Source organism: Trifolium pratense, linkage group LG6, assembly GCF_020283565.1.
Source record: "Trifolium pratense cultivar HEN17-A07 linkage group LG6, ARS_RC_1.1, whole genome shotgun sequence".
Lineage (NCBI taxonomy): Eukaryota > Viridiplantae > Streptophyta > Magnoliopsida > Fabales > Fabaceae > Trifolium > Trifolium pratense.
The window spans coordinates 35,500,332-35,570,064 of NC_060064.1; the positions used below are offsets into that span (position 1 = coordinate 35,500,332).

At 32.5% G+C, this 69,733-nt stretch overlaps 9 protein-coding genes and 1 pseudogene across 21 annotated transcripts in view; 6 read left to right on the forward strand and 4 right to left on the reverse strand.

Moving 5' to 3' along the window:
- Window positions 1-10,393: 10,393 nt before the first annotated feature.
- LOC123890797 (NAC domain-containing protein 83-like) lies at window positions 10,394-12,035 on the forward strand. The gene is made up of 2 exons (XM_045940494.1): window positions 10,394-11,249; window positions 11,357-12,035. Exons 1-2 carry the CDS (start codon window positions 10,821-10,823, stop codon window positions 11,708-11,710), a joined length of 783 nt encoding a protein of 260 aa, XP_045796450.1. The 5' UTR covers window positions 10,394-10,820; the 3' UTR covers window positions 11,711-12,035.
- Window positions 12,036-17,416: 5,381 nt separating this feature from the next.
- Window positions 17,417-19,595, reverse strand: LOC123890799. The gene is made up of 3 exons (XM_045940495.1): window positions 19,409-19,595; window positions 18,197-18,348; window positions 17,417-17,852 (listed from the first exon to the last, which is right to left on the reverse strand). Exons 2-3 carry the CDS (start codon window positions 18,332-18,334, stop codon window positions 17,766-17,768), a joined length of 225 nt encoding a protein of 74 aa, XP_045796451.1. The 5' UTR covers window positions 18,335-18,348; window positions 19,409-19,595; the 3' UTR covers window positions 17,417-17,765.
- Window positions 19,596-20,993: 1,398 nt separating this feature from the next.
- LOC123890800 (pyruvate dehydrogenase E1 component subunit beta, mitochondrial-like) lies at window positions 20,994-25,289 on the forward strand. Of its 5 annotated transcripts, none has more exons than XM_045940497.1 (15): window positions 20,994-21,201; window positions 21,401-21,450; window positions 21,524-21,586; window positions 21,669-21,749; window positions 21,837-21,863; window positions 21,945-22,007; window positions 22,098-22,184; window positions 23,290-23,415; window positions 23,567-23,700; window positions 23,797-23,869; window positions 23,981-24,046; window positions 24,326-24,364; window positions 24,459-24,583; window positions 24,664-24,778; window positions 24,869-25,289. In XM_045940497.1, exons 2-15 carry the CDS (start codon window positions 21,421-21,423, stop codon window positions 24,935-24,937), a joined length of 1,098 nt encoding a protein of 365 aa, XP_045796453.1. In that variant the 5' UTR covers window positions 20,994-21,201; window positions 21,401-21,420; the 3' UTR covers window positions 24,938-25,289. The 5 variants fall into 5 exon arrangements, with proteins under 5 accessions (XP_045796453.1, XP_045796454.1, XP_045796456.1 ...); XM_045940498.1 differs by having other exon boundaries at window positions 21,007-21,201; window positions 21,369-21,450; XM_045940500.1 differs by having other exon boundaries at window positions 21,029-21,201; window positions 21,405-21,450.
- A 3,409-nt stretch (window positions 25,290-28,698) lies between these two features.
- Window positions 28,699-35,079, forward strand: LOC123890802 (uncharacterized protein At2g33490). 2 transcript variants are annotated; one of them, XM_045940502.1, is made up of 11 exons: window positions 28,699-29,544; window positions 29,628-29,700; window positions 29,784-29,861; window positions 29,979-30,040; window positions 30,120-30,188; window positions 30,831-30,859; window positions 30,936-31,143; window positions 31,231-31,473; window positions 33,112-33,165; window positions 33,264-34,267; window positions 34,815-35,079. In XM_045940502.1, exons 1-10 carry the CDS (start codon window positions 29,413-29,415, stop codon window positions 34,230-34,232), a joined length of 1,917 nt encoding a protein of 638 aa, XP_045796458.1. In that variant the 5' UTR covers window positions 28,699-29,412; the 3' UTR covers window positions 34,233-34,267; window positions 34,815-35,079. The 2 variants fall into 2 exon arrangements, with proteins under 2 accessions (XP_045796458.1, XP_045796459.1); XM_045940503.1 differs by lacking the exon at window positions 30,120-30,188 and having other exon boundaries at window positions 28,792-29,544.
- Window positions 35,080-35,881: 802 nt separating this feature from the next.
- Window positions 35,882-37,828, reverse strand: LOC123890803 (leucine-rich repeat protein 1-like). The gene is made up of 7 exons (XM_045940504.1): window positions 37,340-37,828; window positions 37,101-37,233; window positions 36,940-37,011; window positions 36,716-36,859; window positions 36,558-36,629; window positions 36,329-36,400; window positions 35,882-36,192 (listed from the first exon to the last, which is right to left on the reverse strand). The coding sequence occupies exons 1-7, from the start codon at window positions 37,434-37,436 to the stop codon at window positions 36,114-36,116; spliced, it is 669 nt and encodes a 222-aa protein (XP_045796460.1). The 5' UTR covers window positions 37,437-37,828; the 3' UTR covers window positions 35,882-36,113.
- A 3,411-nt stretch (window positions 37,829-41,239) lies between these two features.
- LOC123890804 (GSH-induced LITAF domain protein) lies at window positions 41,240-42,002 on the reverse strand. The gene is made up of 2 exons (XM_045940505.1): window positions 41,746-42,002; window positions 41,240-41,612 (listed from the first exon to the last, which is right to left on the reverse strand). The coding sequence occupies exons 1-2, from the start codon at window positions 41,937-41,939 to the stop codon at window positions 41,396-41,398; spliced, it is 411 nt and encodes a 136-aa protein (XP_045796461.1). The 5' UTR covers window positions 41,940-42,002; the 3' UTR covers window positions 41,240-41,395.
- A 5,641-nt stretch (window positions 42,003-47,643) lies between these two features.
- LOC123892585 (DNA ligase 1-like) lies at window positions 47,644-49,276 on the forward strand. 3 transcript variants are annotated; one of them, XM_045942403.1, is made up of 3 exons: window positions 47,644-47,859; window positions 48,035-48,287; window positions 48,814-49,276. In XM_045942403.1, exons 2-3 carry the CDS (start codon window positions 48,057-48,059, stop codon window positions 49,189-49,191), a joined length of 609 nt encoding a protein of 202 aa, XP_045798359.1. In that variant the 5' UTR covers window positions 47,644-47,859; window positions 48,035-48,056; the 3' UTR covers window positions 49,192-49,276. The 3 variants fall into 3 exon arrangements, with proteins under 3 accessions (XP_045798359.1, XP_045798360.1, XP_045798361.1); XM_045942404.1 differs by lacking the exon at window positions 47,644-47,859 and having other exon boundaries at window positions 48,814-49,008; window positions 49,039-49,276; XM_045942405.1 differs by lacking the exon at window positions 47,644-47,859 and having other exon boundaries at window positions 48,814-49,008; window positions 49,042-49,276.
- An 8,172-nt stretch (window positions 49,277-57,448) lies between these two features.
- On the forward strand, window positions 57,449-62,929 carry LOC123890235 (CDP-diacylglycerol--glycerol-3-phosphate 3-phosphatidyltransferase 1, chloroplastic-like). 4 transcript variants are annotated; one of them, XM_045939800.1, is made up of 9 exons: window positions 57,460-57,739; window positions 58,001-58,268; window positions 58,365-58,874; window positions 59,037-59,134; window positions 59,220-59,270; window positions 59,352-59,465; window positions 62,137-62,193; window positions 62,280-62,365; window positions 62,463-62,929. In XM_045939800.1, the coding sequence occupies exons 3-9, from the start codon at window positions 58,736-58,738 to the stop codon at window positions 62,581-62,583; spliced, it is 666 nt and encodes a 221-aa protein (XP_045795756.1). In that variant the 5' UTR covers window positions 57,460-57,739; window positions 58,001-58,268; window positions 58,365-58,735; the 3' UTR covers window positions 62,584-62,929. The 4 variants fall into 4 exon arrangements, with proteins under 4 accessions (XP_045795758.1, XP_045795756.1, XP_045795759.1 ...); XM_045939803.1 differs by having other exon boundaries at window positions 58,001-58,045; XM_045939801.1 differs by having other exon boundaries at window positions 58,092-58,268.
- A 327-nt stretch (window positions 62,930-63,256) lies between these two features.
- Window positions 63,257-68,248, reverse strand: LOC123892176 (annotated as a pseudogene).
- Window positions 68,055-69,733, forward strand: part of LOC123888956 (transcription initiation factor IIA subunit 2) — a 10,930-nt gene continuing 9,251 nt past the window's right edge. Inside the window, exon 1 of one of the 3 annotated variants that reach the window (XM_045938123.1) lies at window positions 68,055-68,151. Coding sequence is in view for 1 of the 3 variants with exons in the window: in XM_045938122.1 (XP_045794078.1) it covers window positions 69,259-69,289 (31 nt within the window). In the remaining 2 variants the exon portion in view is untranslated. Of the gene's footprint in view, window positions 68,152-69,210; window positions 69,290-69,733 lie in introns of those variants that run through there. The other 2 variants (XM_045938122.1, XM_045938121.1) reach the window with 2 other exon arrangements.

Here is a 69,733-nt window from a genome sequence, read left to right on the forward strand (position 1 = left end):
TCAAATGCATGCACGTACGTACGTATCTTAATTAATCTTCCACCTTCAACTAAAAAATTGAGAGTAGTAGACGAATGAAACACGCCAGTTAAATTGAATATTGAAGATTGAAAACATGTATGTACACTTAGGAGGATTCGTTTGATGAGACATAGAAACCAAGTGATTTTGGTTTTGAAGTGGAGATCGATGAGATAACAAATAAAAAATATTAATAATGCAGTCACGGATGGTAACTAGATATCCATTATTATTACATACATACATACATACAATACATATGTGATAAATTAACAAATTAGTAACAAGCTTTATTCCGTGACGAAACAAGTAAATAAAATAAAATAAAATTGGTTTTATATTTGTTGACGAAACAAGTAATTTAATCAATATTTTAACGATGCCTTTCTTTTTATAACTACAGCTACATGATACCATATGTATCAAACTTAATCATTAATTAGGCGTATTTAAATCATAAAGTCTAGGTGCATTTATACGTGTATTATGTCACTCTCCTACTCAAAACCACTTAGATAAAATAATGCGGATCTCTTTTAGTTTAAATAAGGTTTGAATATAATTTCTAACTTGAACGTGCAGTGATGTTAAAATTTTTATGAAGAATTTGTCATCCATTTAAGTCCTATAAAATTTAAGGAATTAGTTTTTACAGTTGCGCTTAGACGATATTCAGTTTATGTTAAAAAAAGAAAATTTTAAAATTCATAGAATATTTGAAGTATTTGATTTTTAAATAAATAAATAGTTTCCGTAGGCAGTGAAATGGCTGCTACATATTCCTTTATCTTTTGCAAAGTTTGGCTTTAGGGGTTGACAAATACTTTGGCTTCAAAATCAAGGAAACTCCTAATTTCAAGTGACCAATCATAAAAGCAAAGGACCGTTCTCAAGGCATCTCTATGCGTCTAACACTAGACTTGAGAATAAATTAAAAAAATAAAGAATGATACCATGGTCAACTTTGAAATCTATGGAGACTTGAATTTTCTAGAACTACAAACGGTGTCATTGGACATCGGTTACTTGTAGTCTTGTTTATTTCAAAGAATAGTATTTTGGCATTTTGTTCTAGCACTCCACACATCCACATAACAATTAGACATCAAAAGGTTTAAAAAATATAGCAATGTTCGTGTTGATCGTCATAAAAGATAATTAGGGGATCATTTATATTGAATTTAAAAGCAACTATATAATTTATAAATGAATTGGCATATATTTATCAAAAACTTTAAGTTAGCTTTTCCGTTATTTCACACTTATAAAGTATTTATTTTTCACTTTTATAAATAACGTGAGACTTTACGCATATCACACTTGCCACAACAATGTATTTTTCAAGTTATCGATTTGTTATGCTCCTCCTCAAGTGGAGTTTTATTCATCCACACACTTGAATCACCATTGTCACTGCTGAACGGGACTCGCCGCTTGACCATTTTTGTCAGGAAAACATTTCATACAAGGAATCGGTCAAACCATATTCGTCTTTGATACCACAGTTGGGTCATGAGGGATCAATCGAGGATCATGCGCATTGGGTTTAAGAGCAATCATATAAGTGAGTTGGACATCATCTTTACCCAAAACCTTAAGGCATTAAATTTATAGGTCTTCTCACTTATAAAATATTCAATTTCCACGTTTTCAAACAATGTATGATATATTAAGGTACCGTTTGACCCAGCTTTTTTTAGATGTAGAAGTTGTTTTAATCATAAAGCTAAAAATAACAGCTTTAAAACTACAATTAAAGTTGTTTGTTAAACCTTACTTTTTTTATATAAAAAAAGGTTAAAATTTGTTTTTTTATTATTATAATAAAGTTAAAAGATATGTTTGATAATATATTATAATTTTTCTTAAAATATAGAAGTTTTTTTTTTCTTACTAGAACTTTTAAAAATTATTATTTGGTCTAGCTTCTTACTTCTAAGGAAAAAGAAGAGAGAAAAAAAACTAGGTCAAACGGTACCTCACACTTGTTACAACAGTTCGTATAAGTACGACTATAATGTTATTAATGTTATGCTTTTTAAAGACATAATTTGCTTGGTAAATGAAATTTAAATTTGCTAAAAAATCACACAAAATCATTTTGAGGTGATCTCGTAACTTAACTGCAGGTAACAATTAATCTTTTACCATTTTTTCATGTTTGCATATGGTTTTAAACTTCAAATCTACGATTTTTTTTTAAATATATCATATATTTATAATTTAAAGCGGATAGGGAAATAAAATCTAGATTTCAAATTTAAAATTCATATGTTGTCGCTCTTTCCATTTAGCAAGTTTTTCAATTAGGAAAGATGAGATCTAGTTTTCGAAAGTTGTGATTTTGAGTTGTATTCTTGCATTCTAGTTTTCTTGGATGTAAAGGAAGAATGAATTCAGATTATATATATACGTACGGGTAGGTAAACTCAACTTGCATATACGAGAATTAATTAATTTGGTTTTGTAGGTTGTAGGGATAAGCAAGCCTGGATCTAGTTTACATAGAAATGCACAAACTTGATTTACGTGTGCGTACAAACAAACAAACAAACAAACAAACTGAGTTTATGTACACTATAAACTCAATTTGTGTATGGGTTCACAAAAACTGATCGAGTCAATATACACTACATAAAATGAGTTTACGTAGACTACATAAACTCAACTTAAGTACACTACCAATTTACATACACTACGTGAATTTAATTTAAACATGTACAAAGGCAATTTTGGCATTATGAATAAATTTTAATTAAATTTTGGTGTAACTAGGTTTTTCAAGGTCTGAAAAGAAAAATTCTTTAATCTTTCACTCGTTTGGTTGGACTATGGTTCTCGTTTTGTTTCGATTTTAATTTAATGTGACACTTTGCTCAGATTGTATAACTAGATATGGTCATTATTGCTTGTTGTGGTTAGTGAACTTGTTACTGTGTTGATGTTCAAATTCATTTTCCATTTTCAAAATCTAAATTCAAGATTCAATTGCTTCAACGTCACATTTTTGCAATTTTTGTGCCTGTAATTGGGTTAGCTTGATTTTGCGCGTGAAATGTGGGTATATGGTTCTGGACTTTGATTTACCTTATTGTTGATTTCATTTTTTACCCTTTAGGGTTGTTCTATATCACCCATTTAAGTTGTTCGTTTTCTTTTAAATCAAAACTATTATTTTATCGTGTCTTATAATTTTAATATTGGGTACAAGAATTACAATTTATAATCTGAATATCTAAAAATTGATCCAAATTAAATTGCACTAAATTAAAATGAATCAAATATTTTCAATTAATAGTAGTCTAAAATCAAATTAAACAACAAATAGTTTTATCTTTAAATCAAATAAATTTTTAACTCAAAATCTATTTAAACCAAACTACAAACAGTCCTATATTTAACATCATGTCAATCATGTTTTCTTACTTTATAGCCCGTGCCAAATGCACACACGCAAACACCTTTGACCCTATAAATGCAACTTGAAAATGGAAGAAAAAAAATCATAGCCGCAATGTGGTACACATACACAAGTGGGCTTACCATATTTTTGCTTGTGAGATTCTCATCTCATTCTAATAAGGGTTTTGTTAATGCCAATCAGTGTTCTCATAACGCTCCTTAAGCATTCTACTTAAAAAGAAAATTATTTAAAAAGTTAAATATTATAATTTGCAATATGGGTTAATTTTACAAATTTTCATAAAAATTCTATAAAAATTTACTATTTAAGATTTTAAAGAATGTTCCAGAACACCTGTTAGCATTTGTTTTCTAATAAATATGTTTAATATATAGTTATATATATTCTATTGGTATTTGATTAATTTGTGCAATTTGAGATAAATTTAGTGTAATGAATTAAACTTTTATGATGAATTTTTTATTTTATTAATCCTTTGATTCTTAAAGAAAGAGATCCAGTAATTCAAAGTTCAGCAGTAAAGTAAATAAATTCTGGTCATGAATTGTTTTGCTAGAAATCGTACTTTGGTTGTCTAGAACGACTCATTTTTAAAAGAACTCGTTAACTATTTGAACTCAATATCTTTATTATGATGAAAGTTTTAATTTCAACTAAAATATGTATCTAGGTATCTAAGATCACCTACCGTAAAAAGAAAAAAAAAATCTAAGATTACCTCTAATAAATGAAGAAACATATAGAAAAATATATATTTTCTCATTTGTAATTCCCAATTAGTATTTTAAAAAGTTTAATTCACCCTTTTTCAACGCAATGTTTTTATATATATATTTGTTTTCTTAACCAATACACTAAGAGACAGGATAGGATAACTGTATCATATCCTGCCGCAATCCAGTGTTTGGTGATACAGCAGGATATGATAAGTTAATCCTGAAGCTTATCCTATCCTGTCTCTCTAGTTATAATTCTTATCCTGAATTTGAGCTGGGTTACCAGCAGGATAGGATAAGAAGAAAAAAAAAATTACTGATTTATTTTATAAAATATATTTAAAATACATAAAATAAAATTAATAAAATATAAATAATTAAATAATTAATTTTTAAATATATATGTGATTTTCTCACAGGGGTAATTTTGTAATTTACATATTCTAAAAAATCAAAATTTTACTAAAATTACAATATTTTAAAGTAAAATGATTATTAAAAAATTGACAAATAGGGATATTAATTTAAATTTTATAAAAAATTAAATATAATTCTTTTGCAATAATAGTTTTATTATTTACGTATGAGATATATCATATATTTATTTGGCTTATCTAACATGTATATATTATTGAGTTATTTATTTGATCATGATTCATATAAAAATTTAAACTTGATTATTTTCTCATGATTTTTATTTTAAATTATATAAATTTATTTGATTACTTATTTATATTTTTTATTTATAAAATTCAAAGTATTACAAAATAATTTTAAAAAAATAACAATTGTTTTACAAGAGTAATTTTGTCAATTAAATATGTTATATATCTTATCATATTATTATGAGCAAGTATGTATTAAAAACAAAATATAATAGTTATTATGTTTGTTATCCTGTGTGCACCAAACATAGGATATGATAACTGAGTATAACTGTTATCCTGCTGTTATCCTATCCTATCCTTATCCTGTTTTATATCCTATCCTGTCACAATGCTATCCTGCGCACCAAACAGGCTCTAAAGGTATAAACAATTTTATGGAATATTTATCCAACAAATGCACACATCATATAAAGTTTGGTCTTCGTAAATAAATAAATAAAATTGATCATAAATATTTGAGTTCCAATATTCAATAGTTTCAAAAAATGTATGCTATTATTTGAGACTGATGTAGACTAAACTATAAACTCCATTCGTCAATTTGACATAGTTTCGTGGCTACGAGTTTTAGCCAAATCTATTAATTTTTAAGTATAGTATTGCATGTATGTATGTACTAATTGAGAGTTTGTGATTGAATTATTAGGAGATGCAGAGGGAGTATACATCATGAGAAACAAACCGTGAGACAATAAGATCGAGGAGATCTTGAAATGGGGCATCACTTGAAGGTACCATATTTGTCAGCTTCCCTTAGTCCTACGTGAGTTCTCGTCATTTTGGGACCCCTTCCTTTATTCTCTCACCCAACTTCCCCCATTGTCATAATCATCATTTCATTAAATCGTTTAAGCTCATTTTAAATTGACCAACAAAATTTCTATCAGAATTGCTTCAAAGTTCAAACATTGAAATTTGGTTAAGACCCACATCTCATCCCTTCCCACTTGTATGTATTTGTACATGTTTGATCTTACCTGTTGATCACAAAAGGTTCGAGGTTGATGGCAAGCAAAATCGTCGTTGAGCAATCCACAGAGGGGGTTGTACATATAGGTGCTCTGATACTTAAGTCAGTTGAGAGTTCAAAGATGCAAATATGAGAGTTAGGTTAGAATGAGAATAGAATACATGACCCTCCTGTAGAGAAGGGTTTTTATAGTTGCCCCAGCGTTGAGTCAAATGTCCCCTTAATGAACCGTGTTGAGCAGCACATTAAGAGTGACTACAAGGATTTCTCCTTGGATGGAGGGAGAGACCGTTATCCTGGGGCGAATTCGTTCCCCCTATTGGCGAGTAATGAATAGACCTTGCGTGACACACGTCCTCGACTAGAGGAGCACATGGGGAAAAAGCTATGTTGACATGGACGGTGAGGCCACGTATTATTGAGTCGTCCTCGATGTCCTAGTAGGTGTGGATTTGGGCCAAATCTAGGCCTAGTCCAGAACAATGTTAAATAGAAATATTCATGTTAAATATTGTGCATTTTATTCTTTAAAATCAAAGTATTATATATATAGTTTCAATGTAAAAATTTTATATTTTGATTTTTTAACATGTGTCTTTGCAAAAAATTTCTTCCAAAAGTACTAAATATGTTTAAGTCTATTTTTTACCAATTTTTTTTTAATAAACCAGAATATTAAACTCTATCTTTTGTATGACACTTTTAAATTGACCCATAAGATTGTGATTATTCTAAAAAGGTCTCCGACTTTATTATAATTTGGCTTAAATATGTAAAAGGTCCCTGCACTTACGCGTCATTTGAGTTTTAGTCCCTACATTTTAAAATCCTTTCATTTTGCCACTGCACTTTCATTTTACTTTAAAAATGGCCCCTGAACCCATTTTTTGTTGAAGTGACACATTTTTTTATGATGTGTCAATTTTATTTTACTTTTAAAAAATTACTTATTTAAGGGTATTTTGATCAATTCACTGCAAAATTAAATTAGTTATCAACTCTAAAGTCCAGTCAACAGTGACAGATCAGCAAAAATGTGTCATTTCAACAACGAAAAAAAGGTTCGGGGACCATTTTTAAAGTAAAATGAAAGTACAGTGGCAAAATGAAATGTTTTTAAAATGCAGGGACTAAAACTCAAATGACTCGTAAGTGCAGGGACCTTATGCATATTTAACCCTTATAATTTTAAATTGGTACACATATTTAAGTATTTATTATCAATTAATGCCTATATTGTTATACTCATGTAGTACCCGTTATATTTTCATTGAACAAATTTTTTATTATAAAATAAGGATAATGTTAAACAGTACCGCCGGGACAATGGTTAACAAAATAAAATGGAAACAAAAACAATGGATTTAGGAAGAAAGATTCTTTTTAAAATTTCAAGATATTGAATCCACTATTTTTAAGATTATATTACTACTATTTTTGTGTTTTTAACCATTATTTCGAGATTTTGTTTAGTATTTTCCATAAAATAAAAAAATGAAAAACTAAATAGTGTCCTTGGGATCTTAGTTAAGAAACTCAAATGTTAAAAAAAAAATAATAATTAAAATGTGTGCAGTCAACCTCTTAAAAATATAAAAAATATTCTTTTCAATACAATTTTTTTTATATCCTTAACTAGTGACGAAATAAAAGAGCAACGGAATCATCATATAGTTATAAAATATTTATTACCAAACAAAAAAGAAAGGTGGTTATTGGATTATCCACTCTCAATCGTTTAATTTTTTAATAGAATGGTAAGCTGGCCGGTCTTATTCTTTTACACGAGTAAATAATTTCTGCTCTAACTCCTTGAGGAAAAAGTCTTGTACCTCGCTCAGCCAGAAAGAATAAGCAAAAAGTACTATTATTGGCCTGGCCCCACAGATATGAAGAGGGAGCTTAGCGATCTATCCTGTAAACAAGCGAAGCTATCAAGTAAGGCAAGTTATAGCAAGGGAGTGTGAGTAAATAATTTTAGTCGTGATAGAAAGGAAGCATGTATAGCGAGTTGTTATTCTAAAGTCTCATTTATATAAACAATACCGGCTTCAAAGGCGGTCCATCCTGCTAGTTCATGATTGATAGCTGTCAGTCGGGTAGGCTTAACTAGTGTCCACGTAGCTAGCATGACCTAATAAAAACTATTCCCTCCATCCCATTTTATAAGATTTGTTTTGACTAAATGCATTATTTATATGTTTTGTTTTGATCATATTTTTCTACAAGTATATAAATATAAATATTATCATATAAGATCTTGTTTGATTTGTTTCGATGAATATTTTCAAAAATCAAATTTTTATAATTTTACTGATAGACAATTAAAGATATTCATAATCAAAATTATGTATTGACATACGTGCAATAGTTAATTAGTTCTTATATTTTTGGATTGATGGATTACCATTAAGAAGATAAGAAGTAAATTTGTTAGGCCCACGTAGCTAAAAATATAATTAGACAATTATTAACTAAGGTACTTCATTTGATGAGATGATCTATCTATGAGGTCTAGTAGATTTTGTGATTGGTTTACCGTTTATTATGCAGTGTCATAGTTGTTTATATGTAGCATGAATAAGATTAAATGGCAATTTTGAATGGTTAGTAGATTTGTGCATGATTTAGACCCTTAAGTTATTGAAAAGGTAACATAAGAGAATATTTAATTTGATTTGAAAATGATATTGCAAATGTATGTATGTTTGATAACGTTCACGTTCACGGCTCGTTAGAGTGATAATATATGGTATAAAAAATGATGAATTATAATGAAGAGAAAACCCTTAGAAACACAAATTAATGAATGACATTGACATGTCGTAGAAAGAATATTGAGCAAGTCTAAACAACTAAACCTGAATTATTCTTCTTATAATTTTATTTAAAAATTGAAAAGTTTGGTTAAAGTTATAGGCATAAAATAAAGGAAGCTTAAAAGAGTGAATAAATTGATGACGGCAACAGACGCACATGAACCTTAAAAGAGTGTATGAAAAATGAAAAGGAGAGATGAGAAAGGGTAATGGGAAAGAAGGAAGGGAACAGAAGATGGATGGGAAGAGTGAGTGTGAAGTTAGCTAGCATACTCGTACTATACTCGTGTGTGTGGTTGGGTTGGGTTGGGTTGGGTTGGGTTAAGGGTTGTCCGTACTTGAATACTACACAATTGGTATTGGGCAGTAAATTACAAATGAAGGAGTTGCCTCTTTTAAGGGGGCTTTGCGTTGCGTTGCGTTGCAATACAAGCCACTCTTTCCTTTCCCTTCCTATATGCATGAGTGTGAGACTGTGAGTGCCGTGCCCTATCAACCAAACTAAAACAAGTCATTTGTTCCCTCATAACATAATCCAAGTGAAGAGAGAGTCAGTCACTTGCGTATTTTCATCCAACCAAACATAAACTCTGCCACTCACCATTTAATGCTGCTGCTGCTGCTGCTTTTGGGGTCACCTCCAGCTGTACCTAATAATCTCACCTCTTTTTTCATTTTCTTTCCTTTCTTTCTAAAATTACAAACTGAATCCTAAAAACACTGGCTATTAGATACTAGGGCTGGGCATCGGTTCGGTTTGGTTCGGTTTCGGGCTCAAACCTTAGAACCAGTCGAACCAATGGGTGACATATGCATAACCATATCGAACCAATTAAATACTCGGGGCCTTTAAACTTAGCCATATTCTTAGCCCATTATTTTCTATTTTTTTATCCAAATATCTTGTCTAAATCTTTGGTCTAAATTTTTAATTACTTATTTTTTTAAATGATTATGCTGTTAGTAGCTATATGCTTGATAATAATTAATAATTAATAATAATAATAAATTAATAATGGTTCGGTTTCGGTTTGCGATGGGCCGAAACCTTCCAACCGTAAACCACCCATTCAATGCCTTAATATCCACGGTTTACACAATTCCAATCCGCGGTTTCACAGAAACCGACCTGAATGCTCTGTTTCGGTTTGGGCCGAACGGTTTCAATCGGATTGGGTCGGTTGTGCTCAGCCCTATTAGATACTGTATGAAGCATGATTACTCCATTTGAGATATGCACAACGAAAAAATGTGTTTTTTTTCTTGGTTTTTTATTAAGAAAGAGTAAGACTTATAATAAAGTAGCAATAAAAATATAGAATATTGTTGGAGATAAATGAGATCTATTTAATGAAATTAGTATTTTTAAAATTGCTAGTTTTTCTCTGGATGAACTTTAATTAGAGACGGTTGTTTTTGAGGCAATTGCTGTTTAATTTTATTGTCATTTGAACAATTGAAGTTTATACTCCCCCGTCTCATTGATTAAATGCATTATTCATATGTTTTGTTTTAACCGTATTTTTTTAAAAGTATATAAATATAAATATAATCATATAAAATCTTGTTTGATTTGTTTCGATGAATATTTTTAAAATATCATATTTTTATAATTTTTTACTAATAGAGAATTAAAAATATTCCTGATCAAAATTATGCATTGACATAAATTCAATGACAAATGAGTTGTTATATTTTGGGACGGTGAAGTATTAATGTAGTCCAAATAGGTTAATTATAAGATGAATATAAAAAAAGAAGTTTATTTATAAGAAAACGTGAAAGTAAAAGGAGTTGAGTTGAGTTGAGTATGGTTTACGCAGAGAAACATAACAAAAGTGTCGTCTTATTTATTCTTCCTTGGTGTCAGACTCATTACTATAAAAACACACACTTTGCACTCTTCTCCATACCATACCTCATTCAATCTAATAATAATAATAATAATTCATCAATAATAACATCCTTTTTCTTCACTTTTCTTTCTTTCTTTCTTTATTCTAATTCTCTACTGTATCCTTTCTTCCCCCTTTCCTTTCCTTTCCTTTCCTTTCCTTTCCTCCGCTACATACTACTACTACTTTTTAATTAATTAATTAATTAATTAATTAATGGGATTATAGTAAACAAGAAACGAAAACCACTTTACTTGAACTGTCTGTCTTCCCCACAGTCACACACACACACACACACACGAAGAAGATGAATTTTGTTAAGAAGAATGGTGAAGTGAGATTGCCTCCAGGGTTCCGTTTCCACCCAACAGATGAAGAACTTGTTGTTGAATACTTGAAGCGTAAGGTCTTGTCTTTACCTTTACCCGCTTCCATCATTCCTGAGGTTGATCTTTGCAAGTCTGATCCATGGGATTTACCAGGTGATTTGGAACAAGAGAGATACTTTTTCAGTACTAAAGAACCCAAATACCCAAATGGTAATCGATCCAACAGAGCTACTAACTCTGGTTACTGGAAAGCAACTGGTTTGGACAAACATATCTCCAATGTTGGGGGGGGAATCAAGAAGACTCTTGTTTTCTACAAAGGCAAACCACCTCATGGTTCAAGAACTGATTGGATCATGCACGAATATCGTCTCACTCCCTCCAACTACTCTAACTCTAACCCCATGGTCAGTCACTTTCTTTCTTTGTTTTTCATCAATAATATTATTTATTTATTTATTATACATAGATGATGGATGGTTGAATGAATGAATGAATGGTTTTGGTTTTGCAGAATGAAAATTGGGTTCTTTGTCGCATATTTCTCAAGAGAAGAGGTGGTTCTAATTCTAAAAATGGAGAGGACAGTAGTAGTACTATCCCAAGTCTGTTGTTGGGAGTCAAACCCAAAGGAGGCCAGGAGGTGGAGGTGAACAACAACAACAACTCAAGTTCAAAGGTGTTGGTTTTCTATGACTTTTTGGCACAGAACAACAACAACAACACTACTGATGCCTACTACTCCTCCTCCTCCTCAATCTCACCAGCTACAAGTGGTATCACTGATGAATTGGGTGAACATGAAAATGAAGACAGTAGTAGCTCATTCACAATCCTCCCATCTTGTCTTACAAATAAACAACCTTAACAAACAAACAAACAACCACCACAGTTTCATGCTTAATAATCCCCCTTTTCCCTTCATTTCTTTAATTCTCTGTCTATTATTATTATTAATTAATTAATTAGGTCTATCAATCAATCATGTAAGTAGTAGTAGTAGTAATTATCTCATCTCATCTCATCTCAATTGTTAAGTGTAGTACCAAATGAGGTCGGCATTAATTCAGATAATAAGAGTTAGTCTCATTTGAGCTCTCAAACTCAAAAGAGTATGTATGGTATGGTAGTAGTACTAATTTCTACCATGTAGTAAGTAAGTAGTAATGGATCAAATTCTTTATTTTCAGACACACTCTCTTACTATGCAATTCAGCAATTGCAATGAATGGTCTTCTCTTTAATTCTACCTAAAAGCAACTCTCTTTTTTAAGTTTCAACAAGGTAGGTAGGTGCTTTCATTTCTATATTTGACACACCAAAAAGTCGATGGATGGATGGAAAACACCATATGCATATCATATTATCATATGGTTACTTTCGTTGTGTTGTGCACTTGTGCATAATTATTATTTTTAAATCATTATTATTATTATACTATACTAATAATAATAATAAGGAGAATATTAACTTGTGTCCTTAAGGCATATGTTAAGGAAGCAAAAATAGAAATTATTAAATGCTAATTTGTGCATTTTGACTTTTAAAGCATTAAATTTTTTTGTATCATTAAATGTTGAATTTCTATTTTGGTATATCTTAACATGTGCCCTTAGAACACATGTTAACAAGACCCTAATAATAATAGTGTCCAACTCCAACTATAAATTAAATACTCCCCTCCAATTCTGATGAGAACATGGAATAAGAACATAATCTTTGCGAGATCAGCATCCCACTACTTGTTACTTTGATTAACAAAATTAGAATCTGCAAATGGGTCAACACACACAACAAGAACCCAATTCCTCAAAACATTGATTCGTGTCATATCTAATTTTAAATACTAGTAACTTTTTCTTTAATTTATAACAATAAATTCATATTTATACATCTGTCATCAACTATAACTTGGAGCAAACCAAAAACTCACCAAAAGCCTACAACTGTGCTGTGCAAATTAAAAACAAGAACAAATAAATAAATTTGTTTTCCATTGATACACAAACATTTATTTATTTATTTAGTTAGAAACATCACAACAATTTTTGTGACAGTAGATAGGGTATCACTTTTAGTAACTTTTATCACTTAATTTCACTTTTAATACTTAAAAATAAAAAATGTTAGAGAAGTTTGAGTAGTATGCACAGGTTCTGAATTCGATTTTATGCTCCTTTTTGGATAAGGGAGAGGACGTTATTTCTTTTTTTTTTTTTAGACTCTGGTGTGAGAATTTATTTTTAGGGAGCCTAACCACACTCAATCCAATTGTGCTTTTAAGTCCTTTAATTTGAAGTCAATTCATCAAACAAAAGGACTTCGCAATGCCGGTCGGTGTATGGCAATTTTTAGAGAAGTGACTAAGGATGGCAGTGATAGTGGAAGTGGGGAGGGGGAGGGATTATTAGGGGTCTATGAACATATTTTAGCTAGTAAGGGACCCTTCTAAAAATTGATCAGTGACCACATCCCAGACTTCCACGAAGTACTAGGATATTTTTTCAATCATCACAATTTAGATCTTCCCAAGGAGCAATTCAATCTCTAGCTTTAGATTTTTAAATTTTGACAACAAAAAAAAAAAAGTTCACTATTGTTACAAAATAAATCATAGAAAATGTTTACATGTGTTTATGTGTCCTAAAGAAACATTAAAAATGTAAATATAATAATATTTTTTTGAAATTTATGCATAATATTTTATAAATATTATTATTTTTTATATTTTTAAATATAAATTTCTAATTTTAAATAACTTAACACTTGATTTTTGTAAAGCATAACATTTTTGAATTTATTGATTTGGGTCCAAATTCTGGACGCCGTATTCACAAGGATGCGTATCTTATCCATATCTTTTTCTTTGGCTTATAATTAATCCTTAATGTTTGCAATTCGATTTCTTTTCAATTTTCCCAATCACAAATATTGACTTTCCTCAAACATATAATTGCTTGTCTAACAAATAAAACTCCCCACTACTCAATCATTCACCTTTTTCTTTTCCTTTATCAGGCTAAACAAGTGACTAAATGCTTTGGACATAGAAACTTTTATTCTTTTCTTATTGTTGACGTTTTCCATTTCTAACATCCTTCACCACTTTCATGTATCGACATTTTCCTTCTAAAGTGTTTAAAACACAAACTCTAAAAAAATTATGGGATAATTAAAAAATTAGGAAAATTAAAGTTCTTTTATGAAAATTAGAGGAACAGCCCTTTGACAAACATTTGAAATTCACACTGTTGACAATAGGGACGGATCTGGCGGGGGTAGGCAGTGGCCAAGGTCCCCCTCCCCTCCATCTCTTACATATAAATATACATATATTATACTCCTATATTATATATTATATGTTTCACTCTAACTCTAATAGTATATATACTTAGTATTAGTATATTATATAATTTATGTTCCTATAAATATAGCATGTAATATTAACTGATGTTCAAATGTTTAATTTCGGACTCATGCGTATGAAAAAAATTCAGTTGAGAGAGAATAACTTTGTACTTATAATATGATACTAAAAGAAAATTATATGGACAATGTAAACAAATATAATCTCTATAAATAAAATAGATTAGTTACTTTTCGGTCCCCAATATAAATTTTTTCTGGATTCGTCCCTGGTTGACAACCATTAAGTCTTATGGTCTGTCTTGCAAGCAAATAAGCTCATATGGACTATAAAACATGCTTGATAATGGTTATTTTTTCACGAATTTATACCTTGTTATTCTTATTAGTTTATAGCTTATTTGATGGCCAATTTTATGTTGCACAGGTGAAACATGTCTTGCATCATCAACATATTGATTTGTACCATTATATCAATAAATCACATAATTGGATCAAATGAGATATGATGAAATATGATATAACTTGTTGATCCAATGATAAAAAAGATACTTCGGTCTATATATTATTAATTTTTTCACAAATACATCTGTATAGAACAAAAGATTAAGAGACTGAAAGTAATATATAGGTCTTTCTTGTTCTAGATCGGAGTATTTGGAAGAAAAAAAAATTGTCTTCATTAATATTTTGGTGTCTATAAAATATACAATTTCCCACAATAATATATATCTTATTTTTATCGTATTTTTTTACTAATGTATAAAGACAAATATTAGCAAATAAGATCTTGTTTGATTTGTCTCAATGAATATTTTCACAATATTAAATTTTTATAATTTTTCATAAAAAAGATATATATATATATATATATATATATATATATATATATATATATATATATATATATATATTAATGATTTAAATTATGCATTGTTATGCATAAATAACCTTTGGACAGAGGTAGTAACATTTTTTATATTTATGTAGCCTTGGATGTTTAATTTCTTGTAAAATTTGCCCTCGTTATTCATATTCATACAACAGGTCGTACACGAGCACCACTAGCCAGCTTGGAGTTGACTAGCCCTGTACAGTACAACTAAAACCAATTGATTCGATTAGCACTTTTTAGACGAAACTAAAATATAATATAAATGAAGGAAAAAAGACTAGTATGCAATTTGTAGTATATAAAATAGAACAACGTGTCGTCATCTCCAATTAAAAAATGTATTGACCCAAAATAATAATGTTTGTACAGAAAAAAGAAAGAAAAAAAAGTTTGGACAGATCAAAAATATAAAATATAGAAGTTTGTCTCGCAATTATTGTGTGCATGTATAGTAAAATTAAAGACTTAGATAGCTATGCATCAATTGTTTGTATAGTGAGATGGTTGCCGGTGAGAGATGGCGGAGAAAGAGGAACTGTTGTATGTGTTTTGCTGTGGAGAAAGAAGGATTGGATTATATACAATGAGTCATTTAAGTCATATTTTAATCTAAGCCCTTCATTTTTAATCCAATGACTCCTATTCATTCTCATCATTCTCATATAACTTTGTCATTCTCATATGATACATCCTCTATATATATATATATATATATATATTATTTTTTTTGAATAAGTGATAAATGTTTTTACAAGTATTTAATTAAATGGTATATTATAGTGTTATTTGTATAAGTTGGTTCTTTGGTTATCTCTACAAATATTTATATGTCATAATTTGGTCAGAAACACATGTAAAAAAAAAAATTACTTATAGAAAGACACATTTTTTTGGTCAAGTTTTAAAACAATTTAATCACTTACTCTAAGACTAAAAATGATACATAATATACATGGCTTAAATAACTCTTTTATCCTTTAACTTATTTTTTATTTTTTTGACAGGTCCTTTAACTTATTTTATAAATGTATTTTGGTCATCTAACTTTAAAATTGTTCAATTTAATCCTTCTATTTATTATATTAACACAATTTGATCTCTTAATCAAACTGAACTTTTAAAATAAGTTAATGAACTAAGAAGTATTTAAAATTAAGCAAATGCTGAACATTTGAATTAATTTTTTTATTGTGACAGTCGCATAAATGTTTCGTCAAAAAATAAAATAAAAGTCGCATATATGTTGAACTTTTAATTTATTATATTAACACGATTTGGTCTATTAATTTTAAAACCAATCATTTTGGTCTTTAATTTTTGTAAGTTTAACACAATTTGATCATTTAACTTATGAATTGGTAACTTTTTGCACATGCATAGATTAATTTCTTCAACCGAGTAAAATCACAATGGGCTGTAAAACAATTCCTCAACAGTTTTAACACTTTTAAGATTAAATTCGTGGAATTCAAAACTTCTTATTAAGCTGAAAAATACCAAAACTGTCTCACTCAAGCCTCTTGGAAAAAAAGAAGCAGAATTACAAAGTTAAGGAGACAAAGTATAATTAAATATATTTTTAAAATGAATTAATTGCCGACCAGAGTTTCTTGTGATAGTGGCTTAGAACAATCTAATGAAGCTTTTAGAGTTCTTCACGTCATCTTTTCTATTATAAGTTTCATTTTCATGAAGGAAATAAAAGATGAGAGAGGTATATGTGTGTATGTATGTGAATTGCTGACTTAGATAGAACAACACATTTTGTCAATCACGTGGGCAGCCTATCATGGTAGACCATACATACATACATGACCCACTTGCTTTGCTCAAAGCTAAACTTGGTAGGCTCACCTGATTAGGTCAATCACATAAATAAATAAATAAGGTAAATCAACATTGCTATTCCACATTTCTATATTTTCCCAAAGAAATGCCTTGCAGAAAAGGGAATCATCCATCAACTTTGACTAGTTCCAAAAACCAACAACTTTTTTAATGTGCTTTGCTTGGACGGCGTTGAGTCTACAAGGGTTGCTTAGTATACATGCAACAAAGACTTATCATTTTTGTATTTCAATCCCTTTCATATGCTCTAATAAAAAATGCCGGTCCTCTTCCACATTGATTATTATTAATTAATGATAAAGGACATTATTTCCTCATTCCTCATCACACTATTAAAAAATCCTCATGTTTATAGAAAATATGCATCTAGACCATACAAATTGCCCGAAAGCACACATTCAGACTGATATTTACCTTTCTACATTCATACATTCAGAATGTACTACCATTAAAAATATCAACTAATGAACAGCATAAAAAAGGAAGACAATTCCCATAAATCCAACTGTCTTCAATAACAGCTATTATGATATGTATAGCAAGCAAGACATAAATAATGTAAAAATTAACAGGAAACCACAAACTCAAGTTACATGCTGCAAGTTAAATCATCCTATTAGGAATGAACTATGTACATGCATAGATCATACTACTTTTGAATAATGAACCACGTTACCTATGCACCTACAATATTACAATTGTGGCCGTATTTGAAGCCGCATTGCCTAATAGTTTCAATGTTTTTGAAAATCATGAAAAATAGTAGGTAACCCAAATTACTGATGGAACAACGTTCAGGTGGACACCCTTCAACTTAATTACTCTTTGCAACATTGTTTGCACTGGCAGAAGAACTTACTGAAGGAGATGGTTCAGAACATGCCTTGAGGACGGCTTCGTTCTTCAAAAAAGAAAAACATACCATAACATTAGCCATTGACAGTCACAATTATTGTTCTATCTTTGGAAACAAAGAATGCATGAACAAAAATAAGTGACTATCGATGAAATGAAAAAAGAAAAAGAAAAAGAAAAGAAGAAGGCATGCAGCTGGGCCTGGGAATCATTTGGAAACAATATGAAATGTCTGTTATGTTCCTCATCAAATACCTAAACACTTTCTCTAGGTATGACGAACGTATTGAATTAATAAAAAGAAATGCTGAGCCAATATAGAAAATAATCAGAAGAAACTAAATTAGCAAGGTCATAATTGTGTGTTGGGGAGAGGTGTTATTCTAATACCTGCCACACACGGAGAAGACGCTTCTTGGCATTGGCTTTACGGGTGGTGGTGAGCTTGATTCTCTTCCAAACGAGTCCTCCAGAATCATGCTTCTTCACTACCTCCATCACCCGTGTCCCCCAAAATGCACCACCCATCTATTTTATTTTACCTACAAAACAAACACAAACAGATCAGATTCAATTAAGATTTCATTTGACACAGGCATCACCTTATTTCTTACACTGCCCAGAAGTCTGCAGCAGTCCGTGGTTAAACACTTAAACTGTTGGTGTATATATATAATGATATTCAACAAAAATACATATTCTTCATAAGTTTGTAACACTAGAAACTTCACATAACATTCATAAGTTAGTAAAATTAAGAACAACAGATAAAAACAATACAATATAATGAAATCTACACAACTGACAAATGAAAATCAAACCCGAACCATGTCAAATAACCCCAAGTCATGCCCAGAGCTTCTTTTACAGTGTCCTTGCCAGTCAACTCTCATTAAAACATAAACTAACATACCCATATTTCAAAATCTAGAACAAGACGTAGGCGATAATGAAACAGGCCCTGTTTGACAAAAAATTGTGGATAACGTGTTGATATAGATATTGCTAGACTGTACAAGTTCCTAGAGTGATTGTTAATATTCCTAGAGTTTACAGCTTCCTAAGATTAGTGCTTCTTCATTATACATTCAATGTATTTATTGTAACACCATTATAAATAAATACAAGTTGTGTGAACCAAGCATAGACACGCAAAATTCACAGAAAGTTAAAAATATATGTTTAAATAACATTTCATGTAAGATGACATTGACTTAGCTTATCAAAGTAAGGAAAAATATAAGCTATAAGCTAATTGAATTAGCTTATCAAAGTAAGGTATCAGTCAGCCAGTAAAAACCTAAAAAAATAGTTATCAAACGAATCCTTTTGTTTCATATGAACTTATAAGATATAAACTAAAATTTTGGCATTGCTAAACAGAGCCATAATCAAAATAAACAATTAGGCATTAGTAATGAGCGACTTATGAACTAATAATAGAATAACACTTGAGTTTAGGATTATAAAGTATTCACTCATTCGTATAGAATCGCCTTCGCGGCCTAATTAAATACATTATTGGTAACTGCTTACTTAACAACAAATTACAGAAAAGTAATGAAATCGCAGCAGGAGAGAATGAAAAAGAAAGAGGAAAACCTTTCTCACTCTTTGTTTTTAGCGGCCGCCGCCGGCCTTGCTTCCTACTCCGACTACGTTTTCAGATTTCTGTCTGATACGAAATACTGTACGAATCGATCGATCAAGCAATAGCGGCTGGCTGGATTTTTTTAGATATGGGCCTCTTTAAAAAATTGGATTGGGCTTCAGCTTCAGATTATAAGAGTTTTATTCTCAATTCACCCCCTATATGTTCAAACACCAAAGATCAATTTTAAAATTAACAAACTCTCAGAAACCAAACACCAAAGATGGAAAGAAAAATATAATATATTTGCATTGACAAAAAATTACCAGCCATGCTATATGGTACGACAGCCGAGTCGTTTTTTTTTTTTTTTTTTTTTTGCTATTTAACAGCCGAGTCGTTGAAATTGCACGAGTATGTATATATCCATGTTCCTAACTAAATCCTAATATGTGGCTATGTGCGCACTTGTGGATTTTTTCTATCAAAGTAAAAGTCCAAAAATTAATTAGTAGAAAACAATTGTGAATTTCTTCTTTTTTTGTACACTATTTGTTTGTACACTATTTCTCAATGACAACTTTCTATTCATTTTTAATTTATATTTTTATAATTAAATATCCTAATTTATATTTTTATAATTAAATATCCTGATGATTAGAGTCACATATTTTTTGTAAAGTAACTAGAGAATAAGTGGAGTGTCCGGTTTTCGAACTCCAACTCTTATATATATATAATGCGATGTCTCTATCAACCGAGTTAATCTCACGAAAAAAAGTCACACACTTTTAGTGTAAAAAAGTGAAAAATTCATTATCGGCTCTTTGTGTCTCTAATAGCTATAAACTAAGCTACATTGGATTTTGACATAGTTGCCTCAATATTTATAATTTTTTTCTTTTTTTTGAATAATATTTTTTTTGTTTTTACCAACAATTTAATCTAGTTTGGGGGTCAATTTTGACATCAAGTGGTTACAGTCTCATCCCGATCGCCGTTGTGGGGATCAAACTGTGGTCCTTCCTACAAAATTCAGCATCGATCACTACTGAACCAACTAACGATTATTTATTTATTTTTTAATAAATTTTAAAAAGCATCTTAATATTTTATTTAAAAAAACAAACCCACCGAATTACATTCACAAAACTTTCTCAATATTTTATTAGTGATAAATATTGTCTTGTATATATAAATAAAAGGGGGAATGGATGATAACAATATTTGATTGGATGAAATTATTAGTTGGCAAACACAGTCGTGCGGCTTGGACGACAAATCTGTCGTGCCATTGATCATTTTCCAAAAATTACAATGACTAAAAGTTGTGAAGCTCCGACACTCCAAAAATGAGGCCCTGAACTGGGAGTCTGGTTGCCCTAGCCGAAAATCGGGCCTGACTACAGAAAAATTGGGCATATTTGTAGGATTAAATGTGTATTTGGTAACACATTTATCTAATTAACTTTTATTTGTTTAAAAAATAATAAATAAATTAAAGCTTTTAAAAAATATTTGTAGGACTAAATGGTAACACATTTATCTAACTTAAAAATAATAAATAAATTAAAGCTTTTATTTGAGTTATGTTTTGAGTGGGAGGAAGGGCAGCCAGGCTGCCTCGTGCACCTACTACTTTGGAGGCCCATGTTTGAAACATGTCCATCCAAGTGTAAAAAAAGAAAAAAAAAAAGACAGGACAGGAGAATAATACAAACAAACAATCGGTGAGGAGAGAGGAGAGGAGTATAGTTTGATCGAGTGGCGCTCGAAATTGGATCATTCCATTCATTCATTCCAGGTATGTATGTGATGTATGTATGTGTTTTGTTTGAAATTCTTCTTGTTTGTTCCACAGAATACAGATCTCTCTTTCTCTTTCAATCAATCCTCCATTCGTTTCTTAATCTTAGTTAGGGTTTCAATCTCTCCCTCTTTCATTTGAATTATTGCGGTTTTTGTGATTAGCTTTACTTCATTCATTCATTCATTTATTCAAGGAAGAAGAAGAAGCAGCAAGATGTTGGGTGTTATAATAAGAAACAACAAGGTAGTATTATCTATCTATCATATCATATCATATATTCTTCACAATTAATTACTCACACTTTTCTCATTTTCAGACTATTCTTCTTCGCCCTTCCTTCTCCTCCGCATTCAGACAATTTTCTTCTTCCGCTAAACAGGTTTGTTTGCCTTCTTTCTTACTAGTTACTTACTACTACTACTTATCAAAAAATTATATCAAATGTTTAATTCAAATCACAGATGACAGTCAGAGATGCTCTCAACTCTGCACTTGATGAGGAAATGTCCGCTGATCCTAAAGTTTTCTTGATGGGCGAAGAGGTACCTACCTACCTACCTCATCCAACAACTTCATTATTTTATTTATAAACAATTATTCTTCATTTTTCTTCTATTTCATTATTACAGGTTGGAGAATATCAAGGTGCATATAAGGTTAGTTAGTTAGTTTATGTGTTTCCACTTGCTCAACTGCCTTCCTGCCTGCCTGTTCATTTATTTGTTCTTTCATTTTAGATATCTAAGGGACTGCTTGAGAAGTATGGCCCTGACAGGGTTCTCGACACTCCCATCACTGAGGTTATTTTTCTTACATACATACATACATACACTTTCTCACTTATTTCATGTCTTTCATTCCACCTATTCATTTCTCAATGTTCATTGCAGGCTGGGTTTACTGGGATTGGAGTTGGCGCTGCTTACTACGGTCTAAAGCCTGTCGTCGAGTTTATGACATTTAACTTCTCCATGCAGGTTACCCTTTATCTCCATTGCATCCTTCCTTCTTAAATCCACTGTGCAATTAACTGTCTTAATTTTACTTCTTTTCGCACCACTTCATTTATCTGTTTTGTTTTCTGTTTAGAATTTGCAACCCATGCTCTTAATTTTTAAAATCTTGTCTTCAAAACTTGGCTGCCCTCTTATGAATTTTGTCTTCTGCATCTGCGTGATATGATACCTTGCTTGTTCAAAATCCCAAGCATTTCTTTATGCACTGCAGAAGCACACCCAACCCATGAAATCTTGTGATTGACTGTCTGATAGATCTTTAGTATTTAATAGACTAATGGATAGAATGATAAACTTAATATTGATAAACCAATTCTGCAGTAACTACCAGTTGCAGAACAGAGGGAAATTACAACTGCTGCAATAGGAATAATATACTGCTAATAACCAAAATAATCCTCTAGGAATTAGAGAGCGTAGACTCTCCCAAACCAAACCAACATACCAAATACCTAATGCCCTCCCTTTTCTCTTTCAACCTATATATATAATTCTGACACCTACAGCACTTACATAGCAGTTACTGCACACAACACAACATTTAATTTAATAATAATAAGAAAAAATAAATAAACTGCCTATTACTAACACTGCCCTGCTAAAGAAACACACAATGGATTTGTGGCTGGAGGAAACCTGTTGTCCTCTATATTGGAAGAACTGGTTCAGGTTATTTGTGTTTAATTAGTTTGAAAGTCACATGAAATCGACATGAATCAGTCAACCTTTGTTAGTTGACAGGTTTTTTGCCGGAAATTTGTTCCTTCTCAACTTTTATTGTTGGTAAAATCTCTTATGTATGCAATTCTTCCTCTGCATACTCATTAATAATCACACACCCAAAAGTGATTTTTATCAACACTAAATAGTTCTTTATGTCAAAATTGCTTTTCATGTAACATAAATCAACGTTTCTGACTAAAATCAATTGTGTGAAGTCAAGTTCATTCAAAATAGTTTTCCAAAGACTAATATCTAAACACACCCTTCATCATCTTGGCTTACTAACGTTTCCATATCAATTTTATCCCACTTCATCATCATATCATATTGATTTGTGTTGCAGGCAATAGATCACATCATTAATTCTGCTGCAAAGTCAAATTACATGTCTGCTGGACAAATATCTGTACCTATTGTCTTCAGAGGACCCAATGGTGCTGCTGCTGGTGTTGGTGCTCAACACTCTCATGTATGTTTCTACCGACATTTTCTTCTATCTGAAACTTTTCTTAACTATTTGTTTAGAATACCCACTGTTTTACTTTGGCCATGACCTATTGAGCACATGTACTTTAGTGTTTGTCTGTATTTATATTCCCTACAACTTTGCTTTTATGCAGTGTTATGCATCTTGGTATGGCTCGTGCCCTGGGTTGAAAGTTTTGGCACCATATTCATCTGAAGATGCCCGTGGTTTACTTAAAGCGGCTATAAGGGACCCTGATCCTGTAGTTTTCCTTGAAAATGAGTTGTTGTAAGTTGTGCTCCTTGATTTGTAACTGTAAATGAGTTGCATTATTTCTAGTTTTAAATGATATTTTTCCGAAGTTTGATGGGTTATGTGCTCTAGATATGGTGAGTCATTCCCTGTTTCTGCCGAAGTTCTTGATTCCAGTTTTTGCCTTCCCATTGGAAAAGCGAAGGTACTTAGTTATCTGTAGTCTGAAGTATTTGAAATACACCTTTCTTGTATTTGTTAGTGTCGCACATTATGAAATTTAGCCTTGTCAAATTCATGCTTTTTTCCTTAACAGATTGAGAGAGAAGGAAAAGATGTGACTATTACAGCCTTCTCAAAAATGGTTGGCTTTGCACTAAAGGTTTGTTTACCCTAAAGATCGTTTTCTATTCTAGATCTTTATTGTTTGTTCAAGAATTTAATTATCATTTACCTAATAGTATGTGAAATGCTATATAGGTTTGTCTTGCATAATTGCATTAAAGTGTTAAATAATAAAAGAAGAAAAGAGGACGATAATTAGTTTGGATCAATTGTTTGTTATGTGTTTTATATATTTGAAGAAAAATCAGAATCTCTAACCTCTTCCAGTCCTCCCAAACAAGCAAATATTTGTAAATAACTTTTTTACTTTGTTTAGGCTGCTGAGATACTTGCGAAGGAAGGAATCAGTGCTGAGGTAGGCTTTGCAATAGTTTGTGATAAACTTTCGCCCTTTATGCAACTTCTTTTTGGTTATGACTAACAGTAAGTGATGGTCTATATCCACCCAGGTTATTAATTTACGGTCGATCCGGCCGCTTGATCGATCCACCATCAATGCTTCTGTCAGGAAAACCAACAGACTGGTGACAGTTGAAGAAGGGTTTCCTCAGCATGGTGTTGGCGCTGAAATCTGGTTTATCTCTTAACATTAGTTTCTCTATATCGTTCTGGTTAATTCTCGAACTTGTGTAAATTCATACTATTATTGTGCAGTACATCCGTCATTGAGGAGAGTTTTGGCTATCTTGATGCACCAGTTGAGAGAATTGCTGGGGCTGATGTTCCTATGCCTTATGCAGCAAATCTGGAGAGATTGGCTGTCCCACAGGTAATGTTTCTTAAATATTACTTCTTAGGTTTAAATACGCGTCTGTGGATCATTAAATCTGTTTGCTTTCTGGTATATGTGAATGTACAGGTTGAAGATATCGTACGTGCTGCAAAGAGAGCATGCCACAGATCTGTCCCTATGGCTGCCGCTGCCTAAAATAATCAATTTAGTCCTGAAATTTTTTAAGTAGGGTTTGTTGTTTGGTAACCCTTGATGTTACCAAAAATAATTTCCACCACAACGTCATAAAGAAAGGTTTTACTCATTGATTCTCCTAGGCTTTGGTTTGAAAGATTGTGATTTAACTGTAAGCATATAATATTGTCCAAATTTTCAGGAGTAACAGATTCTATACATTTTTTAGTCCTTCTCAGCATATCTGGGAAGAAATTTCATGTTTAATAACACTTGGATAATAACAATGAATGACAACACAAGACTAGAAGTTTTGTATGCAACCTAGTGGTCAACTTTTTGATTTAATTATCGAGTTCTTTTCTTTCTAGCAGACCACATGTACTGGAATGTCTAACTTGCCTGCTGTTCTGAGTTCATTCTTGTTTACTTTTGTTGGCAAATTAGATATGTTTGACTTTGTGTGGGTTCTGATACTCTTGAGGATGGGGTAAGGTAGCAACTGAAAATTAAATTCTAGTATTTATTGTGTTGTGTTTGTGACTTTGAATTGTGGCTGCTCCCTGTCTAAGGCTAAGGCTGCTTCTGCGATACCCGTATTTTTTTTTATTAACTCTTTGGTCGTCAAGGGAAGGGGATTTGGTAATCTAGAGTTCGCTGCGAGATACGTAAAGTCTGACAAAGAATTGTTCCGACTAGAAGTTGAACTCGGGTTTTCTGGACAATTTGTTCTAGGGGAGAATTTATTAACCACTTAAGCTTAATGTCTTGGTTTGTGATACCCATATTTTATGAGAAATGATATTTGTATAACCAATTTGAGACAAGTTTTGGACATCTCTCTCTCTCTCTATTGTTTTTGACCCAAAGAAAGAGGGAAGAAGAAAATTGTACTAAAAGTCGTCACAAATATACCATTACTTTATTTTAATGCTTTGTACTTAATTACACGGGCAGCTTTTGCCTATTAGTGTTGATTTGATCTTAGAAATCGCTAAATGGTAGATTTGAACCTTGTACATCTTAGGTTTCTTGTTCTAATCCACCAGAATGTGTACGACCTAAGTTATTACTTCATATTAATGTTTACGCGTTTCATTTTAACACTTAATTTTGTAAACTACAATAAAGCCTAATTGGCCTTGGAATGGGGAAAAACATTTTTGTTTGAGTAGGAATCAAATTTGCTATTAAGATTTATAGCTGGTATATATTGTGCCAACCCCAAGTGTTAAACCGTGGTGGTGACGAACGATACATCTGAGTATGATTAGAGAATTAAATTTTGAAATTTATTTTTGTCAACCTACTAGTTTCTCGCGCCCTACACAAAGTCACATTTCTTGGAATCAATTTATAATCCATGAACACCCCCTTAAAATAAATTATTGTGATGAAAAATAGAATGTCAATATATTATAAATGATGCAATTTTAGACATAAAATTTTATTTTTGGGATTTTGACTGTATTAAAAAATCATCACAGTTATTTACTTCAACAGTCTATTATTTTATTTATTACTAACAAGTAAAATAATTCAAATTTTTAAAAACAAAAATAAAAAATGTTTTTACAAAATAAACTAAACCCTACATTATAAAAAAGTGACACAAAAAAAAAAAGTGACTTTAACAATTTTGTCATTTTGACACGTTTACAATCTCTTAAAAATAAACTCCAACGTACGGGCACTTAAAATTCTCAAGCAGAACTGATTTGCTTCCAAAATTGACTCCAACATGCAACAAACATAGATATTCAAAAGTTTTATCTCTAAAATCATTTAGGTGGGTGTATGAGTTCGAGTTTTTATATATATATATATATATATATATATATATATATATATATATATATATTAATGAGCAACAATTTTTAAAAAAAATCCATCGCCATTTTATATGTGAATGCACACAAACATAAATATTTTTACGAACAACTTTTAAATTAATTGAAATCAAATTTACAAAATCAATTAGTTTAAAATTAATTTTTGATGCATCAACTAATATGGCATTGAGTATCTATGGAAGAGTAGGATCTTCTTCTAGACGCATTTTGTTGACCAAAGAAAAAAGAGAGACAAAATTTATTTTATTCCATGATAATTTTCTTTCAGTCTTCTGTTGTTATATACAGCCACTTTGAAATTTATGTTTAGTTTTCATTTTCCTTTTTTTAAAAAAGAAAAGAAAGAAGAAGAAGAAAAGTCAACATCAAAGTGCATGATGATGAAACAAAGTGTCATGGATTGCGCGTGAAAAATCATAACCGTGCTTTTTTTTTTTTTTGGTAGTACAACATTGCCGTGTTTTCTCATTAGGTGAATGGAAAAATATTTACATGGTCACTTCATTTGGTCTCTTTGATCATTCACATAAAAATATATTTAATTATTTTAAAAATATATATTATTTTTTTACTAAATAATATATATTATTTCACTAGTTTTTTTTTCTACTTTTTTAATCAAATATGTGTGAGTAACTAAATAGAAGACCAAATTTTTGTGCTACTTTTTCATGTGAATGAAGAAATATTCAACTTTTATTATAAAATAGTTACATTAAAAATGTTGGAATATTGGTTGATGTTTGGTTGGGCTTTTAGGAACAGGTCACCATCGGTAACAGGTAGTTTATGTGGATGAAGATGGAGGAGTACTACTATATAGGAAATATAATATGCCTTTGTGCAATTTTAGAAAACCAATTTGTTTACAAATGGCAACTTCATGGGTAGATTAATTAGATTATTAATTAGGGGTTAAATCCCGTCCGGATTTGAATTCCCTACCTTCAAAAATTCTACATTCATCTACATTTAGTTTATTTTTAAGGTCAATTTTGTCATTATCATCCATCATACTATCTCTCTCAATTCTTTCTCCTAACATTTTTATACTAAATGCAAGTGAATGTAGATGAATTTAGGGTTTTTAAATGTTGAGAATCTAAATCCCGTTAGGGTTGCATCCGGTGGAGCGGATCCCCACGGGGATTCCCCGTTCCGAACTCCTAAAATAAAGATTTTATCCCCGTGGGGATGGGGATGGATGCAAAAATCCTCCCTGCAGGCACTTTGGGGCGGGGATCGGGGACGAAACATCCGTCCCCGCAGATTCCCCGAATCCGTCCATATATACACTATATATTATTACTAGTATGATTATTAGTAGTATGTTTTTGCAATGTTTTTAGTATGATTATTAGTCCATTCTCAAAACTGCCATATTTTGCTATGAAATATTTTGGCTGTTAGGTTTTGTATGATTATTAGTGGCCAAATATTTTTGCAATGTTTTTTTGGTTATGAATACATTATGTGTTGTTTTTATTATTTAAAAAATTAAGATGCAAAATATTTATTTTTTTTAAATAAGACAGAAAAAATAATGTCATACTACTATTATAATTTGACCGAAAAATATAGAAATTTTGTTAATATTTGATATCTGTGGATTTTCGCGGGAACCGTGGGGATCTGTGGGGATGGGGACAAATTTTCCCCCGTGGGAACGAGGATGGAGGCAAAATCTCCCCTGCATGCACTTTGAGGCGGGGAACGAGGAAGTTTCTTCCGTACATTCACGACCCCATTGACATCCCTAAATCCCGTCCTATAATTTTTCTATATTTCTCATTAATAAAGAATATTGTTAAACTAAGGATATTTTAGTATTATTATGCCAAGTTTTTTGACTCAAACTAAGGATATTTATTTTTGGTCAAAAAGAACATTGTTAAGATATTTTCTTAGAAAATTTTCAAAAAAAAAAAAAAAGAAGATATTTTCTTAGAAAAAGAACATTTGTGTATATACAGAAATGACAGCTCAATATATTGACATTAATATATGTGTTTCTTAGAAAAAGTGGAAAATGAAGTGTTTTTGGTTTACATGGAGGTAAGGATAGGACATATATTAGTATTATTTAAATTTGTGGCAATTAAATCAAACTTAGTGACTTAGATAAAAATGAATTTGATTTGAAAAGGAAATAGGAAATGGATTAAAGAGAGGGAGGAGAGGAAGAAGTCAAGTAGATTAAAAAAAAGAAAAAGAAGTATGTATGTATGTATAGGTTAGGTTGGGTAAAGCCGTAAAGGGGTGTGTGTGTGTGTGAGGTGTTGGCGTAAGCAGAGGAAGCGGTTGAGTTGAAGAAAGAAAAAGAAAGATAAATGGTGTGTGTGTGTGTGTGATCGGGGGAATTGGGATTTGAGTTTGACCCTTCTTCCTTGTGTTGTGTTGTGGCCATTCTTTCTTGACTCTCTCTCTCTCTCTCTCTCTCTCTCTCTCTCTCTCTCTCTCTCTCTCTCTCTCTCTCTCTCATTTTCAATATTCATTATTCAATTCAATTAAATTCCTCCTCATACTAACTAACATTCAACCAATTAATTCATAATTCATAATTCATTCACCGTAAAAGGAAAAAGAGAGAGAGAGAGAACACATACACAACACAACCACAATTGAAGAACGATCTATCTATCTATGAAGAGTTCTCTGAAAAAGTTGAGAGGTCTTGCACTTCACCACAATCAGAAGCATCATCATGACTCCAACAACAAGAAGGGTACCATTCTCCCTCTCGGACAGTTTGACGAACTCGCTCAGGCAACAAGGGTACGCATTCTTCTTCGGATTAGGGTTTGTTTCTTTCTTTAATGAAATTAAATTAATTAATTAATCTTAATTTCCATTTCCAGGAGATGCAAGACATGAGAGACTGCTATGATACCTTGCTTTCCGCCGCCGCAGCAACCGCCAGCAGTGCTTATGGTACTACTACTATTTTCATTCATTCTATTCTAATTTCTATTCTAATTTCTAATTCTAATGATGAACACGAATCTCACATACAGAATTCGCTGAGTCCTTGCGGGACATGGGCTCTTGTTTACTCGAGAAAACTGCTTTGAATGATCACGAAGAAGAAACTGGTATGTACTGTATGTATATACTATTATCACTTTTAACTAATAATAATAATAATAATAATAATAATAATAATAATAATAATAATCACTTCTAACTATTATTCTATTCTCTTCTTCCAGGAAAGGTTCTTCTTATGCTTGGCAAAATCCAGTTCAAACTTCAGAAACTCATTGATAACTATGTATCTATCTATCTATTCTTTCCCATTTCAATTACTACTATCTGCTTTTCATTTACCTTTTTCTTTTTCCTTATTTCAGCGTTCCCATATAATACAGACTATTACCGTTCCCTCCGAGTCTCTTCTCAATGAACTTCGAATCGTTGAGGTCACTTCTTCTTTTTCAAATTCAATCTCACTATCTTAACTATACTTTCTCTTTAATTATCTCCCTATTCAATTTCTATTTTATCTAAACTTTTACCACAATATTATGTTTCTCTATGTTGCCGAGACATCCTGATTATAGGAAACCTGAAGCACAAATCCGAACCTTGCTTGCTTCAATTGACCAAATGATACACCAGTCAAGGATTTAATTACAAAATACACTATCTTCTAACTAACTCACTAACACATTTTTACAAGCTCTTTTAACTTTTTCATCTAGAAATGGGATATTTGCTGAAAGAAACCAGTATCCATGGGACACTTCCTACTTTTCCTTCATACACCATCCTCCCTCCCCTCTATAACTTCACTGTTAGGTATATGGAGATATGATGAGACCATTTTTCGCCAACAAGCATCAAGTTTTTCCAACATAGGATGCTTCTTTTTGTTTTTGTAAATATAAAATCACAACTCTTTGTTAGTGCTATAACCTAATAATATAGTTATTTTAATCCTCAAATTTACCTAGTTTGCCAAATGTGCTCATTCATTTTACTATATCTTGCTGTCTTATTCTATGTGGAAGATCTTTTGTAATTTTGATCCGTTTTTCTTTTCTGTCTTAATACTGGAGCAGGAGATGAAGCGACAATGTGATGAAAAAAGGTTGAAATTTTTTGTACGATCTAATTTTGTCTTTAAATAGGATACATGTCTTATCATTTTGTAATATGATCTGCAGAGACGTTTACGAGTATATGGTGTCAAAATACAGAGAAAGAGGCAGGTCTAAAGGTGGCAAAGGAGAAACTTTTACATTGCAGCAGTTGCAAACTGCTCGCGATGAATATGATGAGGAGGCTACGCTGTTTGTTTTCCGGTTGAAGTCTCTGAAGCAAGGACAATCACGTAGTCTTCTGACACAGGCAGCACGTCACCATGCTGCTCAGGTTCGTCTTATCCCCTATTTCTTTAGAACCACCAGTTATTTTTATATTTTAGGTTGACAACTGTGCATTCTTTTACCCCCAAAACAGTCATGTTTCTTCAAGAAAGCAGCCAAATCTCTTGAGACAGTAGAAGCACATGTGAACTCAGTAACCGAACAGCAACACATTGATTACCACTTCAGTGGTCTGGAAGAGGAGGATGGGGATGAAGGTGATTATGGAGATGAAGACGACGATGGTTATGATGAAAATGATGATGGGGAACTGAGTTTTGACTATGGACCAAATGAACAGGAGCGAGATGTTTCTACATCACGAAATTCAATGGAGGTATTACTACTGCGTGCTAAAGAAAACATAAGTATAAATTAAAATTCAATAGGAAATGAATGCTTTCCTGGGGATGAAATTATGGTGTAAGGCTTTTGTGGGGGCATGGTCTACTAACTAGCTTTAGAGTTGTCAGAACTGCAGAGTAGTTTTGCAGTCTATGTTGTTAATATCAGATAGCGGCGCGTAGCACCGACCCTCAAAAAGGCTACAGCGGGTAGCGCTATAGCGGTATAGCGGCCATGTACAAATTAAACATAAATTCCAACAACATACATAAATACTAAAAAATAGTAAAATACACAAAATTAAAAGGACTTTCATACTTAATAATTATACTAAATATTGTCATTTACCATCAAAATAGGTTCTAAATAAAGATAATAACATTCCATGAAGTTCTAGAAGTACTCAAAATGACATCTCATTAAAATAAAGCATAAAAGTAATCAGCTGATGATAGCTCACAGACTAAAGAGAAGGGTAAACCCGTCATTTGGAGGGTTTATCAAAGGAGAAACAAAAAATAAAATAAATAAATAATATAATATTAGTGTGTTGGTTTGAATTTTAAAAAGTTAGTCATTGGTTGTTGTTGTGGATTGTATTTAAGTTTGTTTGTTGTTATTTTTATGTGGGAAGTTATTAGGAAGTTATTTGGCCAGAAGAAGTTATCTTCTGAGAGAGCAAACTGCTCTGATACACTGTTGATGGTATTTTCCTTTGTAAATTAATAAAAATAGCAAGTTTACGTGCAAAAGTCTTCTCTCTATAATTCTGGTTGTTATCAGTTGATGTGATGTGAGGGTTACTTTATGATGTGCAGAAAAGTCCAAAATACCCCTCACTTTATGATTTATTTCCAAAATAAGGGTTTTTATCAATTTTTCCCTCCAAAACGCAGTAGTAGCCAAATAGCGCTACCGATCCGCTACGCCACCACTATCACAACGCTATTATCCTGCAAATAGCGGCCGCTATTTCTGCTTCTCTAAATAGCGGAAAGTGGCCCTATAGCTCCGCTATTAACATCATAGTTTTTAATATTGTACGCAGAAACTTTACAACATTGTTTGTTGAATGCTGTTAATTTCTCCATGTGCATCAGTAATTTAGTTTGAACGAATGCAAGAAAACTATGGAATACTCCCTCCATCTCATATTATAAGCAAAAAAAAAAAAGTTTTCACACTTATTAAGAAAAGTAGAATTTGATAATTTGAAGTATAACTTTTTGTGTTTTTCTTGAAATAAGTTTCATAGGAAGATGTAAAAAGAATTTTTATTGGTTATTGATTATATGAAATAGAAGAGAGAGAGTAAATTAAATGTAATTTGCATTAAATTTCATGAGAATAAGTTAAAGTAATTTTGAAAATGATAAAAGTGAGTTACTTTTGCTTATAATTTGCGACAAGAAAAAGTGATTTTTTTTGCTTATAATATGGGATGGAGGGAGTATTAACTTGTTCGGTCATTGCAAAATGTTATGGAAGTTTTCATATAATGTACTTATTTAGAAAATTTTAGATCAGAACCATATGCATGATTTTAATTTTTAATTGTGAAACAAACAATTTAGCTTAAATTGCTCTCATTTTGATTTCGTGCGGCTTACCTATGTTGGCTTCCTTGCAGCTGGACCAAGTGGAATTTACACTTCCCAGAGGTTCATCAACTGAAGCTGCTAAGGTAAACAGATACATTTCCATTTATCTTTAGTTTCCTTTTAATATGAAATTTAAAATACATAAGAGCATATGTAATGATTCTTTGTTTCCTAATTGCAGGAAAACTTAGATAAGCTTCAAAGAAATTTGTTTTCTTTTAAGGTTAGGACAGGGAGCCAATCTGCCCCACTTTTTCCAGATAATAAACCTGATTCCAGTGAAAGACTGAGACAGATGCGCCCATCTTTATCACGAAAATTCAGTTCATATGTGCTCCCCACTCCAGTTGATGCAAAGAGTCCAATCTCTTTTTTCCCACAAAATACAAAGCATTCCACAATGCAGACAAATTTAAATGAACCGACAAAGAATTTATGGCATTCATCCCCATTGGAACAAAAGAAACATGAAAAAGATATTGGAGATGAACATTCTGGTCCTACTATCAGAAACGCCCAGTCTGTACTCAGGGAAAGCAACAACAATGCTGCTTTCACAAGACTGCCACTTCCCTTGGCAGATGGTCATGTATCCTTAAATCATGATAATGTTTCTGCTTACTCTAAAAAGATTAAAAGACATGCCTTTTCTGGCCCATTGACAAGTAGTCCTTGGTCTACTAGACCTGTTTCAATGGAAAATGTTCAGTTGTTCTCTGGACCTCTTTTGCCTACTCGAATCCCGCAGCCCCCGTCATCATCCCCCAAAGCATCTCCTAGTGCTTCTCCTACTATTGCCTCTTCACCTAAAATAAGCGAGCTTCATGAACTTCCAAGGCCTCCAACCAATTTCCCACCCAACTCCAGGCTCTTAGGTTTGGTGGGTCATTCAGGTCCACTGGTACCTCGAGGTCAAAAGGTTTCTGCTGCAAATAATTCAGTTGTTTCAAGTGTAGCATCTCCATTACCAATGCCACCTCAGGCCATGGCTCGTAGTTTCTCCATACCTTCTAGTAGTGCTCGACTTGGAGCATTACATGGGTCAAGGGAACGAGAATCCTCTCATACATCATCTCTATCTGAAGATATTGCTTCTCCTCCACTGACACCAATAGCATTATCTAGTAGTCGGCCATCATCAGATGGCTGAGGCTGTTGTTGTTGCTCTGGATGTTTGGACTAGAGGTAATAATATTTAAAGCAGGTTTTCATTTTATTTTACCGACTTTTATTTTGTTTTGCTGGACTTATTTATGCATTTGCTGTTAGTTCTGAAATTTGACAATGGAAGAGTTTAGGGATTTTTATATAAAAGGCAAACCTTCCTCTCAATTTGCCTGGTTTGACATGGGATACATTGGAGATGACAATATATAATTCTATAATATCAAGTACCTGAATCACCATTGGTATTGGGATAACCATTGTTTAGGAAGTTATATCTTCAAAATAAATTAGGTGACCTCCACAAGAAAATCTTCCATAAATGCACATAGGGATTTCTGTTTTTAATTGTTGGGGTACCGAGTTTAGGACTTGATGCTGTTATTATTCGGGCAAGAAAAATTTTCCAATTGTGAAAAGTAGTAGCTTGTTCCAAATGATTACTACTGTCATGTTACCATCATTATTATTATATAGGTTGAATGGCCTTATCATTGATCTTTATTCCTACTACCAATTCCTTAATAAATTTAACTTAATAGATTTTATCTTCGCATTCTTTTTCCAGGGATGTACATGTTTTATACCATGCAATGAATCCAGGTTTGGATGGTTGTGCAGATTAATTCCTTTCTCTTCTAAAGCTAACGCAGTTTTCCGACCCGGCGAATCAAGCTTAGGATCAAGTTTTGCTTAGTTTCAATTCTGTAAATATTCCTTTTACTCGGTATTCTTTTATCTGTCATTATCATTGTTAATTCAACCATGTAATGAGTTTTGGTCTTGTTCTTATTCAAACAATAAATGCCCATAAGTTCTATTTTTGAAATATACATTTAAGCAATTGACAGTAAGTAATCAATTAATTATTCCTCACCTTTGCAAGCGATCCAGTTGTATTTAAATTTTGAGGGTCCTTCAGGAAGAGGGGGATCTTGATTTTTCAAAAGAAATGAATGATTGAATTACTATAGTTTTAGGTATTTAAATGTTCATATTTCAAGAACATGTGATATGATTAAGTTTTTATACACTCAAAACTAGAGTATTGACGCCCTTCATTGTTTTTATTCAAAAAATGGAGAATCCTTTACTCCTCTTCAGTGAGTAAAATGGAGGATTCTTAGAACATCATTTGTGAATGTTATGTTGATTAGTAAATGATTACAAGTTCACCTATGATAAAATTATCCCTATCAATATGCATATAAATTTGCATGTCTTAAAAGGGGTACACATACTAGTTAATATCTGAGGTGTGAATTTACTTGCATCAAAATAAATTTTGTTTCAAGCTAATTGTGTCTGCATAAAATAGTGTACAATTGGTATCTTAATTTACTTGTTCTCTTTTGTTTTGAAACTATGTCATTTTGTATTGCAAAATACAGTTTCAATATCATTTTACCTTTTTAAATTGTTTATATTCTCTTTGTAATAATTTTTTAATATTTTAAGGCATGTTTGTGAATATCATCAAATATAGTCAAAATCCGAGCAATGGATTGGGACATTTTGGGTATAGTATGAGCCGATTTTTCACTTAGCAGTACCTTACAAGTTAAAGCATGTGTGAGAAAATATAAGTGGACTTGCAATTAAGACACATAATATGATTAGTAAGGAAAAAGCAAGTACCCAAATATGATTAGTTGATTACCCTGCGTTATTTTCATGACGCATATATCAATATTACAAATCGACAACGCCAAACCATCCTTACTAGCTGTAAAGAATCTAAAGATCTGGCTACCAAAGATTTCTGTGATTCAAATACATACATAGATAGATAGATAGATAGATAGATCTACACATCACATTACATAATGGGTTGTAGTTTAGTACAGGTCAGTAATGTTGCAATCTATCATTTGCAGCTTCCTCCAATATCATATCTGACGAATCCCATTAATTCTGGACCTGTAAGTCTTGGGTTGTTCTTGAAACTGAAGGAACATACATAAACAACAATCAAATTATTACATAATATAATAAGAAATAGTGTTCAGTTTATGTTAAACATTTGAGGAGAAAACAATTCAATGCATGTATTAATTAATGAAAGATGCCATGGGTTCTTACCTTTGTTGAGAGAAGTTGGAGAAGGAGCCGTATGTGGGGAAGGTACCACAGAGATCATTGTTTGACAGGTCTCTGCGCATCACAAGAAAGTTATTATTATTATTATTATTATTATTAACCAGATGAAATTGGTGGAGAAGATATAATAATAATAATAATAATAATAATAATAATAATAATAATAATAATAATAATAATAATAATAATAATAATTAAGAGAGTCACTGACATGATCTTGAGGTTTTTCAGTTTAGTTAGTTCTCTTGGTATTCTTCCTGTCAACTTGTTGTTGTTGAGTCGCCTGCATAGTAATTCATTCTTATAAACCAATTAATATTATACTACTAAGTAATTCTTATGAATTTTAAGTAATTACTAACAACTTACAATAATTTGATATTAGAGAGGTTGGAGAGGGTAGGAGGGATGGAAGCAGTGAGGTTATTGTGGTATAGACCCAAGCTAATCAGGTTCTTCAGGTTTCCTAGTTCCTTTGGTATTGGTCCCACCAATTCATTCTTGTACAATTCTCTGCAATCAATCAATAACAGTCAGTATTAATTCATTTATTATGCCAGACTTGAAGAAATATATAGTATTTGGTTTCTTACAGAAACTGAAGGCGGTGGAGGCTCCCCAGTTGAGGAACCAAATGGCCAGAAAGTTTTGCATGTCCAAGGTCTCTGCAATGCATACAAATACAAATTTATCAGTAACAGGTCTTGAGCTGAGTAATAGTTGAAGAAAATAAGAATACATAAAAGATTATTACAGTCTAGTAACCCGATTATCATGATCACAGGTAACATGAAACCATGTACAAGGATCCACCAAAGTGGGGTCCCAACTCTGTAGAATGTTATTTGGGTCTTTTACAGCTCTTCTGAAGGCGTACAGGGCATCACCTGTTCGTTTTTATCAGACAGACAGAGCATCAAAAAGATTCTATCATAAGAGATCATGCATAGCAGCATAGCATAGCATAGATTTTGTATGGTTTGGTTTACTCACCTTCAGAGTTTGCATTCGCTACATCCAAAGGGTCTGATGATAAGAGAATGATAGCAATAAAAATGGTAACAACATGAAAAACTGTGCTCATCTCCATCAACCTTTTTGAGTTTGAAACTTAATTGCCGCAAAGAGAAGAGAGAGAGAGTTGATGCTTCTATATATGTTTTTGCCTAAAACTAATTTACATGAACATATATGTAAATGTCTTGGAACAAAAACACCACTGCCTCCTATGCGAGTGCAATTATATTATATTATGCATTTGGAATGGAATCACAATTTTAAATTTTGTATAGAGCCAGTAAATGAACTTTCTTCCACTTTTGTTTCTCCTACTAATGACACACAAATGGCAATGCAATCCTACGTGTAAATATCAATCATTACTCTTTCTTACACCCTGCTCACCAAGTGAAACTATTTGTGCACCACTTGAATTACAATCAACTAACAGCTCAATCATATTTGGATATTGTTTTCTTTAATTTGTGCATGCATTTTTAGGTGATTTAAATACAATTTCTTTAGATTTGTTCCATTTGATATGTATTGTTTTATTATAGGAAAGTAGAACTTTAGCGTTGGATGAATATGACTTCAATCTGGAGTCATTATGAAAACAATTTGGATGCAAACAAGAAAATCAACAAGCTCCACGGACAATTTAGAAGGGGCCTATGATTTCCATATCCTAACTTCTTCAAGAGGACCGAGAAGCCGACCAACTTAATTGATAAACTTCCACCCTTATCATGCTTCCATTACCATGCGTCCTCCATGATTGAGATCAGAGATGCGTTTATAATGATCAAGAAATATAAAGAACATATCAAAATTATGTCCATCAGAAACCAAAAACAAAATAGAAAATTTTAAGAGGACAAAAATATTCTATTTTTATTTTTAAAAATTAAAATTCACAATATTTTTGGAGACCAAAATTTACTTAATCCTTCAATTAAATTTTTAGATTCGGTAATGGGTGGTGTCATTTCAAAGGAAGAATAATTGTTTCATTTGGTTCTTTTAGTTCTTTATATATATATAAAAAATAAAAAAATAAAAACTTAGGCCTCAAAGTGAAAAAGCAGGGATCAAAATAAACCTATTTTTGTTGAGAGAATCATTATAATCATATTTAAAACTCCAACTCCAGTTAATGGAAGAAAGAAAGTAGTATATATAAAAGAAAAATGTTAATTAGTGTTTGTCTTTAGACAATTAAGAAATTAAATATGATAAATAAATATTGAAATTTGTATATTCTATTTTTTAAAAAAAATTAAAAATATAATTATTTTTTACTTCGATCAGGTAAAAGTAAGCCCAAAAAAGTGAATAGATTGAATAATTTTTTCTTTTTGTTTTTGACGGTAATAGGCTAATAGCATACTCCCTCGGTCCCAAAATAAGTGAGTCATTTTGACTATATACATTATTCACATATCTTACTTTAACCCTATTTTTCTACTAATAAATAAAAACAAATATTAGCATATAAGATGTTGTTGGATTCATCTCGATGAGATTTTCAAAATATCATATTTTTATAATTTTTATTATTATACAATTAAAAATATTAATCGTCAAAGTTATTCATTGGCATACGTGACGCAGTCAACTGACTCACTCATTGTGAGACGGAGGGAGTACTTTACCTTCTATTTTTTTTCAGTCTTAAAGCAACTTTACCTTCTAGTATTTGTTTTGCCAATCTATGCGAAATGCATAATAAAAATAAGGGTATGCTAAACAGTGCCTTCGGGACACTTGTTAAGCATATCAAAAAAGAAAATAAAAAATAAAATTAATATCAAAAAAATAACTTTTAATATTTTTGATGTATTGAATGCACGCATTTCGATGCAGTATTGTTTATCATTTTCCTAAAAATAAAAACTCGTCTTTTGATGCACGTTAATGGGTCCAAGTCCAGTACTGGTTTTGACTTTGGACAATTTAATGGGTTGAATTGCTTGACAGCATGAGGCATATTGTTTTGTTCTCTGTTAAATCACTCGACCTTTTGCTCCTTGTTTTTCGATAGTGGGAAGGACACCAAACAACAACTCGAAAGATTACCTTTGTAATCCAATATCATCACCTCTTCATTAAAAGAAGTGTCTTGGAGATTTCAAACATAGACCATAGACCACTATGCTATCTTTGTCTCACATTATTTTATCACATGGTATGTTTAACATGTGAAGCATGGCTAAGCTATATGAAGGAGAGTATAAGTATTGGGTATGTAGCAGATGTTGACATTAAGGATGTCAATTTGATTTCTAAAATAGGAAAACTAAAACTGCATTTAAATCTTTATGTTATCAAGTTTTTGGATGCAAAAAAATGATAAAGTGTGGAATAATGTTAGCGAGACTTATCAAACCATATATGATAGAGCTGGTTTGTTACTCACGAGTTAGAGGAATGTTCAACAAGCACGTTCCCACAGTGTTATAAGGAATATGCAGCAGACCCAATCCCCTTCCTTAGGATGGTATAAATGCAACATTGACGCTTTCTTTTCGGTGCAGCGTAACAAAGTTGGTATTGAAATGTGCACTCGTGACAATCAAGGTTTTTCGTGCTAGCTAAGATCAAATGGATGACTCCTTGCATTTATGTTGATTTGGGTGAAGCTTTAGGTCTACTTAGTGTTCTCAAGTGGGTTAATGATCTCCAGCAACATAATATAGACTTCGAAATGGATTCCAAAAGAGTATTGGACTGCTTGTATGGTGATAAAATGAACGTCTCCGAGTTAGCTGTTGTAATTAATGATTGTAGATGTCTTTTAACTTCTGATGTGAACTTTCATGTTAAGTTCATTATGAGACAAACAAATGAGGTTGTTCATTCTCTTGCTAGAGTAGCTAGCCCCATCTTTAACTAGTTTCCATATTTTTATCGATATTTTAACATTAATCCAAACTATCATTATGAATGAAATGAGTTAAGAAAAAGAAAAAAACCAAACAATAGGTACATGCCACACGAAAATATGTGTAAGCTATAATATCTCTGTCCCTGCCATTTTCGATCAATGAAGCGGAATCCACAAATTGCTTGCATCCATAATGACAAACAATCCAATCCTACATAGGTATACAACAATTTAAATGTTTCGATTCAGTCTCTAACACCCACTGAGTTTATCCATAATGACAAACAATACAATCCTACGCAGGTATACAACAATTTAAATGTTTCGATTCAATCTCAAACACCCGGTGAGTTTATTAAAGGACATTTAAAATATTGAGTCAATTTTCTTATATATATATATTTAACATTGAATCCATTTATAATTGATATAAGATTAAATCACTCATATACTATAGTTTATCAAATGTGAATATCTCACATCTACATTGTCGTTATCAACCAACATAACGCGCGTCTTTTGGGTACACCGTTATAAAGAGATTTGATACAAAATTCAACATAAAGATTCACTCCCGTTCCACCCACCAAACCGAATAAGAAGAGCATCGGGAGCAACAACAAACTAAGATTGAATCGTGTCTCTTAAAACATTAGAATTGTGAATGGTCTCTCTTATATATCTGACTAAGATTGAATCCATTAGTAGTTGATACGAGACAAAACACTCACTCTGCACTCCCAAGAAAAAACAGTAGCACACCCATGTTTGTTTCTTTTATCGGAAGTCTTTCACATGTATTGTCATTTGTCAATGGCTTATATATTTACTGAAACAATTTTGGATATCTTAATCTCCAAATCCACGAAATAATAGCAAACAAAAAAGTGAAAATCTTTGTTCTTGCACCCTCCCAATGCCTAACGAAACCTTTCAATTGTTTTAGGTGCTCACTCACGACACTCATTTGGGATAAATAATTCTAGAAATATGAAGCCAACCAAATATAGAACCATAAGCACCAAGAAAACATTGTTATTGAATCACAAGAAATGTACAAGTAGATGATAATTAAACTAAAGTAACAAGCAAACATTGTATGTATGTAGGTATGTATGTATGTATGTATGTATGTAGACATATAATTAATATAATAAACTTAATTAATATCTTGCAGCCAATGCAAAGCTCTCCTGCGTCCAGTGTGGTGGATCCATGACAACACACGGATCTGATTTCTCAAAATCAGCGACCTTTTGGTGGCATTGAGGACAGTAGTGATATTTATGCCAGAGGCAGTCCATTGAAGGACAAAGAAAGCAAAATCCAAGCATCATTGGCATCAAGCATCCAACAAATGCAGCAAGACTAGGCTTTGATCTGCGGTGTGTTTTTAAATTATTAATTAAAATCAAACACACAATTAAATTCTGACCTATGGTTTCAATCAAGATTAATAATAGGAATATTATGAAGAATTGATAAAAGGGAAATATAAACAGAATGAACTAACCTGACGATAGTGAGAGAGGTGTTGGCGCAATAAGGGCAGTTGAAGGGAGCAGGAGTATCTCTGTAAATAGTCTGTTGGATGGGAATACCTTTGGGATCTCCTACCATCGCGTTTGGAGGGATGATGCCTCTCCCTTCATACACTGCTACTCCCACCGCCACAACTTCTTCTTTTTCTTCCTCTTTTCTCCCCATTCTCTCTCTTCAATTCACACAACTAACTAACTATACGCTGCTAGCTAGCTAGCTGGAATATATATTTATATTTATATTTATATTTATATTTATAGGTCAACAAGTCTCCAAACGCGTTTATTTATTTGTTTGTTTGTGCTTTAGATCGCACAGCCGCCTACGTGGAAATTCTACCTTATTCTCAACTTCAACCCTTCCAGATATATATGCATTGATCAAAAAGGTGTTTCAAATGTCAAAACCGACTATGAATCTTATTACCCGGTTTATGGGAAAATATTAAATTAAATCCAACATTTTTTTTACTGAACCATATAACAGAGGAGATTACGGTCCTATAGAATTTTGGTGCTAGTAAGATTAATTTAATTGTTAGACTTGTATTATTTTAAAATCTGAGTTTATTGGCGGATGAAATCCTTTTGAATTATAAAACTTGAACGGTTATATATCTTAAATCAACGTCTATGATCGATTACTGTATCATTATTTAACATCGGTGAATTTCTGCATCATTATTTAACATCAGTGAATCTGTATATGTGATGTATACATGGCACTGAAATGAAGGTAAATCTTATAGAGTCCGTTTGATATACAAGATATAAGTATTTGAATAAATAAATTTTTTAAGGTATTGAATAAATAAATTGTCTTTGATGTTTGATGAATAAAATGATATTTTAGTATTTTTAGACAACTTGTCCAAAAGACAAAAAATATCTAGTGGGAGACAATAATTTCAATTTTTGTTCGGCCACTTGTTCCTCAATTTATCTAGTTTCAAGAACAATTTTAAAATAAGTTCAATATCTTATTTTTAGGTGATAAAACGCACTCATACTTCATTCGATCTCTTCTATCTCTTTATTATCTCTCCTTACAAGATCGGCATATGTGACCAAGATTAGGAATATAAAATCAGTGCTGGGCTTCTAATCATTTGCAAGAGTATGGACAAATATGTAGTGTATAAAATAAAGCCTGCATTTCATAAACTCTATCCATTTCAATGCAAACATCATAGAATACTTCCCTGTTTTTGAAAAAAATTATACATAAACTGAATTACCATGAATAATATCAAACTGAAATCGTAAAGATCACTATGGAACTTGACTATGTATTTAAAAATCTATTAGATTGTGCACACAATTGAATGTAATAATTGGTAAATTATCCTTGACTAGGGAGGTAAAAGCAAAACGTACCTGAAATGGGAGTATAACTCTTTCTTCCCCCCTTTGCATTTGTCTCTCATATTGTCAATTTCCTAGTTATTCTTTGACAGGGATGAGAGCAATGTTGGACCAATGGTCCTTATCCAACAGAGGGCATTATCAAATGCTCAATAGCTTAATGGGACAAGACAAAGTGTTTTGCTGGCAATGGCTGAAAATTATTTTCCAAAGGAATTATCATAAAAATTAAAAAAATAAATAGCCTCAGTGAAAGCCAAGTCTTGCACATGCATATAATTCAATAGGTTCATCGAATAACCACCACCAACTAGAAGCAACATTAAAAAGTACACCCAAATTTTCACATGTATAATTCTGCAGTCTAGTATGCAACATCAATGCAATTAATTTGCTACCAATCCTTTTCATGGAGCACAAATAATAACTCAAAATGTTAGAACTCTAATCAATTCATCAAGGCCTTAGTATTTTGTAAACTTGATGAGTTTCATGTAACATAAAAGTCAGCTATTCAGCAATTATATATGTATGCAAGACCCCGGAATATCTGCAGCCAAAATCAGAGAAAAGAACATAGAAATTTATCAATTGAGATTTGAGACTAAAAAAAAAAAACTCCCGAACAAGCCAAATCCCAGCTTTGGTATCACCTGTTGGGAAGTTCGGGTAGCGTCGGAAGAAACATGTCAATGTTCTATGACCACAAGAGAACGAGACGTCACATTTTCACATAAAATTTTAAGGCATTAAATATCCTCTCTTATATATCCAACATTTTATTCATTCATAGTCGATGTGAGACTTAATCACTCACATTTAAAACCCAACAATCTCCCTCCAAGTGTGAGTCCTCACATCCTATAGTTGATCCAATACCATAATTCAGTCTCACTCCCACCACCAAGCCGAACCACGGCTTTGATACCACTTGTTGGAGAGTTTGGGGAAGCGTTGGAGAAACAACAAGTCAATGTCTAGGACCACAAGAGAGACGTCACATATGCACCAAACCTTAAAATATTAAGTACACAAGTCACCTCTCTTATGTATCTAACATTTTATCTATTCATCGTCAATGCAAAACTTAATCTATTCACACTTGAAACCTAACAGTTACATTATGTTATTATAACAGGAAATATGAATTCAATATAGATATAGAGAGATGTTAAAAAATGATGAAGGGTGAAAAATTTCTTTCATTTTTGATGTACACATTGGCATACCATTTGGTCCTTAATTTTAACTATAACGTCAACATTTTTTACCAATTTAACGTTCATAATAATATTAGGGACTAAAATTACGAATAGAGTGAAGAGTATAGAATATAATTAAGTTTTTAACTGATTCAGAAATAAATATGAGAATGTGTTATGTACCAAAAAAAAATGAGAATGTGTTACACTTTTAGAAACAAAAATGATGTTTTGTCCATTTTTAATTCCTAAAGTAAAACTCAACAGGAAACTTTTGATGACGGGGAAAGTTTTAATCTAAGAAGTTAACTTTTGTTTAAGTTAACAAAGTGTCTGTTTGTCAAGCCAAAAAACTAGTTTTTAACTTTGTCTTATGGCTTATAAGTTAAAAGACCTGTTTGGTAACAGTCTTTTCAGAAAGAGCTTTTAGCTTATTTTACTGACTTTTAGCTTCTTTTTCAGAAGCTATTTCAAGTAGCTTCTGAGCTTATAGCTTCTAGCTTTTCATTTTTTTCTTCCTCTTTTACCTTATTATTTTAACTAAAATCGACATTTACTCTTTATAATTTATTATCATTAGAATTTAAAATAAAATAAGTAAATACTTGTTTTAACGTTACTTCTTTTAAAATCACATGTATATAGTATGTTTTAACGTTGTCTTATTATCTATTTTCAAATATGAAGGCAAGCATATTTTTTTTTATCGATTCATAAGTACGTACCTTACTATGATTTTTTTTAAACAACGTACCTTACTATAATTAACCATTATATTATATTGTGAATATATATATTTTGTTGTTATTTTTTTTCATAAAGTATATCAACTGAAATGCAAATAATTTTTTTTAAAAAAAATCAGCATATAAAAATTAGTTTAATAATAATATTTGAAAGATATATTTATTGAATTAATAAACTTAAAATATTGTACCAAAAAAATAAAATAAACTTAAAATATTAAATTCTAAGTATTTTATTTTTTGACAAAAATTCTAAGTATCTTAAATATTATTAATTTGATAAAAAAATTTAATGAATTAAAGATGTCTTTATATGTCATTTTACACTTATCAGTCAGTTGAACTACTAATTTTACCAAACACTTCAATCAGCTTATTAGCTAAAAGCTAGAAGCTATAAGCCATCAAGCATTAGTCATCGGCCATAAGCTATCAGCTAGTTTATCAGTCATAAGCTATTTTTACCAAACAGAGCCAAAGTTGAATAATTTCTTTTGGTTGACAAAAACAAAGTTGAATGAATTAACACTATGAGAAGTGGTCACGCTAGCCTTCAGGGGTGTGGATAGGAGATATTCCACTTCCTAGTCTCTTTGTGTATTTTTTTTTCGCATGGGCTTTATTGAGCTTTTAGTTTTTGAGATTTACTTTTTTCATTCTATTAATTACTCGCGCACCTTACGCGTTTTTCATTTTACCATTCCGCTACTTAACGGACGTTATAAAAATGAGTAATTTCCCACTACTGATTATGTTTGTTCTGGTATTTGTCAAATGTCGTCCGCTACTTAAGTAGCGAAACATTCTACGCCTCACGTTCGTGACCTAAGTAGCGGAACAGTCGGTGCTCAATTCCCCCCATCCTCCTGATTATGTTTGTTTTGTTTATTTTTCTGTCAAATGTACTTCCGCTACCTAAGTAGCGGACGACAAAACGTAATAGGGTGGTTTGGTAGGGTGTGCACCATCAGCTGGTAAATAAATTACACATCCGGTAACTAAGCCACAAAGAATATTTTGTTACTTAAGTTACAGACAGAGCTAGTCTGGTAATTTCGTAGGGCGCACCCTATAATCAGTAGGATGGGAAAAATAAATCTCTTAGTTTTTTTACAATATATTATTCAAAAGTAAAATTTAGGAAAAAAAATTCTCCCACACCTACAATTATACCTCTATCTCTACAAATCAATTTGTTTTTCAATTTTACCCTTTATTTTTTTGTTAGAATAATTTTACTCTTTAGAATGCATGGAGGATTTGAATTTGAAGATTGGTTGCGAATGTGATGCTAAGCTGGGGAATTTGAAAAATTTTAAAGGTTATATAAGAAAATTTTTACTTTTTAGATTTATTATAAAAATAGTGTATTTAGACTATAATATTGTCTAGACACTTCAATTCTAAAATAAATGTAAAAACTAAATATTTTCATATATATAGGACCAAAGGGAGTATGTTTTAATCCTAAAAAAAATTATGATTTGTTTTTAGTCTTGACAAAATTTCGATTTTTTTTTAACATAATATAAACTTGGCTTAATTAGTAAAATAGTCCTTAAAGATATTTTTAGTTTCACATTGGTCCCTTAAAGAAAAAAATGTCTTAATGGGTCCTTAAAGAAAAAAAGGTATGAATAGGTCCCTTAAAGAAAAAAAATTTGTTAATCAGTTTGGTCCTATTCGAACCTTTTTTTAGGGACCAAACTGATTAACGGAGATATCTTTAAGGACCTATTCGGACTTTTTTTCTTTAAGGAACCTATTCGAATATTTTTTTCTTTAAGAGACCAATCTAAAATTAAAATTGTCTTTAAGAAACATTTTACTAATTAAGCCTATAAACTTATATTAGTTTGGGCTTTTTCTATCATGGAAGAGTGAAGAAAGTGGTGCATGGTGCACAAGTTCCAAATAATACTATAACGAATACGAATTTTACAAAATTCATCGTTTGATTGAAAGATTATATCATATAGATTATCCATAATATTTTTTAGAAAAATTGAAAATCATTTGATATGTTATTAAGACCCATCAAAATTAACGGTGTTTAATAAAAACTCATAAACTGTTAATCTTGACGGATCTCAATAACATATCAAATGATTTTTAATTTTTCTAAAAAAAATTATGGATGATCTATATGATATAATTTTTTAATCCAACAATAGATTTTATAAAATTCGTATTCGTTATAGTGTTATTAGAAACTTGTGCATCATGTACCACTTCGCTCTTTGATGATGTTAGAATTGACCATTAGTTTGAATGTTTAACATAATATAAATACATCTTACTTGTTCAAAAATATAAATACATCTTAAATAATAATGTTTTTTAATAAAAATAAATATAAAGTGGCGTGTGAGGTTGGCAGCGAAAGCAAAGCAAAGCAGTGAAGGTAGACGAGACAAAATGCAAGCCAGAGAGGTTCTCTGGAAGTGACAGGTGCAAGCAACCCCACCCACCCACCCACTCGGTTAATAGGAGTGTATGACACGCGCATATGGAGGGCGTGTGGAATGTATGTATGTATGTTTAACAGTGACAATATTCCATTCTGAGTGCGTAGCTCTCCAATCTGAATGAAATCTCTTTCTTTTCTTTTCCTTGACAAAGTCTCTGAAGCCAGCCACAAGATATAGCTTAGTTAGTTAATTCTTCTTTTTTCTCTTGGCAGCGTTGGCACTTGTATTAAGTGCTTTTGCATACAACAACAACAACAACAAAGTCTTTCTCTCTCTCTGGTGGGGGGGAGTATAATAGAAAGGTATGTATGTGTGTGTGTTATTAATTTCATTTGATTTTACTCGCAAGCGCAGGTAATAGCGGCGCATCTCAATATACTATAGATAACGATATTAATTAATGTTAGCTAGCTAGGTAGGTTATTTAATTAGTAAATTGTTGTTCTTCATATGATTGTTATTAATTGGTGTTGGCAGGCAGACAGGCATATCCCCAAATATGGAGGCGATCACTGCTTCCTTAGAGAGGTCTCTTCAAAACTGTTCCCTAAACAACAACAGCCAACAACAGAACGGGAGGAGGAGGAGGATTAGTAAGAGGAAAGACAAAACCACAGATGCATCATCATCCTCCACCACCACCACCACCACCAGCAGCTCAGACACTGCGTTAGAGCTCAACTCCCACATCTCCCTCCCTTACCACTGGGAACAATGCCTGGACTTGAAGGTTCTTTCATTTCCCCTTTATTTATTTTTATTTCATTTCATTTCATTTCCACTTAAATAAATAAATATCCCAATGTCTCAACTCAAATCACTCGCTTCTTAATTTTTTTTTTAAATTTAATTATTACTGTAATTACACTTAGAAAAATCGATCTCTGTATCCAATGTCTTCTTTCTAATTCCAATAATAACAACAGTCCTCAGCGCACGCTAGCTAGCTAGCTACAGTAACAGACAAAAACCCTAGCTAGCTAGATAGAAAAAATAAACAACTGGATTACTGTCTTGCTTTTTTATATATTTAATTTAATAATATTCTCATTTTACTTTTGCTTTATAGGGGAAGGTGCAATGCAACTTTTCTTGGTTTCTGTTGTGTTTTGGAAATTAAAATTGTAACAAAAAATGATCCATCCGTGACTGACTCATCTAATCTAATAAAGATGAAGAAAATTACTGTGTTTTAATATGTGTTGTGTTCTTCGCCTTGTTTTTGTTTCTGTATGATTGATCTGTTGCTAGTACAGACGGGAGAAATTTATTACATAAACTGGAGGAACGGAATGAAAGCAAAGGAGGATCCAAGAAGAGCAGCAGAAGAAAGGGAGTGTGAAGAAGAAGAAGATGATGAGTCAGAAGAGAGTTGGTACGAAGAAGATAGTGAAGAAGAAGAGTGTTCATCTGAGTGTTCAATATCGAAAGATGAGCAGCAATTATTATATGAAGAAGAAGAAGAAGAAGAAGAAGAAGAAGAAGAAGAAGAAGAAGAAGAAGAGAAACAGCAGAATGTTCTTGTAGTTGGTGGTTGCAAGAGGTGTCTGATGTATTTCATGGTGCCAAAGCAAGGTCAAGACTGCCCAAAATGTAATGGTCAACTTCTCCACTTTGATCGATCCCAAACTTGATTCATTCCTTCCATCTCAACTCTCAATCAATCTCTCCTTTTCTTTTTCTTTTTATATTTACTATTTTATTTCATTTTCCCTGCCACTCTCAGTGAACTTACCTCTTTTTTTTAATTATTATTACTATTATTATTATCATCGTTATTTAGGATCAAGTTTTTTATTTTTTCAACAAAGAGACCTTTTCCTCGTGTTTGCGCTTTCCACAGTAGCTTTTGCTGTGTTATTCTCTGTGAAGCACATACACCATTATAATTATGCGTGTTGCGATGTTAAACACAGTATGAAACTCGTACGATACGTGTCGGATAATTTAGATTGGTGTCCTAAAAAAACTCAATTTTTTCCTTTATTTGATTTAATTTAATCGGTATCCGACACCTGTAAGATACTCGTATAACATGTGTCGGACAACTGTAAAATTTTTTTTTTAATAAATAACTTGCTCAATTTAGATATAATGAATAATTATTGGTCTTTCGATCAAATAAAATGAACGTTTTAAATTTGGTGTTAAAGTTTAATTTGACACTTGACGGATCCTAACTCTTTTTATAAATATGCAGCATAGGGCGGTGTCCATTCTTCGTAGTAATTATTATTCTATTATTATTATTATTATTATTATTTTTATTAGGCTAAATGCATTCAATAGCAACCTTTCTACAAATTCCTGAATCATTTAAATTTAATATTTAGGATTTTGTTAATGTATTTCCTAAAGACAAATGTTAAACAAGTTAAAACTAGAAATTTTGAATTGAAAAATACAATAATTCTAACTTTTAAAAAGTTAAATATACATCATAGTTGAGATGTCTTTTGATCCTTTTGATGTCATTATAATCTTGATTTAGTTATAAAAAATGGTAATGTACATATGTACCAAGTACACATGTTATAGAAATAAATGTGAAAATATTATATTATACATACAACGATATAAATAATTGTTTTTGGGTCATGTAGTTTTGTGACTAGAATTTTACTCTTCAGGTAAGTAAGTGAGATGAAAAAATTTAATAGGTATAAATACTTTTTGTCCTTTTATTATAAGTTTTCCTTAAAAAAAAATGTGCCCTCAAGTGGCATGTTAACCTACTTTTCTTTCTCACCATATTTTCACATATCTAATTATATAACATATTAGTAAATTAATGGCAGATTTTTAATGTTATAATTTTTTTCCAAGTAATTTAGTGACTAAAAATTTTAAGGTGGATAAGTGGGATGATTAGAGTTTGAACTCCAACACCACGTAATATAATGTAATGTTCCTGTCAACTGAGTTAAGTTCAAGAATGTAGTACAACAAACAATACACAGCTGCTGCTTCCTGCCATGCCACTGTCACTGGGGCTTTATCCGCAGATTCCCTACTGTTGTGCAAAAGTAAAGATTCCTTTGTTTTTGGTCACAGTCTCCAGCTATACCAATGAGACAGAGACACACCCAGAGTCTTTACTTGGACCATCTCCGTTCATCTCATTATGCATTGAGAATTCTGCACCAAACCTCCACACTTTCTCTGTCTCCCGTTCTTGGAATCTTTCAGTGCCCCCGGGGGTCTGCGACCGAGTAGAAAACACAGCCAAAAAAACTGCATTGCATGTGCCACTTTTTATCTTTCCATCTACATGCATATATAGTCATTTTGTTTTATATTTTTTCAAATTTTAATATTTATTTTATCATTTTAATAGTATTTACTGTATTTATTATAGATTTTTTAGAAAAAATATATGTAGAGTCACTTAATTACAAGAGGTTGGGAGTTCTTAATTTCAAGAGGACAAGCACAAAGCACCCGTCAACCCACGACCTTCAATTCACCTTTTATATATCCTTTTCCTTTAAAAGTAACAACAGTATCACCTGCGTATTCATTAAGTAATCATTATAATAATTATTATTATTATTATTATTATTATTATTATTATTATTATCAAAGGTAGTTGGGCAATAAAATGCGCTCTTTATAGTAAAACTCAATCTTTGACAAACTATATTCATAAACTTAGGCGTAGGCGACGCAATATTGATATTTATAACCTTTTAAACTCTTTTCATAATATCTACAACATCTGGTGGTACATAGTCAAAAGTGTTGAATGCAAACGGTATACGATCCTTACACCGCGAAGGCGCGAACATTACAATGTGTCATCATATTTCCAAACAGCAGTGCTCTATGTTAAGAAAGGATTGACCTATGAAATACAAGAATACACGTGACTTTGAGTTGTATATTTTTTTTATATTTTCTTCCTTAGAATTAATGAAAGAAGAGTGAGGAAAGTACCTAGCCTTGAAAACTCTACATACCAAAGAGGTTAGTTTAGTGATAAAATTTCATCCTTGTTTTGCTACCATTGCCATGTTAAACAAGTGGAAGTTGCGAAATCCTAAGCCACCTTCCTCCTTTGAGCATGCTAACTTTTCCCATGCCATCCACCTGATACCTTTGTTATCATTTCCACCACCCCACCAAAAAACATTGATCATTCTTTCTATCTCATTAATTAGAGAATCAGGAAAAATATAGATGCTCATAACATAAGTCGGGATAGCTTGTAAAATCGACTTAATCATGACTTCCTTACCAGCTTTAGAGAGTGGACGACTCCACCAAGAATTAATTCTTCTCCATATTCGGTCTTTGATATATGCAAAAGTCGATTTCTTACTCTTGCTCACCATGGAAGGCAAGCCAAGATAGGTACTCGTACCTAACACATGCCTAACACCCATTAATTTATAAAGGTCTTCTTGGGCTGCACGACTGATGTTGCGACTGAAAAATATCTCCGACTTTGAGAGGTTAATTTCTTGCCCGGATGCTTCCTCATAGGTTTTTAGGATCTCCATGAGTTTCCTGGTTTCAGATAAATTGGACCTGCAAAAAATAAAGCAATCATCAGCAAAAAGTAAATGGGACACTGAAGGTGCCCCTCTGCATATCTTCACACCGTGTAGTTCTCCATTAGCCACCACCTTGTTAATAAGAGATGTTAGGTCTTCAGCCACCAAGATGAAAAGGTATGGAGATAAAGGATCTCCTTGCCTAAGACCTCTCCCTGGATGAATAGTGCCTACTTTTTCAAAATTCACTAAAGCCGAGTAGTTAACCGAGCTTACACACAACATCATCCATTGCACCCATCTCTCCGAGAAACCCATCTTACTCAAAATACCCTTTAAGAAACTTCATTCCACTTTGTCATAAGCCTTGCTTATATCTTTTTTAAGAGCAAGTTCCCCTTTAACACCTTAAGTTTTTCTCTTTAATGCATGAATTATTTCAATAGCTATCAGAGCATTGTCAGTAATGTACCTCCCTTCCATAAAGGCTGATTGCTCCTCTGAAATACATTTGACAAGAAACGCTTTTCAGCCTATTAGCAAGCAACTTAAACATCATTTTGTATAGGACATTACATAAAGAGATCGGACGGTAGTCTCTCATATAAACTGGATTATCACCTTTAGGGATAAGGCAAATATTGGTTTCATTTAAGGACGAAGGAAAGTAGCCTCTTTCTAACCAATTTTTAGTCACTGCAAAAACTTCATCTCCACATAAGTTCCAGAATTGCTGAAAGAATGCTGGGTTAAAACTGTCGGGTCCTGGTGATTTGTTGGGCTGCATCTGAAAGAGGACACTTCTAAGTTCTTCTTTTGTTATAGGTGCTTCCAAAAACTGATTGTCATCCTCCGATGCTCTAGGATGGATAAGTGTGATAACACAGGTTCTTGAACGCCTCCTTTCAGATGGAATAAATCTTCAAAGTACTTCTTTGCTACTTCACACAGATCCTTTTGCCTTGTAACTACCTCATTGGCTTCATTCTTCAACTTTTCAATCTTTTTTACCCTTGTTCTTACATTGGCCGACATGTGAAAGAATCTTGTATTTAGGTCCCCCTCTTTGAGCCAATGCATTTTGGCCCGTTGCCACCAAAATAATTCTTCTTGAACAAGTGTTTTAGCGTGTTGTTGTTGGGCTTGTTTAAACTGTGCTACACTTGCCGCATCATTCTTGTCTCTAGACCTTTCCATTTCAGCTTCCTGTTCCATGATTTCATCTTTGAAACGTTTCTTCTTTCTTCTCCCCCATCTTTGAAGTTTATCCGCACAATGGGTGAGCCTATGAGTAATTTCAACTCCTTCTCCTCTATTCCATCCTTCTGTCACCACTTCATCAATATCTTCTTCTTTTAACCAGCAATTCTCGAATATAAAGGCATACCTATATTCTTGTCTTATCACCGGGGCACATTGGAGGAGGACCAGACTATGATCAGAGTGTGACGTCAAGAGGTTGATTAATTTTGCATTCGGAAATAAAGAGAGCCATTCTGTGTTTGCTAAGGCTCTATCCAGTCGTTCTTCAATTACATGGTCACCCCCTGCTTTTAATCCAAGTGTATGGATACCCTTCCAGATGGATGTCAGTTAAATCACAATTGTTAACCGCGTTTCTGAGCCCCGAGCATAACCAATTGGGATGCGGGTGTTGGCCTTTTTTGTCCTCTTGTGATAGGAGGTCGTTAAAATCTCCAATCACACACCAAGGTAATGGTGACATATCCCTTAGTTCTCTGAGTAAGTCCCACGTCATATTTCCGATTACGTTCTGGATAACCATAGTAGCACGTTAATCTCCAATCCCCACTCTCCTCATCCTCCACAATGATGTTTACAAAATTTCTAGAGTAATTCATTACTCTACACTTTACAGTATCCCTTCACATGACTGCAAGACCCCCACTTCTACTTTCCACATCTATCGAAAGACAAGCGTCATATTTCAGCATAACTCTTATACTCTCCATCTTTTGAGTTTTAGACAGCGTTTCAGATAAAAATAGAACATCTGGTCGGTGACCCTGAGCTATGTTTCGAAGGTTTGGAATTGCATTCGGGATGCTCAACCCCCGATAATTCCAGCTTAGCACAATCATTGGCCTCGACAATCCTGGCTGTCAGGACTTGCCGATAAAAAATGTTGGATTTGTTCTGAGTGCCCATCATTTGTTTTTTTGTATTCCTCTCTCCCCCTTTTTTTTTTCTCTATCATACCTCCATGTCTTCATTCTCGTTTCTATTCAGGCTGTGATTCGGATCAGAAGGGCTAGGATTAGGGTCGGGTTGGTTTAATTTATGAATGGTTCGTGTGAGGAATTCGTGTGAATAAGAATAGAAAGGAAAAAAAGCAATAGAAGAAAACAACAAATACACAAATTTAATATCTGGTGAGTGGAAATTTCAACACTCTCTGAGATCGATCGTGTAACACTCTCTGAGACGAAATATTTCTCACGAACAAGTGCAAAACGGCATTGCTACGGCTTTTTCAGATAAAAAGGCCGGTTGTTAAAACCTTTTATGTTCCAAGTGCCTAGTTTCTGCTAGGGTTTGCTATCTTCTCTATTGAGAAGCTTGTTTTTCATAATTCAAAATTGCCGAGATAGATTTTTCGAGTTAACAAACACAAATTCATCCAGCGCATCATGGCTAATCTTAATCTGGAGGACTTATCAATTCACGCGGAGGAGGAAGAGGATGGATTCATCTTTGACATGGAGGAAGAGGGAGATGAACAAGTGGACTTTATGTGGTGTCTTATTAGGAGATTCTTAAGTAATCGGCCCATTCATGTCAACTCCATGAAAGTGACAATGGCAGATCTCTGGAGGCTAGTGAGAGGAGTGAAGATTAAGGAGGCAAAAACAGGTTTATTCTTGTTCCAATTTGCTCATGCTATTGATATGGAGGAGGTTCTACAAGGAGGTCCGTGGATTTTCGACAATCATATGCTAATCATGGAGAGAATTCAACTTGGAGTTCAAATTGAGAATATCCCTGTACCATGTTGACTTCTGGGTACAGGTGCATAATCTTCCGGTGGTACTCATGGCGGAGAAAGTGGGGACGAAACTGGCTAACTATATTGGTGCCTTTGTTGAATATGACAAAAACAATAATTCTAGTTTTTGGAGACAATACATGAGACTGAGAGTTCGAGTTGATGTTCGCCATCCACTTAAAAAGGACTCTCGAGTTAAGAACAAAGGAGGAGAATGGTGCACAGTCAAGTTCAAGTATGAGAGATTGGGGGTCTTTTTGTTTTGTCTGTGGAATCATGGGGCATGCTGAGAACAAATGTGAAGTCCGTTTTGCTAAGGAGACTGATGATGGAGTGTGAGAATGGTCTAGTGAATTAAGGGCGGAACCACAAAGACGAAACGGACGGCGGACGTCACAGTGGCTAATGGAGGAAGGCGGTGGTAGTCGAAATTTTGGTGGTGGTGGGAGAAACACAGCAAACAATTACATCGGGGGTCTCACACACAGTCATGACGCAAACATTAATGCAACCAATAATAACCATAATCACTCAATTATAATCCCAGTCGTTACACCAATCAATGGCCATCAATTATCTGACCTGGAAAACCAATAGTCACAACCTAACCTAGTCGTTCTTCACCCATCAAACCAAACTGACCAGAATTCAATTACATTTAATACCTTGTCCCAACCATCATTGCAGCATAACTAGCCGCCAAACTCTCAACAAAAAACCGACAAAAACATTATTCAACAATCATCACCTCATCATGAGCCTTTGGTCCCATCCATTCAATTCAACGCTGCAGCTTTTAATTCCCACATGTGGACCCTACAGAAAAGCTTCAACATTCCCCTAAACCGATCTATCAAAATAAACCCGGCCCAGACCCATAACCGAACCATTCATAAATTAGAATATATTATTTACCCACAAAATCATATAAACGTCCAAATAACACTCTAGATAAGAAGGTTCAGAAGTTTCTAAAATCGTTAAAAAGTTAAAGTATACAAAAAAAAAACTAGAGTTACTTTTTCAAAAGTTTAATTCTACTAGAAGGCTACGCCATCATCTTCATCGATGTATTCATCTCCAAAATCATCAATTTGTTTTCCATATGATAAAAAATTTTCAATATTAGAGCCAAAGATCAAATTTAATGAAGGTGGAGCCGAGAAAAATTATTTATTTTGAAGGTTAGAAAAAAATGGGTCAAAAATGAAAATGGGTCTTTAAAGGTAACTCACAATCACATGTAAACTCGTGCAACGAGTTTACACGATTCCAGCGAGTTTGACCTAGTTAACTCGTTGTAAACTCGTTTTTTTCCTCGAGTTTACTAGAAAATGAGTTTACATCCGATTTAACACGTTTTTCATACCTAAATATGTATAATCGAATGAGTTGACGAGTTAAAACGTGATTTTAACAACAATTGATGTATTATTTTTTTTTTGGACAAAATAACAATGGGTGTATAGTAATGGGGTTCCTTGGTTTCTGTCATGTATTGTCTTGTCGACTTGTATTGCCTTGCCTTGATTAATCCATTTCACTTTGTTTTTGCAAAAAAATTAATTAATTGTTAACGTTGATAAACTAATACACTTTTCAACTCTAACGATTTTTATTCATCGGTTGTTTTTATTGAGTTATTGTTTTCTTCATCTTTATTCAACCAACACAAGAAATTGAGTTACAAATTTGTGAAATTAATAAAAACACACTATTCACTCAATACAAGAGAAAGAAGCTTTTTATTTGGATTTTATAATTTATTTATTATTATCTTTTTTATTCACTATTTTGATCGTAAAAAATCTTATAAAAAAGTCTATAAAATCTCACAAAATCAATATAATTCAACAATTTTTTTTTCAAATCAACAAGATTTTTTTGGCCAAAATTATCTCATAAATATATTTGTTGAATTTAATAATTCTAATAAATTCACAAATATTATTTGTTAATTTTTCTATATTAAACACCATTTTTAAACATTTATCCTTTTATCAGTGATGTGAAATTCTTAGTTAGACACCAAATTTTACTTATATTTTGGGATAAAGGGCACACATAAACTCAAAAAAAATATAAAAAAAATTAGGCAAATGCTAAATAGTGCCCCCGGGGCACTCTTTAAGCCCTTAAATAGTAAGTTTTTTATAGAATTTTTATCGGAATGCGTAAAGTCAACGCATTGAAAATTGTATTATTTAACTTTTTGAATAAAAAGTTTCTTTAAATGGAATGCTTAAAGAGTGCCCCGGGGGCACTCATTAGCAAGACCCAAAAAATTAATATTAAATGACGTGACTAAATTATTTATCATTTATTTATTTTTTAATAATTTTACGTATGTGTGCACGAATATATATTATTTGGGTTGTGTAATAATGTGAATTAAAAAAAAAAAAAAAAAACGACGAAATATTGGCTTCCCCGAGTTTGCGGAAATCGTCCCTGACCTGATAGATGTCGGCAAACACTTAAAATTGCTTTATTTTCTGTGGCTTTTTAAATTTGTTTATAAGAAACTTCCTTTCTCCAATAACACAAAATACAATACATTTTGAGGAACCCTAATCCTCTTTCGTGCGATTGCCTCTGTGACGCACTTCCCGTCCGGCCAAGTTCACTTACATCGTCTCTCGCTAGCCGCCGCCACGCCCTTCACCTTCGCACATACAGGTATTATTATCGCACGAGCCATGAACTTTCTTTTTGTTAATTTCATTCTCCTCCTTCTCCATGTTTGTGAATCTAAGTTCGTTAAGTTTGCCAAACTTTTATTTAATTTCTATTCGTATTGTGTTTATATATATAGCACTGTATTTATTATGTTATGTTATTTATTATTTAATTAATGATTATCCGGTTCAATTGCTGTTTAAAACAATTGAACCATGACCGGAGGTGACATCCAGTCTGATTTTTTTAAAACAATTGCAGAAAACAATAACAATCGTGGGATCACGGTTACACCATTGGATTCCGGTAGTTTTTTTTTTTTTTTTTTTAACATTGTGTAACTGGTAAATAGATTTTAGGGTCGAACCGGCCGAATCAAATCTCAAGAGTAGGGATTCTAATGATCTACAATAGAATCCGGTACAATTATGCAAGCATAATATTGAATGAGAGAGTTTGAGATAAGAAGATAATTTGTTGAATATTGATTGATTCTTAAATGAGATACAACACCATAAAGGCTAAAAAGGTAAATTGGCATAATATAAACTGTTAAACTCTACTTAATTCCTGTCACACATTGATTATAGCTTTATACAAACTAACAATGATCTTTTGCCTCCAGGTGGTGGTGGGATAGAGAGGCTGCTTGAAGAGTCTCCATCTATATCCGGCAAGAGGGAGAAGCTGAGCAGGAGTGTCAAAGTTCTTAGAGAAAGTAAGGACACATTTGCTAGAATTATGGACAGGATTTGAATCTATGATTAGAACAAGTTTTGCTCAAGGTTTTTGATGATAGTTGAATTGAAAGAAATTCCTTATAGAGTGAAGGAGATTAAAAAAAAGAGAGAGAAAGAAAAAGGAAGTGCTTTTGGGCCCAACCCATACCACCTGCTTGTGTGTCTGTATTTTGTGATTATAGGTGAGAAATCGGGAGGGATTGGTTGGATAGTGGGTGTGCACCACCGCACATAATAAATTATTATTATTATTACAATGGGTTCAGAGATCAATGTCCGTGACTTGTCCATCTCGAAGAATGATCGCGCTTCAATGCCTTCCCATTCCAGACTACTTACTTTGCCCACCATTTTGACTCTTGGCCGTGTCGCATCTATTCCTCTTCTTGTTGCCAGTGCGTTTCTTTTCTCTTTTACTTATTTGGCCATTTCATAATGAAGCAATTCAATTTGCTTTATTATATATATACACGCCTCACGCCTGATGATTGATGTATTGACTTGCTACAGATTTAAGAATTTGATTGTATAATTTCTTTGCTATTTTATTTATTTAGCCTTCTACATGGATGGTTGGCAAGGAACAGCTGTTACCACAAGTATTTTCACTGCTGCAGCAGTTACAGATTGGCTTGATGGCTATATTGCTCGCAAGGTAACCAACCAACCTTTACAAATTCTTTCTCTTCCATTCCCAACATTTCCAATCTTCAATTCAACACTTCTCTCTTGCATTGCAGATGAAACTAAAATCTTCATTTGGTGCTTTTTTAGATCCAGTAGCTGACAAGGTCATTCTCATTAGCTTTTCTTTTAACCACAGGTTTCCCTCTGTAATATCTGAATTTAATTAGTACTGAAATTGATTGCAGCTTATGGTTGCTGCCACGTTGATCTTATTATGTACTAGACCTTTGAAAGTTCCTTCATTGGCACAAGTGCCGTGGCTCTTGATTGTACCTTCAATCACCATAATTGGTAGAGAGGTAACCAGATTTTAAGCCTTTTATTCACTGGGAACCTAGTAAATGTGACACCTATCCATTTTATTTTCTTTTATATTTTCTTATCTCTTTTTACTTATTCCATATTGTATACTTCATAAGACGTGTTTCAGTTTTATAAAATTTGTTTCATACTAGGTTCTAGAAACTCATGGAATCCAAAATATTGATGGGTGTTGTCACTCTAGAGTGTACCAAAACATAGGTTTGGTTAAATTATTTGTCTTGATAAAAATCGTGCAAATCAAATGCTATACAAATAGTGTGATAATTTAGTGAGTGCGTGAATTTAGGATCGCTAATGGCTGTTGCTCTCCAACTCCAATGGTATGACCATTGAGATTTGGGACTACCTGAAGGGCTAAATCAATTATGTTTTGACAATGTGCATTTGTTATGAAACCAGAAAAAGAATCGGAAAATTCATCCACAATGGATTCCCTGCATTACTCAATAAATGAAAAACAAGAACACATTTTTGTTGAAAGATTGAGAATCGGAATCCATCCACAATGGATTCACTGCATTACTCAATCAATGTTTACAAATGTGAGCAATCTCCCTCTCCATGCGTCCTCTTATTTATAACTGTATTTCCCATTAACTAACTAACTAACTAACTAACTAACTCTCCTATTTAATCTTCATTTCTCTAACTTTCCTCCATTATTTATGCTAACAATACCTCCCCCTCAAACTCAACTTTGTCTTCATGGTTGCAATCAGAAAGCTGGGGATAGAAATAGTCTCGTGTCATCAAATTGTATAGAATGAGCAATACATTTGAATTCAATACTTTTCAAAAGCTTTCCTCCTCGTTAAGTTTTGAGTAAAACTAATCCACATAATTTCCCAAGGAAGATCCTCATTAGCTACTGCCTGCAGTGTCCATTTTCAATTTGATCAGATGAATAATCATTCATGGCTATGCATTCAAATTCATACAAGTATTGCAATAAAGAAAAGGCTGTGTGTTACTTATGCTTTATAGACCTTTGTCTTGACCGTGAGAAAAAAATAAGGAGCTAGGTTGGCAGAACTTTTCTCTTATTCTTCCTCCATTAATCTCCTCACTATGACATAGTTTGGCTTGGTCTATTAGGTCATGCGAACCAACCCTATCTTGCAAAATATTTGTTCTTCTCTGATACCTTCCTCTATCTCCAACACCAATCCATGCAGTTGAATGCTTGCCATGCTGCTACGAATCTTTTTGGTACATACCCATACAGGCCAATAGATAAAAACCCACTCACTACCCAGAGGCTCAACTAGTTCTTTCTCCCCTTGGCTCTCCTCGTCTTCTTCACCCCAGCCTTGCTTCTGCACCCATCTGAAAAAAAGGTTTTTGAACTTTTGTATTCAGCTACCTTCTTGGGAAGGTCAGAAATCTGTGTGGTGTGCTCAACAACTAACACTTCTTGAGATCTTACAGAAGTTGCTGGTGTTAAGAATGAGTTCTCCTACAATCTTCTCCCTCCTAAGTGTTCGACATCTTTCTTGATCTCAGGGGTTACTGTCAGCCATTGATCGTCACAGCCTCGTTTATGCTCCTCTATCCTCTGCTTCAGCATATCGCTAATCTCGATTAAGTTCTCTTTTGAAGTAAGTTGTAACTCATAATTTCTGTTCCCCTCATGAACAGCAGAGTTCTTCATTTCTGTCCCGACATGACAGTTGGTCTCCCGCGAAAACTGGCAGGTCTACAAACCCACAAAATGAATTGCAAAATTGATAGAAAGAAATGATGGGAAGAAACACAATATTTATCGTAAGAAATAAAATAAGAGAAAACTCTCCCAAGGGTTTCCCCTTCTACAACTGAGCTACATTCACTCATTGGTTACAAATCTAAATAATTTTCCTCTGTCCTCTATACATGTAATTCCCTTTAACTAACCAACTGCCCTATTTGATTCTAACTATAACTCTTTATTCATTAAAAAAACCAGAACCACATAAATTTACAAAAATCACAGGAAGGCATTGTGGTAGAGACTTGAGATTGGGGTAGAGGAAACCCATATGGATGCCAATGGTATAGAATAAGCTGATCTCATTGAAATGAGTTTGAAAACAACCTTGATGCAACGAAAGAGAAGATGGAAACTTTAACAGGGCAGAGTCAATAAAAAGAGAGGGATGAATGGTTAATAAGAAAGTATGGAGGTGAACAAGGGAGTGTAGAATTGCAACTGAAACTTAATATGACTTCCTTTTGGTGCTATTGTGTAGAATTGCAACTGACATAGACTTCTGCCATACACGATACACCCCAAGCAGAGGATAAATTAAGATGGATGAGCATAAATGCTCCAAATTTCACCCTTATTTCCTCTCTGGTTTTTCTGGGAGGCTGTTATTTATGCAGAGATGAGAGGGTGGTTTATGATCATGTTTCTGAAGATACAAACCTGATGTTGTTCGGAGTGTTATTGTTGAAAGAAGCACTGAATTACATGTTGCTGATACCATCTATGCAGGCTCTTTAGGTTTAGTATTATGTAATTGCTTGGCTGGTATTGTTTGTGCATATTTGCTTGCATGTTTTCAAGCATTCTCAGTTTACATAGTTTTCGTTTTCCTTTTACTTTCAAGGCATCATTTTAATTCAGTTTTGAGAGATAATTTTTTCTTGCAACTTTCGAAGCAGATAACCATGTCAGCTCTCAGAGAATGGGCTGCTTCCCAGGGTAGTAAAGTTTTAGAGGTTTGTTTTACTTATTCTTCAGTTGAATCAATTTCCTTCTCCATATGCGAAATTCCAATCTTATACGATTAAAATAAAAATAATAGGCTGTTGCGGTTAATAATTTGGGGAAATGGAAAACAGCAACACAGATGACAGCATTAACTGTTCTCCTTGCTACCCGTGACTGCAGGTATCTGTTTTCTTTGCATTTCGAGGAAACTACTCATTAGGAAAAGTAAAATTGTTGATTTGACTCTAAATGACATCTGTTTGGTTTCTGTTTTCAGTCATGGAGGACCTGCCATTTTGGTAGGCTCTGGTGTTTTATTGCTTTATATTGCGGCAGGGCTTGCCATATGGTCGTTTGTAGTATATATGAGGAAAATATGGAAGGCGTTACTGAGGTAACATGGTCAATGGATCTCTGGCTTCACATATATTCACTTTTTTTTATGGGTTTGGTTCTTATGAATCATGACCATTATTATTTCTTGCAAAAAATAGTTTAGTCGGTGATACCATGGAAGGGAGATGCAGTTCTCAATTTTCATGACATATATTTGTAATATTTACTGTCTGCATTGTCTAACTCCGCAATGCACTATTCGTCCCATTTATGAAAAATGTATGCACAATTGTTTCCTTAGTTACTCAAGGTAAAGGAAAGGAAAAAGCAAAAAATGGCAGGAAGATTAAATTGGAAGAAAACAATTGAATTCTCATTATGGATCTTTTGAACGTTTGCCAGCTGAAACATTTCCCTACAGAAATATTGTACGGTTGTAGTTGACTCTTCAGTTTTTTTTGTTCCGGTCATAATGGATAATATGTTTATATATATATATATATATATAGAAAATAATTACACATGAATCAAAGGTAGACGGGCAACAAGCTGCGCCGCTAAACCTTTCTGTATAGGAAAACTTAATCTTCGAAAAACTACATTCATAGACCACTTATTTGCTTACTACATATTTTTCTATGTTTGTGAATGTTCGATGTTCTTGTAATTTATGCACCTGACTTGTTCATAATTCGATTTAAATTCAAATAAGTAAGCTTCAGCTACAAAATCCTCTTATCCTCTGAAAAAGAATCAAATTAATTGCACACTTGTAACATGTATTTTTAAGATACCTTCTGTGTTTTAAACTTGGACATTTAAGCTTGTTGTGGCCTTTTCCCTTGCAATAACCACAACTGGATGAACCTTTTTTGAGATATTCTAAACTGCCTTTCATTTGCAAAGTGCATTGTCGACCTTTAGATGCCGCAAGTGGAGGATCGAACACGTTTATGGTCTTGTTTGGAGGAATTAGGCATACCTTCAAATGTTGAATATGAATTAACAAACTCTTAAATTGATGCTTCAAGATCCAATAGATTAAGTTATGTTATTGCCTTTCACAAAGCTTGAATGGCAATACCATGATGTTTTTCTGATTGTGAACCTCTTTCAGATACTTGAAGAGACTCAATCATAATACTATTAAACAATGTAGTACATGAAGCCATGTTGCTGCCTTCTTGAAGGTCTTCAATTGCATTTCCTTTAATGTTTTCTTTCTTAGCATTTATGATCCATTGATGTAGAACATCTTTTATATTATAAGCTTGTATACACAAGCAAACTCTAAACCCTAATTTGTTTCCCAGTTTTCCCTCCATTTTATTTATAATCAACCCATTATGACCGAACCCGACCGATTTGTTGACATAGTTAATATTAGCTATTATATTACAGTATATACACTAAGCCCAAATCTCAAAGTCCAAACCTCATACTATAACTTAACCCTATCTTTTATATTATAAGCTTGTATACACAAGCAAACTCTAAACCCTAATTTGTTTCCCAGTTTTCCCTCCATTTTATCTTGCAATTTTTATTAAAAAATAATACAATTTTGTCTTGACTAGGATTCGAACCCACAACCCTTTAGTGCAAGGCAATATTTCCAACCACTATGACAAGTATACCAATCGTGATTAAAATTATGTGCAATAATTGATAAGCACCATCAATTTTAAAAGTATATCATATCAAAATTATTGTTGACTATATTATTTTATCACGAAATATTTTTATGTCTTTCGTGATCAATGATTTTTTTTCTACCGGATCATAAATTTAGAGAATAATTATCATGTGAGATTTGGAAAGTTATTATCACGTGTAATTTGAAAAGTTATTATCAAACTCAATTCTGCTAAATCAATTTTTTTTGCAATACAACCAAACACAATCATAGTCATGTCACTAATCACATACATTATTTTGATTTTAACATTGCAGATTTAATATTAACTGATGGTCAATTGATACAATATGCACTAGAAGACCAATTGTGATTTAAATTATGTCCACAAGAGTTAAGCTCCATCAACTTTCATAGGAAAGATTTCATACGACAATTAAGCACCATCAATTTTCATTGCACAATTTAAACAATTAAAAACCGATAATCTCTTATATTATAAGCTTGCTAACATAAGCTAACTCTAAACCAAATTTTTTCCCCTCTCATTTTCTCTTTCTTTTTATTGCAGTTTTATATTAAAAAAATACAGATTTGTCATCGAACCTGAATCCCTTACTTACAATAAAACCTTTCAACCGCTAAAACATGTGCTTTAATTATGAAAGAATTTAGGAATCCTAATATGTTAACCCTGTTTTCAATAAATTTGAACGGCAGAATTAATCACAATTTTTATTTATTTATGGATGTCTACTTAAGTTTATGTTCTTGATTATGTCTTTAATTTTTTTTAACCTTTAATTATCATCAATTTTTTAACCTTTAGTTATCAACAATTTTTTTTTAATAAGTAAACAAAACGATGGGGTTCCAAAATTATTTAAAAAATATATAAAATATAAAATAAGCACATAAACAAATATAGAATAATTAGTCCATAAAATTCCCTATACTACTCTTATTGAAAATACCCTTAGAACTTTTGTATTTTATTTTTTATTGTTACATATTACACCTAATTAGACTCATGCACCGCATGGGTCAAAGTTCTAGTATTGAGGAGCGAATACATATTTTCATTTATTAACAATTTAACATGTGCCTTGAAAGAATACCTACAAATTCATGACAACTACACTTTGCTTCTTTTGAAATGACATCCAAAGTCACGTACTCCCTCTTGTCCTTTTTATAAGGAATACTTTGAAGAAAAAAAAATTGCTCATTTTTATAAGAAACTTTGACCAATTTTCAAATATTTTAAGTGTTTGATTTCACTTATGCCCTTATTTATTATGAGAGATAATATTAAAAATAAGTAAATTAGTTGAATGAAGAGTAATTAAATAAGGGTATACATGAAATAAGTTTAAATTTACAAAAGTATTAAATAAAAATAACTATTTACAATGTGTTTTCTTGGTCTGTGTGATTTTTTCAAAGTATTCCTTATAAAAAGGATCGGAAGGAGTGATAATTAGGGTTCTCTTTGTAAATTTCATGAATTTTGTATGTGGAGGCTTTAATAGAAAATTCAACTTTTTTCGCGATAAATATTTGGAATCCAACCAAATCATCCTGCAATTTCCTGAATACTTTTCTTGTTTACATTTTTAAGCCTCTTATTCCATGGGATATAAAGTGCACAAAAGTGGTTTTGACATATTCTCTCTTTCATAAACTTGCTCAATGGAGTATTTGAATTCAAAAAGTTCTTACAAAATTTATTTATTCATACTTTTCACTCCTATGGGTGGTGGACATTCCAGCACAAAAGTTGTTACATGCATAAGAAGGAATTCATTTTGCTCGAATGAAGTATATCTTTTTTAACCATTGATTATTTTACAACTCATATTTATCTATTATTGCTTTTCAATCAGAATCAAAATCTTCAATAGTGGTAGATTGGTGAACGCACTTGTAAAATTGATTTTCAAACTCACTATGTTCCTGAGAGATATGGTTCATGAAACTTTCTTCTCAATATGCCACATGCAATAATGATGTTTAGCCTGTGAAAAAACCTTTGTAACTACATTAAAAATAGCAACGTCTTGTTCTGTGATAATAGTTTTAGGACTAACTTCATCCATTACTTCTAAACAAGCACTCCCTCTAGTCCTAATTATAAGAGAACTTTTACTTTTAAGGTACATTAAAATGCTAATGTATTTAGTTTATAATATAGTCCAAATATATTAGTTTTTCAATAAACCTAAAAAGTAGAAATTCTCTTATACCAAAAACCTGACTCTTCAGTTTTGTTCCATAACAAAGGACAATTAAATAGAATAGATTGTGATGATTAACTCCTATGAATGGAACAAATAACATTTTGTATTTATTTGTTAATATGTTGGATAAAAGTCACCACATCAACATTTTGTATTATTTGTTAATATGTTGGATAAAAGTCACCACATCACCAAAATGCTTGTAAGCCATTATAGACCTTGAATCAACCCAAAAGCAATTTTGCTAATTTGCCCATGACCCTTCAATTGAGAATTCTTAAAGTATGATAACATTGAGCATCTCCATTTTCCATATTTGTTTTTGTCTCTTTACACTCAAATAATTAATAGCATCTTGTTGCTATATCCAACATTATCAACTCCACAGCTCTTAGCTCTCAATACACAACACTATGCTATTTTACTAGGGTCTCATCAAGCACATCGATAATTATTTTTTTGCACCTTGGTCTTCTTTTTTTTTTTGTATTAATCTTGTGGATCCCAGGGGAAAGAGATTCCGGTAAAATTTAAAACTAAGGCGCCATGTAAGTAAAATCTAGAATTTGACTGCTCTACCAACAACAATCAATAACCGAAAGATTACAAGTTATAAATATCATAAAAAAAATTCCACCTAAATAACCATATAACTAAAACAACTAGGAGAAAATAGGTGTAGAGAACAGAGGTGCGAAGTATCGCTAATTAGTCTTTGGACAAAAATATATAAATATTATCACTTCACAGTTTCTAAAAGCTTGCCAAGAAACATTTTGGTCTTGGGTTCGATCCCCGGCCGATGCGTATGGAGAGTTGGGAGAGGTCAACCCTTTAAATAGATCTCAGTTACCTCGAGATGATTAGTCTCTGCAGTTGCGCGTGGAAAATACCTTTGGTTTAAAAAAAAAAAGCTTGCTAAGAATATATGTGCAAAGAACAATAACAATGTCTATTTGGAATGTAAAGATGATGGATGTTACTGCAGGGACAATACTTAGAGATGGAGAGTAGTGTTGTTCCAAACTTTGATTGAAGGAACTAGGAACAATGGAATAGAGTTGCCATGTCGGTTGTCGTCAAACTCCAATGTCGGAATGGAATGTCCCCTGCATTCTTGGAGTTTACACTCTAGGAACAATATAATCCATTCCGCTCGGTATGTTCTACTCCGCTTCACTTCATTCCATTTTATTCCATCAATCTAAACGGAGCTTAAATTTGTTTTAAGAAACTTCCCTATTAACACTCTAATACATGTACTGAATTAGCTTATTTTTGAGCTTATACAAACATCTTATACAATTTTTATGTATTATTTTTTTTTGGTAGAATTTTTTTTTTTTTTTAATTATGTATTATTATAAATTTGTAAAGATAGTTAATGATAAAATAGTTTATAAAAATATTAGTTTTATTAGTAAGAAGTTGTAAAATAACATAAAACTTATTTATATTGCAAACAGACATTATTTATATGAAAAAATTAATAAACACATCTATAAAAATTGTCCACTTCAACAAATGATTCAACAAATGAAATAGTATATCTGTAGCTAGTCAAATAAAATATGCATATGCATCATAATTCTCTCGAGATTGATCCTTAATTAACTATTTGAGGCGAATGTTTTCCTTAACGCAAAATACAAATTGAGGAACCCTAATCTTTTCTCTCTCTCTCTCTCTCTCTCTCTCTCTCTCTCTTGTGCGATTGACCGTGTCTGTCACGCCCTTTACCTTCGCACGTACAGGTATGTTTATCGAACCTTCTGCTTCGCGATTGTTTTTTGGTTCTTTGCACGAACCATGAACTTTCTTTTTGTTAATTTGATTCTCATGCTTCTTCATGTTTGTGAATCTAAGTTTGCAAAACTTCTGTTTTTTTTTTTTTTTTTTTTTTTTTTTTGATTTATATTCCTATTGTGTTTATAGCACTATATTTATTTATTTATTTAATTAATGATTATCGGGTTCAATTGCCGTTTAACCAATTGAACCATGACCGGAGGTCTCACCGGTTTGACATCCCGTCTGATTTTTAAAACAATTTTAGGAAACAACAATAATTGTGGGATCACCTTCGGATGCCTTTTTCCATTATCACAACCAGTAGTTTGGTTATTAACTTGGGATAACAAAAAAATTATAGACACCGCTAAAATAAAGTCAGTAAATAGTCAAAACCTATTACTAACAACAATGTATATATTTTATGGCCAAAAAAGGAATTTACTGTAAATCCTTATACAACAACGGTCCCTAAACTCTATCATTAATATTGTTGTCATCACCATGTACGAACTTTGAAAATCTGTGCTATTATATTACACTTTCGAGTAGAAAGAATGGCTTTTTTGTTCAGACAGATATATTGTTATAACACAATGTGGAAAACCTGGTTTTTCTTCCATAAAAACGGAATATTAATTAAAATTATAGTATCAAAAGCAAGTTTAGTTTGTTAATAGTTTGTTCCTTTGTTTTCTCATTAAACATTTACTCTCAGGTCTCAGCTCTAGTTAGTGCCTTGCGTATCTGGATTGTTCGTAATCGTAACATAATATAAATTTTTGTCTTCAAAACATCGCTTAACTTTTGAAAATAGATTCTGACCCAGTGCCAAATACTAATAACTCATCCTTACCACTCAACTTTAAGTTTATGAAATGTTTACACACATAAAAATACATAGACAATGCTCAACATGAAAATAGAGTGTGACCCAAAGCCAAAAACTAATAACTCATCATTATGACCAAGAGACCAGAATTCCATACAGTAAAAGCTTTAAAACATCAATTTTTATGCAGAAAAGGGATGCGTCACTCTCCAAATGCTTGCTCTATATAGAGATAATAATGTGGAGGAAATTGTTTGTTGCTGCAAGAGGTCTTGCTTTTTCTCGAATTGATGAATAGCCTCTGTTAGCAGTTGGAGAAAAAAAAAATATATACAAACTATCTGTTGTAAATAAATAGTAAATATTCTATTATTAGGAGTAATCTTCTATTAGTAATTTGTATTTGGCCCATGAGCCCATTAGGTTAGAATAGCCTATATAAACACATTAGTGATTGTAAATTATTCATAACTTGAAATATAATAATATATTCAGTTTTCACATGGTATCAGAGCCTATCCTAGATCTATTGCTGGGCTTCCCGCATCGTCCACGCTTCAGGCCCATTGGGCCTGAGCGTGAGGGGGTGTGTTGGATATTCCGCCTTCAATGCGGTCCACCCCCATCTGCCTAATTGCGGCATTTGGGTTGCCTTCATTGCAGCCTCCAACACCTTCATTGTGTTGGGTGTGAAGGGGTGGATTTAGTCCCAC

What these genes read in the sequence shown, in the direction of transcription:
- LOC123890802 (XM_045940502.1), top strand. Translation starts at nt 29,413, where the DNA reads ATGAAGAGTTCTCTGAAAAAGTTGAGAGGTCTTGCACTTCACCACAAT. An exon ending in CGACAATGTGATGAAAAAAG is followed by an intron (nt 30,860 to 30,935) that starts GTTGAAATTTTT and finishes TATGATCTGCAG; the next exon opens with AGACGTTTACGAGTATATGG. An exon ending in CATCAACTGAAGCTGCTAAG is followed by an intron (nt 33,166 to 33,263) that starts GTAAACAGATAC and finishes TCCTAATTGCAG; the next exon opens with GAAAACTTAGATAAGCTTCA.
- LOC123892585 (XM_045942403.1), top strand. Translation starts at nt 48,057, where the DNA reads ATGGAGGCGATCACTGCTTCCTTAGAGAGGTCTCTTCAAAACTGTTCC. An exon ending in AACAATGCCTGGACTTGAAG is followed by an intron (nt 48,288 to 48,813) that starts GTTCTTTCATTT and finishes TTGCTAGTACAG; the next exon opens with ACGGGAGAAATTTATTACAT.
- LOC123890799 (XM_045940495.1), bottom strand. Translation starts at nt 18,334, where the DNA reads ATGGGTGGTGCATTTTGGGGGACACGGGTGATGGAGGTAGTGAAGAAG. An exon ending in GTCTTCTCCGTGTGTGGCAG is followed by an intron (nt 17,853 to 18,196) that starts GTATTAGAATAA and finishes TCTTTTTTGAAG; the next exon opens with AACGAAGCCGTCCTCAAGGC.
- LOC123890797 (XM_045940494.1), top strand. Translation starts at nt 10,821, where the DNA reads ATGAATTTTGTTAAGAAGAATGGTGAAGTGAGATTGCCTCCAGGGTTC. An exon ending in ACTCTAACTCTAACCCCATG is followed by an intron (nt 11,250 to 11,356) that starts GTCAGTCACTTT and finishes TTGGTTTTGCAG; the next exon opens with AATGAAAATTGGGTTCTTTG.
- LOC123890804 (XM_045940505.1), bottom strand. Translation starts at nt 41,939, where the DNA reads ATGGGGAGAAAAGAGGAAGAAAAAGAAGAAGTTGTGGCGGTGGGAGTA. An exon ending in ACCTCTCTCACTATCGTCAG is followed by an intron (nt 41,613 to 41,745) that starts GTTAGTTCATTC and finishes AACACACCGCAG; the next exon opens with ATCAAAGCCTAGTCTTGCTG.
- LOC123890235 (XM_045939802.1), top strand. Translation starts at nt 58,736, where the DNA reads ATGGGTTCAGAGATCAATGTCCGTGACTTGTCCATCTCGAAGAATGAT. An exon ending in ATGGCTATATTGCTCGCAAG is followed by an intron (nt 59,135 to 59,219) that starts GTAACCAACCAA and finishes CTTGCATTGCAG; the next exon opens with ATGAAACTAAAATCTTCATT. An exon ending in TCACCATAATTGGTAGAGAG is followed by an intron (nt 59,466 to 62,136) that starts GTAACCAGATTT and finishes CTTTCGAAGCAG; the next exon opens with ATAACCATGTCAGCTCTCAG.
- LOC123890800 (XM_045940496.1), top strand. Translation starts at nt 21,421, where the DNA reads ATGTTGGGTGTTATAATAAGAAACAACAAG. An exon ending in TTGGTGCTCAACACTCTCAT is followed by an intron (nt 23,416 to 23,566) that starts GTATGTTTCTAC and finishes GCTTTTATGCAG; the next exon opens with TGTTATGCATCTTGGTATGG. An exon ending in TTCCTTGAAAATGAGTTGTT is followed by an intron (nt 23,701 to 23,796) that starts GTAAGTTGTGCT and finishes TATGTGCTCTAG; the next exon opens with ATATGGTGAGTCATTCCCTG.
- LOC123890803 (XM_045940504.1), bottom strand. Translation starts at nt 37,436, where the DNA reads ATGGAGATGAGCACAGTTTTTCATGTTGTTACCATTTTTATTGCTATC. An exon ending in AGCGAATGCAAACTCTGAAG is followed by an intron (nt 37,234 to 37,339) that starts GTGAGTAAACCA and finishes AAAAACGAACAG; the next exon opens with GTGATGCCCTGTACGCCTTC. An exon ending in CTCTCTAATATCAAATTATT is followed by an intron (nt 36,630 to 36,715) that starts GTAAGTTGTTAG and finishes ATTACTATGCAG; the next exon opens with GCGACTCAACAACAACAAGT.